General features: G+C 47.8%; 3 protein-coding genes across 5 annotated transcripts; 2 read left to right on the forward strand and 1 right to left on the reverse strand.

Moving 5' to 3' along the window:
• Positions 1–1,548: 1,548 nt before the first annotated feature.
• MYG1 (MYG1 exonuclease) lies at positions 1,549–15,987 on the forward strand. The gene is made up of 7 exons (XM_077328982.1): positions 1,549–1,766; positions 3,389–3,501; positions 4,785–4,944; positions 5,795–5,944; positions 9,421–9,543; positions 11,186–11,367; positions 15,741–15,987. Exons 1-7 carry the CDS (start codon positions 1,611–1,613, stop codon positions 15,925–15,927), a joined length of 1,071 nt encoding a protein of 356 aa, XP_077185097.1. The 5' UTR covers positions 1,549–1,610; the 3' UTR covers positions 15,928–15,987.
• Positions 15,988–17,409: 1,422 nt separating this feature from the next.
• On the forward strand, positions 17,410–23,692 carry LOC143833320 (leucine-rich repeat-containing protein 3-like). Of its 3 annotated transcripts, none has more exons than XR_013229591.1 (2): positions 17,410–23,165; positions 23,283–23,692. XR_013229591.1 is itself a non-coding variant. In XM_077328985.1 (2 exons), the coding sequence occupies exon 2, from the start codon at positions 20,732–20,734 to the stop codon at positions 21,485–21,487; it is 756 nt and encodes a 251-aa protein (XP_077185100.1). In that variant the 5' UTR covers positions 17,410–17,624; positions 19,394–20,731; the 3' UTR covers positions 21,488–23,692. The 3 variants fall into 3 exon arrangements, 2 of the variants coding, with proteins under 2 accessions (XP_077185100.1, XP_077185099.1); XM_077328985.1 differs by having other exon boundaries at positions 17,410–17,624; positions 19,394–23,692; XM_077328984.1 differs by having other exon boundaries at positions 17,410–17,624; positions 20,648–23,692.
• An 8,044-nt stretch (positions 23,693–31,736) lies between these two features.
• AAAS (aladin WD repeat nucleoporin) lies at positions 31,737–52,331 on the reverse strand. The gene is made up of 17 exons (XM_077328986.1): positions 52,128–52,331; positions 51,066–51,206; positions 50,211–50,338; positions 49,829–49,944; positions 48,503–48,594; positions 47,524–47,570; positions 46,609–46,707; positions 45,178–45,321; positions 43,134–43,254; positions 42,387–42,511; positions 41,676–41,736; positions 40,973–41,063; positions 38,537–38,630; positions 37,285–37,352; positions 35,126–35,198; positions 33,582–33,666; positions 31,737–32,310 (listed from the first exon to the last, which is right to left on the reverse strand). Exons 2-17 carry the CDS (start codon positions 51,186–51,188, stop codon positions 32,170–32,172), a joined length of 1,608 nt encoding a protein of 535 aa, XP_077185101.1. The 5' UTR covers positions 51,189–51,206; positions 52,128–52,331; the 3' UTR covers positions 31,737–32,169.
• Between the last annotated feature and the right edge of the window lie 17,830 nt (positions 52,332–70,161).

Below are 70,161 nucleotides of genomic sequence, written 5' to 3' on the forward strand. Positions count from 1 at the left end.
ACAACAGACACCCTGTGAGGGAGGTGAGGCTGAGAGAGCCCTGATATTACTGCCTTCCCTTTCCTCTCCCCACAACAGGCACCCTGTGAGGGAGGTGAGGCTGACAGAGCCCTGATATTCCTGCTCAGTCAGAACAGCTTCATCAGTGCTGTGGCGAGCCCAAGGTCACTTGTAGAACTGGCTGCATGTAGGGGAGCGCAGAATCAATCCTGGCTCGCCAGATTAGAAGTCCGCACTCCTAACCACTTCACCAAACTGAAGGTTTAAGCTTCACCTCTCTCGTCACCATGGTCCCAATCCAAATCCATTGATTTCATAGGAGGGGGAGAAGTTGTAGATGATGACACCTACAACCCAAGTGGTTAGGTGGTCAGGGCCTTTGGCCAAACACATTGGTTCTACAAGTTGCGGCCCATCGCTAACCTGCTGTTTCTCAATTTGAAAACGGCTGTGAGGCAGAGAGAAGAAGAAAGGCAGTTGAGTGAGTTGTCTGAAACCCCCTCTTGGAATTTCAGGTGGGCTCATGTGGGGGTGGACGTGCACCTCTGTGGCTCTCCATGCCACCCGTGCTCTGTGGGTATTTATTTGTAAATAAGGCATAAGCGTGAATATAAATTAAGACTCCAGTGTGTCCTCCCCCAAAATGAACGCTAACACAAGAACTTCTCTCCATTCTAGGGCTGCCAGCTCTGGGTTAGGAAATACCTGGAGACGTTGCTATGGAGTCCACCCTCCAAAGGAGTTGTTTTCTCCAGGGGAGCTGAACGCTTTAGTTTGGAGATGAGCTGCAAATTCCAGCCTTAAGGTGAGACCTGGGGACCCCCTGGAAATACAGCTCACCTCCAGACTAAATAGATCAGTTCCCCTGGAGAAAAGGGATTCTTAGGAGGGTGGACTTTATGTACTCCACCGAGGTCCCCGTCCTTCCCAGACCCCATCCCCAAACCTCCAGGAATCTCCCAACCCGTAGCTGGCACCGTCGCAAGAAGTTCTTTGGGAGCGACTTGTGAGGAAGGTTCACTGCAGGCATTTATTATTATTGTTATTGTTATTATTGTTATTATTATTATTATTATTCCGATTTATTTCCCGCCACGAGCCATTTGGGAGTGGCGGGAAATACATTGAAATAATAATAATAATAATAATAATAATAATAATAATAATAATAATAATAATAATAATAATAATAATAAGTGTCTTAAAACCCCATTAAAACTCCCATTAAAGGACTTTAAAATGTCACAACATGGCGGCACAATAATAAGATCCCCTTCCTACCCCCTTCCTAAAAAGATCCCCTTCCTATTTTTTTTCCCTAAAAAGTAGAAGTGTGGGGCGTTCATGGGTATTTGTGTGTTTAAAGCTACATCAAACGTTTTCTTCTGTTAATCGTCACATCCTTTTGGCGGAATTAAAGCACACAAGCACACAGCGTTGTTCCAGGAAAGGAAATTCTTTACTCGTGTGCCGGGGGAAACATTTTCGTCGGGAACATTGACCAACACTTGTCCGTGGGGCAATTCTTGACGCGTTTGCGCTCCCAGGAATACGGTAGAGGCGCTCTCGGCGGCCGGGGAGTTTAGGCCCCGGCGTCTCTCGCCGCGCGCATGCTCCGACTGTCGGCCGCGCTGCCACGCTTGGCGCGGGGTCTCATGCCTGGCCCGAAGCGCCCGCGCCCGGCCCGCATCGGCACCCACGGGGGCACTTTCCACTGCGACGAGGCCCTCGCCTGCTTCCTCTTGCGCCTGCTGCCTTCCTACCAGGTATGCAATCCGGATCCGACAGAAGCCGAAAGCGTGATCCGGATTGGATCCGGCGTGCTTTTCCGGGAGGCCCCCTTCTCGCCTGGAATGCACGAAGAGAGGAAGACGTCCGGTAGCCCGGCTGATATGAAGACACGCAGACCTCCCCCCCCCCCGCCACTCACGGACCTTCTTGCCCAGTTCTCCCCTCCCACTCACCCCTACACACTATTCTGATTTATGTGCACGCCCTCCAGATTGCACTGGTTTCATCGTTCCCGGTAGTAGACGTTGCGGTGCTTTAAATCAGGGGTAGTCAACCTGTGGTCCTCCAGATGTCCATGGACTACAATTCCCATGAGCCCCTGCCAGGTGGCTGGGGCTCATGGGAATTGTAGTCCATGGACATCTGGAGGACCACAGGTTGACTACCCCTGATTTAAAACACGTGCTGTTTTAGTCGGGCAAAGTCAGCCCCCCTGCCGCGTGGAAGGGCCCGCCTTCAGGGTCTGTCGGAAGCATTGCAGGACTCAAAAAGCACCCCCTCTGAACAGTTGCCGGGATGTTCCTGCTTCCGATTTCTCTATTGATCAGGATTGGGATGATTTGCATTGGAAAAATCAGAATTTCTCACACAGGTTTATTTAGACTATATATCCCAGATTTCTTCCCGACAGGGACCCAGAGTGGCCCAGGGCATCCTTTGTCCCTCCTCCATTTTATCCTCAGAACAACCATCCTGTGAGGTAGGCTAGGGTGAGAATCAGAGATTGGCCCAAGCTCACCCAGCAAGTTTCCGTGGCCAAAGGGGGATTTGAACCTGGTTCTTCAAGACCGTGGTCTAGGGCAAAGTTATAATGCTCTTTTGTTAGAAATGTTATAGTTCAAAGAAAGATGTTCCTCTATACTGTTACTATGAATCTAAATTGTAAGCCACGCTAAGCTAAGGGAGGGCGCTACATAAGTGTCACAAATGGTTGGATAGATGGAATATCCTGCATTTCAGCTAAATTTATTCCTAAATTAGCTGAGTAAATTGCAGCTCTCATGCGATCCCTGCAGACCAGCATGGGTGTTGAATTGTGCACTCTTGGCTCAAAATCTCATATGCAAGAATGCAACCAATAACTGTCCTTTAACTGTTTCGGACTGGTTTTGTGCATTGTTTAATTTATTTATTTATTTTTATTTATCATACTTCTATACCGCCCTCCCCGGAGGCTCAGGGCGGTTAAGTGTGTTAATGTGAAGTAAAGGGTTTTTTTTAATACCCTGCTTTTCTGTACCTTTCTGTACCTGTCTCAAAGTGACTCCCTGCAACAGGCATCTTGTGAGGCAGATGAGGCCGAGAGAGCTAAGAGAACTGTGACTGGCCCATGGTCACCCAGCTGGCTGCACTTAGAGGAGTGGGGGATCAAATCTGGTTCTCCAGATTAGAAGCCATCATTCTTAACCACGGCCCCAAGCTGGTGGAAACACGGGGTCCTCTGTACCTCTTTTTTCTGTTCAAATGGCAAAGGTGAATGACAGTCTAGAAAAGGGCAGTGAACCATACACCAAAAGGGAAAGGCCGGGGGTAGTGTCAAAGCAGGCTCGTTTCACAGCTTGGGCTCGTTTTTCGTGTCCCCTTGTGTGCCCAACAGGATGCGGAGATCGTCCGGACGCGAGATCCCCAGTTGCTCTCCGAATGCGATGTGGTGGTGGACGTTGGGGGGGAATACGACCCACAGAAGCATCGTTACGACCATCACCAGAGGTACTGCTGAGATCCGGGCTGTCTGTACAGTTGGACGTCTCAATGCAGCAAGTGGAAAGGCAGTTTTGGCTCACCTTGTGCTCTCCAGGGAGAGTTCCTGATGACAGGACTGGGAGGGGAGAAGAAGAGTAGGGCTTTATGCCTTGCTTTTCTCTGCCTTAAGGAGACTCAGAGCAGCTTACAATCTCCTAGCCTTCCTCTCCCTTCAACAGGAAGGCACCCTGTGCGGTTGGCGAGGCTGAGGGAGTTCTGAGAGACCTGGGTCTGGCTCAGCAGGGCTTCCTGTGCAGGTGGAGTGGGGAATCAGAACTCGGCTCTTCAGATTAGAGGCCTCCAGTTTTAACCACTGCACCACACTGGCTCTCTGTCTGGAAGCACAGACAAGTCCCGCTTGCCTTCACTTCCACCACACTGGGAAACTGTACAAGAGACAGGCCCAGTGAGGGAAGAGGAAGGGATCTGTACCCAGATAAATCTTCTTTATAAAATGTGCTTATGAATGTGTCTTGTGAATGCTGGTGTCCCTCCCCTCCCTCTACCCTGTGGTGCCTTCCAGTTTTTGCTTTGCTGATGTGGCATGATGCCTCCAGACAGGCTGCTTAAATTGGCTTTCTTTCCAGGGACCAGTTTGAGTCAGAATTGCCAGTTCCGCAGCCATTAGGAGAGCTTCACTTCCAAGCAGCAGAGGTGTGAATCCTTGTCAGCCCGGAGGAGAGGGGAAAGAGAGAGCCAATGCTCTCTTTTCTCCCCATAGACACTCTTAATGCCCTCTGAGGGCTGATCCAGTCTAGATCACCTGTCCTTAGTGAGCCTTCTGAGGCCCTCCTCTTTATGCATCCTCCGCTGAAGTGGGGTGGGCAGCCATGGAGGGATGGCACTTTTTCTGTGGCAAGGAAATGGCTGTGGAACACTCCCTCCCCCCACCCCAACACTCTGCCTAAAACCAAACTTTTAGCATTTTGGGGCCAGGCTAAAACATTTGTCTGTTCTCATCGATCACACCATTGGAGGCTGGATGAATCTCCTCCCTCCAAGTCTTTGACTTTGGAGAGTGGTCATTTAACACTCTATTTGAGTGGTTGGTTTTTGTTTTTAACTTGGCATTGCTTTTGTGCCTTTTTATTCTCTGTGACACCACTATTATTGTTTCAGGCTGATGTCACTATCCTGAGTGTATTGATTTGGAAATTGCTCTGGCTGCATTTTTATGGTGTCAAAAGTGGTATATAAATCTACTGGGTCGAATAAGAGTTACTCTCCCTGATCGCACCTTCTCGCTGCAGGTCGTTTGGAGAGTCGATGCACAGCCTGAATGCGGATAAGCCTTGGCAGACCAAGCTGAGCAGTGCGGGGCTGGTGTACTTCCATTTTGGCTCCCAGATCCTGGCCGGCCAGCTGGGCCTGACGGCAGAGGATCCTGTTGTGCGGGTGCTCTATGACAAGGTACTACCTGGGAAGGGGGTGCAGTGGCTGATCCTCCCCCTTACTCATCTTAAAAGTCTCCATAATAGCAAAAGGAGAAAAAATATACATTTGTTTATTTATTGGATTGTTATACTGCCTCTTGTGGCGCAGAGTGGTAAGGCAGCCGTCTGAAAGCTTTGCCCATGAGGCTGGGAGTTCAATCCTAGCAGCCGGCTCAAGGTTGACTCAGCCTTCCATCCTTCCGAGGTCGGTAAAATGAGTACCCAGCTTGCTTGCTGGGGGGTAAACGGTAATGACTGGGGAAGGCACTGGCAAACCACCCCGTATTGAGTCTGCCATGAAAACGCTAGAGGGTGTCATCCCAAGGGTCAGACATGACCCGGTGCTTGCACAGGGGATACCTTTACCTTTTATACTGCCTCTCTCCCATAATGAGCTCAGGGAGGGGTACAATGTGGTTAAAAAGACATAAAAGTTAATTCATTTAAATAAATTAAGATTTAAAAAGTGAAAAATTTAACCTTCAAACTCACTATCTAATGAATCCCACCCGCAGCCAACCATCTTTTGTCATTTCCTGCCTGTTGGCTGTGTCAGATGGGTCTATTTAGTGGCATGGAAAAGGAGAGGGAAGGAGCCTGAGAGGGTTGGTGGGAGGCCTATCTTACTAGGTCGCTCTGGCCTCAATCATCAGCCTGGCGGGAAAACACCATCTTATAGGCCCTGCAGAACTGGGCCCGGGTCTCCGCTGGTTCCACCAGGCCGGGGCCAGGGCTGAGAAGGGTGAGTGGGTCCCTACCCTATCAGCTCTCTCTCAAGGCCCTTAATAGTAGCAAGCCTTTCTGATCTCTGCACTTCCTCCCTCCAGTTGTACGAGAACTTTGTGGAGGAGATTGACGCGATAGACAATGGCATCTCCCAGTGGGAGGGTGAGCCCCGCTATGCCATGACCACCAACGTGAGCTCCAGGGTGAGCTATCTGAACCCCCGCTGGAATGACAAAGACCAGGACACTGAGGTACGAAGGTGAAACTAGTGCCAAAGGATTTGTGTGCGTCAGCGTATCTGTCTGTCTGTGCATGTACATTTAAGAGGGAGCAAATGTGGGGCACGTGTTGTTTTTGCAGCTTCAATTCCTGACCTAGTTTTCCACCCAGGGGGGAGGAAGGGGGGGTCTTGGTCACAACCTTGGCTCAGTGCCAGCTTGGGGGCAGCCGGGTTCAGGGGCCTGGCACCACCACTTGGTGCCCTAATCAGTTCTCTAGGAGGCCAGACGGCTTGTGACGTCCACGGGCGGGTGTCTGTTTGCAGAAGACTCTTTGGCTTGGGAGCTGCTGGGTACGTGCCTCTCCCACCTGCCTGGAATGACTCTCAGCTGATACACAGCGGAGGGATGTGAGATAACAAGCCATTTGCTTATCTTGAGCAGTGCAGGGAGAGGTCGGCAGCCAACGCTGCTGTCGTCTGGGATGCTCCAAATAGATGGGTAGCTCAGACATCAGCCCAGGTGAGGACAGACTACGTAAGCTGAAGCTGTGCGTAATTCCAGGTCTCCTTGGTAGCGACCCCAGATGGGCAAATAAAACTTGCCTTTGGAATGAACCGTGGTCTGGATGGATACGTTGCTTGTGCAGCAGCTCACGTTGCCTTGTTAAGCCTAAAAGAGTTGTTATAATCTTGTCTGGCTCATTGCTTTTCCCAGCCACAGGGGCCATTCAGGACCATGATGAACATTTGGATGTAATTTTTAGAAATAAAACACAAAGCTTTGCAAGTTCCTCTTCAATTCTGTAAAAACAGACATTAAGTCGCTGTCCTAGTCAATGTTCCTCCGGGGAGGGCGGTATATAAATATAATAAAATATAATAAATAAAATGTTCCATTTATCAGTCTTATCTTTCTACCATGCAACATACAGGTTAGTCGGTCTTCTGCATGCATTCCTTTGGTTTTTCCATCCTTTTCTCTTTCTTTGGAGTTATATTCTTTTCCAGGATCTAGCAAAGGCTAATCTTGGAGAGGACTGTAGGCTGCCTTTTCAGATGGTTAGGTGGATTGGGAACTGGCTAGAAAACTGCACCCAAAGAGTGGTTGCCAGTGGTATTTCATCAGATTGGAGGGAGGTGAGCAGGGGGGGTGCCACGGGGTTCAGTACTGGGTCCGATACTTTTCAACATTTTTGTCAATGATCTGAATGAAGGGGTGGAGGGATTCCTCATTAAATTTGCAGATGACACCAAATTGGGAGGAGTAGCAAACACCCCAGAAGATATTCAACAAAATCTGAACACGCTGGAAAAGGGAGCAAATGACAACAAGATGCAATTCAAGAAGGATAAGTGCAGAGTTCTGCATCTGGGTCACAAAAATGAGAAGCATGCATAGTGGATGGGAGTTACACATCTGGGTAGCAGTGTGGGTAAATGAGATCTTGGGGTACTCGAGGACTGTAAGCTAAATATGAACAGACAGGCAAAGAACTAAAATATATGCAGTCTTGGGCTGTATCAACAGAGGCTTCACATCAAAATCACAAGGTGTCATAGCCCTGCTGTATACCACATTGGTCAGACCCCACCTGGAGTCCTGTGTGCAGTTCTGGAGGCCGCACTTTAAAAAGGACGTGGACAAAATTGAGAGGGTTCAGAGGAAAACAATGAGGATGATCCAGGGGCTGAGGGCCAAGCCCTGTGAGGAAAGGCTGAGGAATCTGGGAATGTTCAACCAGGGTGTAAACTGCACGGAGCTTTTATTCCAACCCCAGGTCAATTCAGTCCCTGCCCTCTACACAGAATTCGATTTCCATTTTGATTTGGGGTGATTTAAATTTTCCTTCTGCAGCAAGAAGGATTGATCCGGAGTGACCCTTCCTTTATTGTGCTTTATCTTAGAGTGCTTTTAATCCTGAATATATTTTTAAATCACATTGTTTTGAATCTGGGCTCTCCTCCGTGGTAGGGAACCCATGATTGGCCACAGGTGGTCATGTGATAAGCCTGCCTTAAAAGAGAAGCCCCTAATTTCTCTCAACTTCTGTTGGCCTTGGATTTTTTTTTTCTGCCTTCTTCGATCCTCTCCCCACCCCACCCCTTCAAGAAAAGAAAGGATTTTTTTCCTTCCTCCCCTGACTTCTTGGATCCTTCCCCCCCCTTTCAAGAAAACAAAGAAAGAGTCTCCATTTGCCTCCCCCCCCCTTTTCTGAGCCTCCCTAACCACGTGCAGAAGACTTTCCTGTTTCAATAGGGAGTGGGGGGGGGGAGAGAGGAAGACCCGAGTTCAAAGCGATCTGAATTCAACAGGATTGACAATGGAATAAACAAAGTAAGTGCAGACTCTGCCCTGGAGAAGAAGAGGTTGAGAGGGGACATGATTGCTGTCTGAAAGGTTGTCAGAGGAGGGCAGCAGAGGATAAGACCCACAATAATGGGTTTAAACTATGTGTAGAACATTGCCAGCTAGATATCAGGAAAGAAAATTTCACAGAGAAATTCATCAGTGGAATCAGCTGTTTAAGGAGGTGCTGAGCTCCCCCTCACCCGCAGTCTTCAAGCAGCAGCTGGACAGATACTTACCAAGGATGCTTTAAGCTGATCTTGTATTGAGTAGGGGGTTGGACTAGATTTATTTATTTATTTAATTTCATTACATTTCTATACTGCCCTCCCTTGTATGGCCCCTTCCAACTCTGATTCTGTGATTCTAGGTTATGGCATTTAAAACAAATTCTTGCATATCTTTGGGCAGAAACTCTACACAATTCAACAAGAAACATTTAAGGGACAAAATTAACACTTTTATTCATTGAGAAAACTCTCAAGTGTAACTTGGTATTAATACTGGCCTGTTCATATTGCCCACCTTGAAATACCAAGTTAATTTTCTGTATTAAGGCGCCTCTTCTTCCCTGATGATTTTCAGTTATAAGGTCTGTGCCAGACTTTTTCTGACCTAGTGATCAGATCTGGGACACTCAAGTGCACTTTTTAGGTTGAGAATTTAAAAAATGACTGTTAAATGTTTTTTTATATTTACTTTGTGTATCTCTTTTTCTGACGTTAGCCACCTTTTGCCTGCCCTAAGGTGGGGCAGCCGATAAATCAAATAAATAATAACAAGAATAGTTTTAAACCAGTTTAAAACTTCCGCAGGGCCTGCAAGAGGGAGCTCTTCCATTCAGAACACCTGCTGGTCCCCCCCAGACGCCCGCCCATGACTCTCCCAATGTCACTGTTAATTTATATTTCTATTATAAATGTGGTTTTGTAATCTTTTGATGCTTTATTGAAAGTTGTTTTGATGTTATAGTCTGTATAATGTTCCATGTAAGTTATACAATGTTCAGTGTAAACCGCCCAGAGCTGCAAAGAAATGGGCAGTATAGAAATCTAAATAAATAAATAAATAAATATAAATAAATAAATAAAAATAACTGGCTTGCTTGAGGGCAGCCATTGCCCTGGGCTTTGGGATTTGACGACCGTTTCTCTCTCCAGGCTGGATTCCAGAAGGCCATGGAGCTGGTGGGCAGTGAATTCCTAGACCGGCTTGATTACTACCACCGTGGCTGGCTGCCGGCACGTGCCCTTGTGGAAAAGGCCATCCAGCAGCGCTTTGAGGTACGGTTGCTCCTCGTCCGTGGGCCTTAACTCCTCAGCAAGCACCTGCTTTGCACACGCTGAGGTTTCTTACTCAGGAGCAAGTCTGGTGCTTTGAAAAAATTGTGCAGGTCCCACTTGTCATTATTCAACTGTGGTTCATGCTCTTCATAGCAGCTTCTCTTAGCCATCCTTTAGCAAGGGAGGTGAGACGAGCAGCAGCCCCCAGTCCAAGTGTTTTGTTTTTTTTCTGGGGTGGCCTCTGTCTGAAGAAAAGAAGAGTTGTTTCTTATACCTTGCTTTTTACTACCCGAAGGAGTCTCAAAGCAGCTTACAGTCGCCTTCCTCTCTCCACAAGCCACCCTGTGAAGCAAGTGAGGCTGAGAGAGCTCTGAGAACTCTTGACTGGCCCAAGGTCACCCAGCTGGCTGCATGTGGAGGAGAAAGGGGGAATCCAACCCTGTTTCCCAGGCTAGAGTCTGCCGCTCTTGCCCACTACACCAGGGGTCGTCAACCTGTGGTCCTCCAGATGTTCATGGACTACAATTCCCATGAGCCCCTGCCAGCAAACGCAGGCAGGGGCTCCTGGGAATTGTAGTCCATGAACGTCTGGAGGACCACAGGTAGACTACTCCTGCACTACGCCACCTGGCTCTGAATGGGTTGCGGAATGTTATAGAGATATGCCAAGCACCTGCCCTGGCTGTCTTCAGGGTGGATTGTAAAACCTTTTCATTTTGGGGTTGTTGTTTTTTTAAGTGGGCAGTTGGTTCCTGTGGCCCTGAGGTCTTTTTGTGTCGTTTTTGATTGATATGCATATATTCTTGATGTTATTGGTTTGCTTTTACTGTGTCTCATAAGATGGGAAGGCTTGGGGAAACTTTGCCACTTGCTTTCACCCCCTGAAGATGTTTCTCTTTCAAAACTTGGGAAATGTTGGGAGAACACTGGAGGGAAAACACTCTTACGAAATAGATATTTTCCCTTGGGAATGAGTGAAATGTGCTAGATAGCCCCAGTTTGCAACTCACTTGCTTTAGTATTGGATACATTTGCCTTTTTGCTTGTAGAAAATTAAGGCGTTTAGATTTTATATTCCATACAGTTCTATATACTAACAAAATGTAAATGATATATTTCACATTCTAAAACTGCAAAGTAGGTTGAGGCTTCATAAGGCAGTTAAGTATTGCACATATTTCAGTTTTCCTTTAATGCCTAATAAAGGTTTTTGGATTAATTTTTTTAACACCCCCCCCCCCACACACACACACACATACATATTTTAGAACTTCTGGAAATTTTAGAACAATTCCTTTGGAGGGGAAAGGCAGTTTGATGGATGGGCGGGCGGGCATTTGGCTGACTTCCCTGATACTCTCTTATCATTTGTAGGATAAAGATAGAAATAAGAGCTGTGCAAAAGGGCCTTCAGAAGCTGCATTGCTCCCCCAATAAGGACTAGAAACTTAGAAGAAGAAAAAAAGACTACCTTGAAGATTCTGATAATGCTCCTGGCCTTTGCACTGGACTCAAGATTTTGATGGTTTTCAGTGGAATTACAGGAGTACATTTCTCTGTTTTTCCCGCCAGCAGCTCTTTGCAGTCTGAATCATTGGTTCAGTACAGCAGCTGATAACGACTTCGGTGCATCTTTTGGTAGGTTGACCCCAGTGGTGAGATCCTGCTGCTGGACCAGGGCGGTTGCCCGTGGAAGGAACACCTCTTCAACCTAGAAGAAGATCTGGGCGTAAAGAAGCCCCTCAAATTTGTCTTGTACACAGATCTCAGCGGCAAGTGGCGGGTGCAGTGTGTCCCTGTTGGGCTTCACACCTTCCAGAACCGGTGAGTGTGGGTATCCATATGTCCTTCTGACAGTCTCCTTTCCTGTGGAGGGGACATGGTCTTGAGATTCCTCTACACCAGGGGTGGCCATTCTGCTGCTTTCCCGATGTTTATGAACTACAATTCCCATGAGCTCCTGCCATCACGGTCAATTGGAGAGCCACAGTTCGGCCGTCCTGTTCTACATTCTGCAGAGATCTGAGATTCCAAGTGTCACCTTTCCTGTTGCACCACGATTCTCATATTTAGTTAAAAGCATCAATGGACCTTGTGGTCCATTAAAGACATAACATCTTTACAGTGCAGTCCCAGGCATAGCTCAGGGCAGTTCACAACCATTTTTAAAAGCACAGCAAAATACAATAAAACACAATACAGTTCCAGCATTGTGAGCCGGGGCTTTAATTCTTGCATCTGACGGGGGTGGGGGTGGGGGGGGGTTAACAACCCCCAATAAAAATTGTTAGCCTTTAATGCAGGATTTTTCCCAACCAGGGTTTTGTGAAACTCTGGTGTTTCTTGATGGTCCTGGAATGGTTTCCTGAAAGGGTGGGAGTTAATTTTTTTTCTATTAAAAAAATCTGTTAAATGTTTATCGGGTGATATGACCATATATGGGTCATTTGACTGCCCCCCTCCAAAACGGCCAACATTTAATGGCCAATATTAAAGCAATATTATTTAATAAAACATTTTCTATCCTGCCTTTCCTACATGATTCCATATCTGTGCTGTTCCACCTCTTCTTTATTTACTCCTTTGCACCTTGGAGTCACCAACTGTAAAAAGGCAGTCACTATGGCTCCTTCTAAAAGTGGTTCTGGGGAGGCTTGCAATAGGAATACAAATACATTTTCCCAAAATGATCTTCCTGAAACAAATGTATTCCCAGTATTCGGGTAGAAAGAAGCAGGATTGTTGCGGGGAGAGGAAAGGGAAGGCAGGAATATCAGGGCTCTCTCAGCCTCCCCTCCCTCACAGGGTGTCTGTTGTGGGGAGAGGAAAGGGAAGGCAGGAATATCAGGGCTCTCTCAGCCTCCCCTCCCTCACAGGGTGTCTGTTGTGGGGAGAGGAAAGGGAAGGCAGGAATATCAGGGCTCTCTCAGCCTCCCCTTCCTCACAGGGTGTCTGTTGTGGGGAGAGGAAAGGGAAGGCAGGAATATCAGGGCTCTTTCAGCCTCCCCTCCCTCACAGGGTGTCTGTTGTGGGGAGAGGAAAGGGAAGGCAGGAATATCAGGGCTCTCTCAGCCTACCCTCCCTCACAGGGTGTCTGTTGTGGGGAGAGGAAAGGGAAGGCAGGAATATCAGGGCTCTCTCAGCCTCCCCTTCCTCACAGGGTGTCTGTTGTGGGGAGAGGAAAGGGAAGGCAGGAATATCAGGGCTCTTTCAGCCTCCCCTCCCTCACAGGGTGTCTGTTGTGGGGAGAGGAAAGGGAAGGCAGGAATATCAGGGCTATCTCAGCCTCACCCACCTCACAGGGTGTCTGTTGTGGGGAGAGGAAAGGGAAGGCAGGAATATCAGGGCTCTCTCAGCCTCCCCTCCCTCACAGGGTGTCTGTTGTGGGGAGAGGAAAGGGAAGGCAGTAATATCAGGGCTCTCTCAGCCTCCCCTCCCTCACAGGGTGTCTGTTGTGGGGAGAGGAAAGGGAAGGCAGGAATATCAGGGCTCTCTCAGCCTCCCCTTCCTCACAGGGTGTCTGTTGTGGGGAGAGGAAAGGGAAGGCAGTAATATCAAGGCTCTTTCAGCCTCCCCTCCCTCACAGGGTGTCTGTTGTGGGGAGAGGAAAGGGAAGGCAGTAATATCAGGGCTCTCTCAGCCTCCCCTCCCTCACAGGGTGCCTGTTGTGGGGAGAGGAAAGGGAAGGCAGTAATATCAAGGCTCTCTCAGCCTCCCCTCCCTCACAGGGTGTCTGTTGTGGGGAGAGGAAAGGGAAGGCAGGAATATCAGGGCTCTCTCAGCCTCACCTCCCTCACATTGTGTCTGTTGTGGGGAGAGGAAAGGGAAGGCAGGAATATCAGGGCTCTCTCAGCCTCACCCACCTCACAGGGTGTCTGTTGTGGGGAGAGGAAAGGGAAGGCAGGAATATCAGGGCTCTCTCAGCCTCCCCTCCCTCACAGGGTGTCTGTTGTGGGGAGAGGAAAGGGAAGGCAGGAATATCAGGGCTCTCTCAGCCTCCCCTCCCTCACATTGTGTCTGTTGTGGGGAGAGGAAAGGGAAGGCAGGAATATCAGGGCTCTCTCAGCCTCCCCTCCCTCACAGGGTGTCTGTTGTGGGGAGAGGAAAGGGAAGGCAGGAATATCAGGGCTCTCTCAGCCTCCCCTCCCTCACAGGGTGTCTGTTGTGGGGAGAGGAAAGGGAAGGCAGGAATATCAGGGCTCTCTCAGCCTCCCCTCCCTCACAGGGTGTCTGTTGTGGGGAGAGGAAAGGGAAGGCAGTAATATCAAGGCTCTCTCAGCCTCCCCTCCCTCACAGGGTGTCTGTTGTGGGGAGAGGAAAGGGAAGGCAGTAATATCAGGGCTCTCTCAGCCTCCCCTCCCTCACAGCATGTCTGTTGTGGGGAGAGGAAAGGGAAGGCAGGAATATCAGGGCTCTCTCAGCCTCCCCTCCCTCACAGGGTGTCTGTTGTGGGGAGAGGAAAGGGAAGGCAGTAATATCAGGGCTCTCTCAGCCTCCCCTCCCTCACAGGGTGTCTGTTGTAGGGAGAGGGAAGGGAAGGCAGGAATATCAGGGCTCTCTCAGCCTCACCTCCCTCACAGCGTGTCTGTTGTGGGGAGAGGAAAGGGAAGGCAGGAATATCAGGGCTTTCTCAGCCTCCCCTCCCTAACAGGGTGTCTGTTGTGGGGAGAGGAAAGGGAAGGCAGTAATATCAAGGCTCTCTCAGCCTCCCCTACCTCACAGGGTGTCTGTTGTGGGGAGAGGAAAGGGAAGGCAGGAATATCAGGGCTCTCTCAGCCTCCCCTCCCTCACAGGGTGTCTGTTGTGGGGAGAGGAAAGGGAAGGCAGGAATATCAGGGCTCTCTCAGCCTCCCCTCCCTCACAGGGTGTCTGTTGTGGGGAGAGGAAAGGGAAGGCAGGAATATCAGGGCTCTCTCAGCCTCCCCTCCCTCACAGGGTGTCTGTTGTGGGGAGAGGAAAGGGAAGGCAGGAATATCAGGGCTCTCTCAGCCTCACCTCCCTCACAGCGTGTCTGTTGTGGGGAGAGGAAAGGGAAGGCAGGAATATCAGGGCTTTCTCAGCCTCCCCTCCCTAACAGGGTGTCTGTTGTGGGGAGAGGAAAGGGAAGGCAGTAATATCAAGGCTCTTTCAGCCTCCCTCACAGGGTGTCTGTTGTGGGGAGAGGAAAGGGAAGGCAGTAATATCAGGGCTCTCTCAGCCTCCCCTCCCTCACAGGGTGTCTGTTGTGGGGAGAGGAAAGGGAAGGCAGGAATATCAGGGCTCTCTCAGCCTCCCCTCCCTCACAGGGTGTCTGTTGTGGGGAGAGGAAAGGGAAGGCAGGAATATCAGGGCTCTCTCAGCCTCCCCTCCCTCACAGGGTGTCTGTTGTGGGGAGAGGAAAGGGAAGGCAGGAATATCAGGGCTCTCTCAGCCTCCCCTCCCTCACAGGGTGTCTGTTGTGGGGAGAGGAAAGGGAAGGCAGGAATATCAGGGCTCTCTCAGCCTCCCCTCCCTCACAGGGTGTCTGTTGTGGGGAGAGGAAAGGGAAGGCAGGAATATCAGGGCTCTCTCAGCCTCCCCTCCCTCACAGGGTGTCTGTTGTGGGGAGAGGAAAAGGAAGGCAGGAATATCAGGGCTCTCTCAGCCTCCCCTCCCTCACAGGGTGTCTGCTGTGGGGAGAGGAAAGGGAAGGCAGGAATATCAGGGCTCTCTCAGCCTCACCTCCCTCACAGGGTGTCTGTTGTGGGGAGAGGAAAGGGAAGGCAGGAATATCAGGGCTCTCTCAGCCTCCCCTCCCTCACAGGGTGTCTGTTGTGGGGAGAGGAAAGGGAAGGCAGGAATATCAGGGCTCTCTCAGCCTCTCCTCCCTCACAGGGTGTCTGTTGTGGGGAGAGGAAAGGGAAGGCAGGAATATCAGGGCTCTCTCAGCCTCCCCTCCCTCACAGGGTGTCTGTTGTGGGGAGAGGAAAGGGAAGGCAGGAATATCAGGGCTCTCTCAGCCTCACCTCCCTCACAGGGTGTCTGTTGTGGGGAGAGGAAAGGGAAGGCAGGAATATCAGGGCTCTCTCAGCCTCCCCTTCTTCACAGGGTGTCTGTTGTGGGGAGAGGAAAGGGAAGGTGATTGTATGCCGCTTTGATACTCCTTAGGGTATAGATACGCAGCAGATAAGAACCGACTCTTCTTCTTTTCACATCCCTTTCCTCATTGGCCTCAACAGGTTGTCACTTTTGGAAGACTGGCGTGGTCTGCGTGATGAAGAGCTCTCCCGAGTCAGCGGGATCCCTGATTGCATCTTCGTGCATTCCAGTGGCTTTATTGGCGGAAACCACACCAAAGAAGGGGTGCTGGAGATGGCCCGGAAGACGCTGGCACAGCAGGTGGAAACCAACACCGGCAGCTCCTGAAGACTGCAGAACTGGACTTATTTGTTGGGTGGCTTTCCTTATAAAGTTTGGGCTTTAAAACCGATGTCTTCCTGGTGTGTTTGTGGGATAGAGGGCAGAGCCCGTAGCTCAATAGAAGAGGCATCTGCCTTGCATGCAGAAAGTCCCCGGTTCAGTCTTTGACATCTCTGGTTAAAAAGATTTGGGAGGAGGCGATAAGAGCTGGGAGAGCTGCTGCCAGTCAGAGTGGGTAATACTGACCTTGATAGACCAATGGGCTGACTCGATATTAGGTCCTGAATGATGCTCAAATAACAAGAGGCAAAGCTGGCTCAGGACAGCAACAAACAAAATGGATAGTTTGGGAAGAAGCGAGGAATTAACAGAAGGGTCGCTGCTGTTCCCAGAATCCTCTGCAAAGGGTTTGAGAGGCATGTGAGAAGTCGCTGGCAGGGACTCATGGGAATTGTAGTCCATGGATGTCTGGAGAGCCACTGTTCGGCCACCCCAAGTATTGAAATCGAAGCCTTCAAAAGTAAACTGGAAGTGAGAGGGGTACTTTCCTCATAATTAAATAATCAGATTTAAGGCTATGCAAAATAGCTTGGGTATTTTATAGTGTGGACAACTGACCTCCCTGAGTCAGCACCAGGTTCGTCAGTATTGCTTAGAAAGGAAATATTGTGTAGTGAAGAGCTGGACAGGGCCAGAACACACTCATTTAGTTTCACGGGTGTCCCAACTTAATAAAATGTATATTTCTGAGGTAAATTATTAGGCCTGTGCTCCAGTATGATAGGTGTCCTGTCGCTAAATTTTCTCTGAACAGCGCCTTTATCCATAGCGTTGCAAACTTTTTAGGAAGATTCAAATGGGTAGCCGTGTTGGTCTGAAGTAACACAATAAAATCAGAGTCCAATAGCACCTTTAATACCAACAAAAATTTATTCACTCGAAGAGTGCTTGCACTTGAAAGCTCACACCCTGAATAAATCTTTGTTAAAGGTGCTACTAGACTGTGTCTGTGTGTTTTTAGGAAGATAATACTGAGGAAATCACATGCAGAGCCAAAAGAGGTAAAATGGATTTCACGGTTTTACCCTCAAGGTGGTAGATTCTGGTTTGGAACATTGCTTCACATTAAAAAAAACAAACCCAAAACCTGCCAATAGAAAACTAGCACAACCCAAGGGAGGTTCAAGTGCCCCTCTCTTTGCTTGCTGTGCTGGTTTTCCATTTCCAGGGACTTTAAAAGAAAAAAGAAAAAGAGGTGAGAGCTCCAAAATGCGATCCGCCAGCTGAAGCCAGTTATGGTCCCTTGAGTATTTTCTTCCACTTCAGCATCCTCCCTGACTTGATCTCTTCCTCGCCTTAGCAGAAAGCGCTCTGGCATTTTCTGGGCTCTTCAAGTTGAGCTGAATTATTATTATACCGCTGCATGCCAGCCACTCCTGGAATAGGCCAGCAGGGGCAGGCTCTGTCTCCTCCTCTTTCAATAGTCAGCATTAGCCTGAGAAAGTCTCTCAGCTCTCTCCCTGCTGGGCAGCAGACGGGAAGAGAACCAGCGGACACTCTCTGAGAACTCCCTTGCTCAGGCTCCAGTGCCAACCTGAGGAAGCCAGACAGAGACCCCGGGAGAAGCTGAGATGACCCTCAGAGCCGCCCCACTTTACCTGCTTCAGCGAAGACGGCCAGCCAGCGGGGCAGCATCCAGCCAGGTGTGTTTGGAGAAGGGAGGTGGGCGAGGACTTAGCACAGGTTGCCATCTTTTTAAATACCAGCTGTGCTACTCTGCCTTTAACTTGCCAAAATTCATCCACAATGCATCACCTAGTCAATGCCCTTTTGGGGGGCTATGAAGTCACAGTGACTTATGGTGGCCCTGTGGGGTTTTTAAGGCAGCACACTTACTGAAGTGGCTTGCCCCTACCCACTACCCACCCTTGGGCTTCTTTCTTGGTCTCCCATCCAAGTATTAACCAGGGCTGACCCAGCTTAGCTGCTGGGGTAGGACAGGTTTGAATTAGCCTGGCCCATCCAGGACACAGAGGCTTAGTGTCCATCTGCTGCTAAAGGTACAAGAGCAGGGTCACCCTCAGGAAAACAGAGCTGTAAGGTGGAACAGCCCACCCACTCCCCATTACTACTCTGTTTCAAAAGCTGCCACCAATTTGTGGCCCCCATTGTGTCTCACAAGGATACCTGAGTAGGACCAAGAACGACAGGGCAGGGGCACAGAGAGGGGGTGAGGCAGAGTTCCTACAATGTAGTCCTAAGGGACAGAAGACTTAGCTTTTAGAAAGCAAATGGTCTTCTGGTTTATGAGATCAGGCACGGGGATGGCTCCTTGGTGGAGGAACTCTGTTCTCTAGGTTTCTCTTGTTATGGATCCGGATGTCAATTCTGATAAATGCCATGGAAGATCCTGTGGGCACTGCAAAAAAAAAAAAAGAAGAAGGATTTAGAGGGACAAGCCATTGAAAGAACAAATTGGTCGCAGGATCTAAATGAGAATAATTAGCAGAAACCAGGACTCATTGGGACTAGGATTCCCATCTGAACCTGTGGGGAGGGGGGACTGGCAGGAATCAGCCGATGATGTTGTTTGAAGCATGCCGTTATGCATGATGTCTGCTAATCTCCCTGCTCTCTTGGTGCCAGCTTGGTGTAGTGGTTAGGAGTGTGGACTTCTAATCTGGTGAGCTGGGTTTGATTCTGTGCTCCCCCACATGCAGCCAGCTGGGTGACCTTGGGCTCACCACAAGCTTTTCTGACCAAGCAGTAATATCTGGGCTCTCTCAGCCTCACCTCCCTCACAGGGTGTCTGTTGTGGGGAGAGGAAAGGGAAGGCGACTGTAAGCCGCTTTGAGACTCCTTCGGGTAGAGAAAAGCAGCATATAAGAACCAACTCTTCTTCTTCTTCTTCTATTTGCACCTTTGGTAAAGATGCAGCTTAAAAGCAGTGACCCTAATATTTGAACTCAGTCCCACGAGCACAGGCACCCGGTGGGGGCTTAATTGACCACAACCTAACCTGACCCATCTGTTCTGCTTCTCTCCCTGCCCCTGTCCCCATGCCCGTTTCCTCGGAAGGTGTAACCAAGCACTCTTCCATCTCTAGAGCTTAAACTTTGTCACTATCATTTGGGTGGTTTGCAAACTGTGGCTCTCCAGATGTCCATGGACTACAATTCCCATGAGCCCCTGCCAAAGGGCCTTGAAAGCAAGAGGAACAATTATTTCAACACTGGAAGACACACACACACCCCTTGTGGAAAGGCCCGCCTGAGGAGGTCAGGAAGGGTCCCATTCTGGCAGTTTTCAGGAAACTCTGCCAAAGTGAATTATTCAGGAGGGCTGCCCTGTACTAAATTATTTACTTGGCTAAATGTTTAGGGACTGTGTTCAGCTTGCTGAAACGAGAATCCCACGATGTGATTGTTGCATTGTTTAATGCATCATTTAAATACTTCTGTTTTGCTTCCAGATTTCCAGTTGCTTCTGCGAGCACCATCCTGTCGATTACATCGACTTGCTCTGTGTCATCTGCCCTGAGTTCACTTAAGAAAGACAGGCTATAAATAATGTAAATAGATAAATTGGAACAAGGCGGGGCAAACTGTGCTAAACCTGGTCAAAAAAGAGGAAACAGCCTCCCATATATGTGCAGAGGGCTCCTGAAAGATCCCGTATGATCTGGTTGGCCTCTTTGGGAAGCCTGAATGTCATGTTTCTGTAGTAGCTGGAAAGGCATGAACACATCCATAGGGGGGTTTAAGGGTATACAGAGGGGTGCATCTATGTGTGGTAGTCAATCCAATTTCTGTTAAAAGGTTGTGTTTCATTTCTGACCCCAGGCAAGTTTGGGGAACTGTGTTGGGAGCCACACTGCCAAAAAAATACAATGAAACTGCAAGACCCAGAGTCGTTTTTTAAAAAATGGAAGTCTTCTTTGAATCCAAAATATCCAAAGGCAGTGGAGGCTGCCTTTGTGCCTCTGCATGATTTACTGTTCCTGGTCTTGCTTCTCTGCAGTCTGCCTCAGCAGACACAGATGACTATACCTTTTAGGTAAAACTGAACCATCTGATTCCTTTTGATGCAGAGGTGACCACAAAATCACAGAGTTTCACCCAGAAACATGACACTTGCAGAGAAAAAACATGGGGTCCTCAGTCAGAAGATCTGGAAATAATATAAGAACATTGTTGGCAACAGGAAAGAGAAATCCATATATCTACTTATAGTGATAGAGTTGGACAATTTTTTGCCAATTCCTCTTCCCATTGTGGACTTCATATCATATCCAGTCCTGTCTCTGTGGGCCCCTTGATCCTAGGGTGGCCAAGTCCAGACTGGGAAATTCCATGATAATTTGGTAATGGAACTTGTGGAGCGACAGGACATAAAGAGGCCATAATGCCATTTTCTCCAGGACATAAAGAGGCCATAATGCCATTTTCTCCAGGACATAAAGAGGCCATAATGCCATTTTCTCCAGGGGAACTGATCCCTGCAGGCTGGAGATCAATTGTAATTCTGGGAGATCTGGCAATTGGCAACCCTACATGGTCCCCAGAAGCAGAGTTTAGGGTGCACTACCATGAGAAGGAATGTTCCGTCCTGCGATCAGAACTCCCCTTGCTGATCAATGTGTCTAGTCCATAGTCCAAATTTGCAGAATGTGTCAGACTGGAAAGACCTTTCCTGCATTCATTTGTCTTCCTCCCTTGCTTCCCAGCCAAGGTTCTTGCCCCATGGATCAGAACCCCATCCTCTCATGTGACCATCCTGACACATTAAGAGAATACAGAGCGATGCAGAGATGCTGGCGCTGCCCTCCGTCTTGGTCTGCTTCCTCTGCCTACACAGCAGCCTCTCGTGCCCACAAGGATGTGACTGCCCCGTGGGGAGCGGGACGGTGTGGTGCAACCGGAGGCAGCTGATGGCGATCCCGCTCGACATTCCTCGCGACACCCATGTCCTTTACCTGGACTCTAACTGGATCGCCCACGTGCCGAACGGTGCCTTCCGTGGCCTGACTCAGCTCCGGGAGCTCCACCTCGCAGACAATCTCATTGAGACTATTGCGCCGGGGGCTTTCCGTGGCTTGGGTGGAGCGCTGCGGCTCCTGGACCTTTCGGGCAACCAGCTACAGGCCCTGGAGATGGCTCCCTTTGTCACCCTGTCTTGGGTCAAGCTCGAACTCTATGACAATCCCTGGCACTGTGATTGTTCCCTGCAGGAACTGATGGGGTCCCTTCCCTTGGACACGGAGACCTTGGACGACATTGTGTGTGCCACTGCTTCGTGGGAGGAGTATATCGGCAAGCCCCTGGCCCACTTACTCCACAGCGGCATCAATTTCTGCGTCAGCCAGCAAAGGAACACTGACATGGCTATGCTGCTCACCATGTTCTGTTGGTTCACTGTCGTCATCACTTACGTCATCTATTATGTCCGGCGCAACCAAGCTGAATCCAGACGGCACCTGGAGTATCTGAAATCCCTGCCTTTGCCCCGCAAACAGTCTAGCACTGAGGACGAGGTGGAAACAGACACGCTCAGCACCATACTCTGAGGGCTGACTTTGGTGGCCATTTTGAGAGAGGACTTAGATGGCCATTTTGTGATGGAATTCCGGACTGTGGCTCTCCAGATGGACATGGACAACAATCCCCATGCGCCCCTTCCAGCACTGGCTCATGGGAATCCATGGACATCTGGAGAGCCACATTTTGGCTGCCCCTGCTCTGTGGGATAACTGGGCAGCCATTTTGAGGTGGGTTTATATTTCCAATTTAAAGTACTTTGAAACTGACTTTTAAAAACTTTAAAAAATAGTCATAGCTTCTTCCTTTAGAGAAATCAGGGGGTTAGTTATATGAGGGCGTCGACTCCCCACAGAAAACTACTAGGCTAGGGTTGTCAGCAGATGATTTGGGATGTGGGACCTGAAGAAGGCTTTTTTTTGGGGGGGGGGGAAGGGTTGGGAGGCAGACCTCAGCAAGGTACAATATCAGAAAGCCCACCTCCCAAAGCAGACATTTGGTCTCAGAGAACTGAGCTTGGTCATTTGGAGATCAATTATAATAGTGGGAGATCACCAGCCTCCACCTCAAGTCTTGCAAGTCTTGGCTGAAGACTCAAATGTTAGGCCTCAGCTGGGAAAGTGAGGCAATGACCTGCTTTAAGCAAAACACAGCCATGGCTGTTTTAAATGCTGGTTAATTTCTTAAATCAGGATTAAGGCCTCTCAGCACCTGCTTTTCCTTAACCAATGCCGGTTTGAGTGTTTATGTTTTAGAGAAAAACCTCTCTGGAGCCAAGGATTATATGTTTCCATGCCCCCCCCCCCCAAACTAGAGGTCACAACTAGAGGACGATTTGGGGGTAGGGGTACCAGACCCAAGCTGGAAAACACTTAGGGATTTAGAGATTTATGGAGGACTGAAACTTCTGTGGAGTATCTCTGTTCACCCTCAAAAGCATCAATTTTCTCCTGGGTAATTTATCTCTGTAGTCTGCAGATAAACTGTAATTCCAGGCGATCTCCAGGTTTACCTGGCAGCTGGCACCCTTGACTTCAGACCATGTTTTCATATCCTGCTTTGATGGGCCCTAACTCATTATGTTGAACAAAAGGATCACACGAACCACGGTTAATCAAATTAAAGCACAGTTTCCATCTTGTCTGAACCGAGCCTTAAAGCTGTCAATCCAAACAACACTGGTTGAATATTTGGGAACGGAAGTGGGTGTCTCAACCCAAGGATTGCCCATGCGGAGATTTTCAGATTGCACGGCCAGTGAGCAGAGCCAGGAACAAGTTTTGGGCTGGTGGAACACGTGTGGATTTGTGAAGGGGCAACAGGCAAGGCCGGGCAGAGCAGGGAGAAAACAACAGAAGATGTAACCTGGCTCAAAACACCCCCCAAAACTGATCCCAAAACAAAATTACCAAGAGGAAAGGGAAAATATCATTCATCTGGTAACTCTAAACCAGACCCTGCCTCGGAAGTCTAACACGTTACTTGCAACAGCAGCAGGAGTTGACAAAATAAGTTGGCCACATTATGTCAACTCGTGCTGCTATCACAAGCATCCAAGCAGTAAGTTCCCAACAAGGGTTCTGCGAGAACTCCCCAGGAGTTACATGGCCTTTCTTGGAAGTTCAGATGGTCGCTGACATCACTAGAAGTCATTGGAGACCTCTTCCCCTGTTGTTCTTTCTTGCCGGTGGAAACAGTAAATCAGGGGTAGTGAACCTGTGGTCCTCCAGATGTTCATGGACTACAATTCCCATGAGCTCCTGCCAGCGTTTGCTGGCAGGGGCTCATGGGAATTGTAGTCCATGAACATCTGGAGGACCACAGGTTCACTACCTCTGCAGTAAACGATCGATTGGCTGACTCCTGCACCTTATTTCCGTACCCTCTTCTCTGAAGGGACATGTCACCACTCACCACCTCCACAGGGCCCTCCGTTGGAAAAGGCTGAGTTAGACTCTTAGGCAGAGCCTGGTTCAGAGTTGGGATAATCAGGAAGTTGGTGTGAGTCGCTGTCTCTTAGTTGTGTGAAATAAGGTGATTAGATCAAAGGATGGGATTTAGTTGTGGGATCTCAGGGATAAGGCCATGCTGAGCTGGCCTCCCTCGCAAAGAATGCTGAGAACGGTCGCAAATATGTTTATATATATATATTTTAACAGAAGATTGCTTATATATATTCTTATAATAACACAGTTAATGTATGTTTTATTTTGGTGGTCCGTAATAAATTATAAATTGATCATGAACAGCGGAGTGCTTGGCCATATTTTGTTGTTAGCTCCTGAGTCATTTGGTAAGGGATGTGTACATATTAAGTGCAACAAATAACACAGAGATGGCCAAACTGTGGCTCCCCAGATGTCCATGGACTACAATTCCCATGAGCCCCAGGGGCTCATGGGAATTGTAGTCCATGGACATCTGGAGAGCCACAGTTTGGCCACCCATTATGACAACCCTATGAATCAATGAGTCTCTTGTGGCGCAGGGTGGTAAGGCAGCCGATATGCTGTCTGAAGCTCTGCCCATGAGGCTGGGAGTTCGATCCCAGCAGCCGGCTCAAGGTTGACTCAGCCTTCTATCCTTCCGGGGTTGGTAAAATTAGTGCCCAGCTTGCTGGGGGGTAAAACGGTAATGACTGGGGAAGGCACTGGCAAACCACCCCGTATTGAGTCTGCCAAGAAAACGCCAGAGGGCGTCACCCCAAGGGTCAGACATGACCCGGTGCTTGCACAGGGGATACCTTTACCTACCTTTATGAATCAATGTCCTCCCAAAGATCCTGTTGTTACCAGCCTTGCTCATGTCTTGCAAACTGCGGGCTGAGTCTTCCTTTATTGTGGAGTAGATCCATCTCATCTTGGGTCTTCCTCTTTTCCTTCTGCCTCCAATTTTTCCAAGCATTATTGTTTTCTTCCAGTGATGCTCGTGTTCTCACCATGTGATCGAATTGGAATACATTACTTTGAGGACAATTTGGCCCCATCCTTGCGCTGATTCCTCCAGCCTCTGGTGTGACCTGCCAGCAATCCCCTCAACCACGGAATGCAGCTAGATCAAGAGACTCAGTTTAACAATTCCCATATTCTACATATAGACATATTTCCCCCAGTTATGAAATGCATAACCTTGATCAAACCAGATTTCTCCCTGCAGAGAGCTACTTCTAGTTTCTCATTTTGCCCGGGAGTTAGCCAGAGATATTATCATTTGATGCTCGGGGATTAATGGTGAAAACAACCATAAATCCCCACCACTTAATCCGTTTTTCATATGGGGAGGGGCTTCTTCCCCATCTGCTCAGCTACTTGCTCTCTAGCGGGTCTAGAGAAGGGGGAGAGACAGGCCCTGCAGGGAGCACGTATTGAAGTACAGGCAGATTCTCCAAACCTATATTGCCCCAACTGGTTAAAATTGGATGGTGTCTCTCAAAAAGACTGAATCCTACTGAACTATGGGCACAGGGGCTCCAGCCAGTACATCACTGGTACATGGATGCAGCCCTTTGATTAGCTGATACTTCAGAGCTGGTCTGGAATCGGTGGCAGATCTGCACGGTGGGATTTTGACAGCTGAGTTCTGGTGGGTGGCAGCAGTGACTTACTCCAAAGCAATACTCATTGCAGCTATTTCAAAAGTAAAATGCCATATAGTTTGTACCCCGTGGAGAAGAGCCTTGTCGATTCCCTCTTTTAATAGCAAAGGCCAGAGAGGCCTCTTACGGTTGTTTCTAAACCGCAGCTCGTAGTGGTTAGGAGTGCGGACTTCTAATTTGGCAAACTGGGTTTGATTCCCCGCTCCCCCACATGCAACCAGCTGGGTGACCCTGGGCTCCCCAATACTGATATCGGTCATCCCTATAGCAAGAAAGGCAGAAGAAGCATCTTAGAGAGAAGACGCAGGAATTGACTGAGAAATCTATATTTCCAAGTATTTCGCAATCCTGCTTTTGCAGTGCTGTTCTGACTGAGCTGTAATATCAGGGCTCTCTCAGCCTCACCTACCTCACAGGGTGTCTGTTGTGGGGAGAGGAAAGGGAAGGCCAATGTAAGCCGCTTTGAGACTCCTTCGGGTAGAGAAAAAGCGGCATATAAGAACCAACTCTTCTTCATTGCCCAACATTCTGTGTTTTATTTACTTACATTTATATACCCTGCCTTTCTCCCCAGTGGACACACAATGCAGCTTGCATCATTCCACTGGCCTCCATTTTATCCCCACAACAACCTTGCGAGGTGGGTTAGCCTGAGAATGTGGCCAAAGGTCACCCAGCAAGGGACCATGGCAGAGGAAGGATTTGAGCCTGGATCTCCCAGGTCCTGGTCTGACACTCTGATCACTACACCATCCTCAGATGTAGGGTAGTCCCATAGCAGTTCAAACACCACAAACAGAATTTCCACCTCACACAATGGGAAACAGCACTCCTCTCCATCATCCCCAGCCATCAAATGTCCAGCACTGCAAAAGCAGGGTTGCCAGATACTTAGAAGTATAGATTTCTCAGTCAATTCCTACGTCTTCGCTCTAAGATGCTTCTTCTGCAGGAATTAGCAGATGAAACCTTTTTTGATACAGGGATGACCGATGTCAGTATCTTTGCTCCAAAATGCCAGCGTGGTGTAGTGGTACTGTAATCTGGAGAACCAGGTAGGATTCGCTGCTGCTCTTCTACATGCAACCAGCTGGGTGACCTGGGTGAGGAATGGATCCCCATGTGGCTGGGCCCGACCCCCTAACCCGAGAGGTGTGTTGCTTGCCAGGAGCAAAAATTAAAGACGTTTCAGAACGGCTGCCCAAACTCCTCAAATCTACGGATTGCTACCCATTTGTGATGGTCCATGTGGGTACAAATGACATGTCCGTGAATACCATCGCTCCTATTAAAACAGACTATCCAGATCTAGGGAGGAAGCTCAAGCAAAGGGGGGCACAAGTGGTATTCTCGTCAATCTTGCCTGTCAAGGGAAGAGGAATGCGTCAGGAGAGGAAGATAATGGAGGTGAATCAGTGGCTGCATATTTGGTGCCAGCAGGAGAGATTTGGTTTCTGGGACCATGGGATAGGCTTTCTTGAGGAAGTTAATTCATTCTTAGCTTAGACCTCTTTTAGTCTAGCTTAAAATTCAAATACCCTGCTTTTTACTACCCGAAGGGTAGTGTCTTAAAATGTCTAACAGGGTTCCTTGTAAGCCAGTAAGGATAGACATTTTAAAATAAAGATTATAACTATATGTTTAGCTGGTATAAAACCCTGAACCACAAATCAGCTTGAAACTCTCATTGGCAGAAATTATTACACACACACGCAAAGCCTTTATTAGCATTATAAAAGGGACAATAGAATTAAGGTAAAGGTATCCCCTGTGCAAGCACCGAGCCATGTCTGACCCTTGGGGTGACGCCCTCTAGCGTTTTCATGGCAGACTCAATACGGGGTGGTTTGCCAGTGCCTTCCCCAGTCATTACCGTTTACTCCCCAGCAAGCTGGGTACTCATTTTACCGACCTCGGAAGGATGGAAGGCTGAGTCAACCTTGAGCCGGCTGCTGGGACTGAACTCCCAGCCTCATGGGCAGAGCTTCAGACAGTATGTCTGCTGCCTTACTACTCTGTGCCACAAGAGGCTCTTAGAATTAGTCCAAACGTCCCCTCTCCCGTGGAAGCTAGCTGACGGACCTTGGGCAGTCATGCACTCTTAGCATAACAATAGAATTAGTAAATTAGTTAAATTAGTAAAACCATTACAGGTCTAAAAACGGGATATAAAAAACAGCCTAATGCTGAAGAAGAAGTCTTCTTCTTCAGCATTAGGCTGAAAAGGCTGATTTTCAGCATCATCAGATGGAGGCTAAGGTGAGCTTACACAGGTGCCCGTTTCAAATCGCCCTGTGAAAGCCAGCATGGGATGTTGGACTAGCATTGAGAAGACCCAAGTCCAAACGTCCCCTCTCCCGTGGAAGCTTGCTGACAGACCTTGGGCAGTCATGCACTCTTAGCATCACTAACCTATTGCATGGAGTGGTCACTGCGGGGATAAAACGGAAGCGTGGAGAACAGTGGTGTAGGCTTTTTTCGTCCCCGCTGGTGTGAAAAGCAAGGAATGAATACCTACCCCAAATCAACAAACAAGTGGCCAGCTCCTGCCACTTTTCCGTAATAACCAAGCCTAAAATATCACACAAAATCCTTGCATTGCTTCCAGTTCTGTTTTGAAGCAGCCGGTGAACTATTAAAGGCACCCAATGTAATTTTTGATTAAAAAAAAATAGGTTCTAAAATATACTTTGCCCTTCATGAGTTTTTGGGAAGGCTAAATTAAGCAGACGTATGAAACTCAATAGCCATGTAAACATCCCATCTCCCAGAGAAGCATCTTAATGCTTTTTAAGCAAAGTCCGAGTTCAATTTAGGTCCTCGGATTCCATCGGTTCTGGCTATTTCCAACTGCGTTGAGTCCAAATCGTATGAAGAACTGACCTAGCCTTTCAAATCATTCCAACAACTCTATCATAATATTAAAAAGCACGAGGCCTCTGTTCCCCACAGCTGCAAAGCCAAGATTGCCCACTGCCTGTCTTATCTTAAACCGCTTCCCTGGGTTGGCCAGTCTCCCTTTACAAAGAACATCTCAATAATTAGAGCTCCATCTGCCACGTGGGCCCAGAGCGAAGACTATTGTTAGGCTGGATGCACGCTGGGTCAGGCAGACAGAAAGGTTAGTAACAGGTGCTGCTCTATCTGGGCACTGGAGCCCTCATGGAATTCTTTCTCCTGCACCAGCTGTTAGGCCCAATATTGCCACCCCCTAAAATAAAATAATAAACTTGGCACCGAGAAAACCATGCTCTAGGGCAGGGGTAATCAACCTGTGGTCCTCCAGGGGTAATCAACCTGTGTTTGCTGGCAGGGGCTCATGGGAATTGTAGTCCATGGACATCTGGAGGACCACAGGTTGACTACCCCTGCTCTAGGGCAGGGCTGGCCAAACTGGGGCTCTCCAGATGTCCATGGTGCTGGTGAGGCTCATGGGAATTGTAGTCCATGGATAGCTGGAGAGCTCCAAGTTTGGCCTTTCCTGGCCCTCATTTAGAAAGTGGGTGGGGCTTTTGCCCAGCAAGGCTTCGGATTGGCCCCTGGGAGATAGAACGGCTGTGTAGATTTTTAAAAGGATTGCTTCAGCAACAGTGCAATCACACCACAAGGACTTTCATGGCAGTAAGCTGCAGCATCCGTTTTGTGTCTGGCTTTGCCTCCCATGTCAGCCATCTTGGTAGCTCTGCCCCCCCCCCCCAGGCTGTATAAGAATTCCAAAGGTGACCAAAGGTTCAAAAAGATTGGTGAGTCCGTACGCCATACAGCCAAGTTTTCACCATAAACCCCGGTCAGGGGCTCATCTGGCTGAACGCTCCTCCATTAAAACCAACTAACCAGCCAACATATGGGAAGTTAGCACCAAAGGTCCATGATTGGAAAAACAGTGCAATTTTCCTTCATAAAGAACAGCTGCAGTGGGTCCCAGTTCAGAGCAGAAGCATGGAAGGTGGCTAAATATGCCCAACCTCACCCCTCAAGTTATTTGCTCTATTAGGAAGAGTGTATAGAGGGGCTGTATTTCCCCCCCAAGTGGGCAAATACCAGTTGTGGAGGGCTGTTCAGGACCAGCCAAACAGAACAGGGGAAACCACCCCTTCCTCCTGGGCCCGGATTCCTCTTGCTGCTTCCTCCAGTGTCTGTTTGCAAAGGAAAACAGGCTGGGGATCTGATCCTGGATCTCCCTGCATCTCCCCTGATTCGGTCCTTCCAGGTGATGAAGTGTTGTTGCTTAGCCTTTATTCTGCTGAGCTTGTTGCCTATTTGCAGAGAATACCCTTTTCTTGCATGGCACAGTATTCTGTGAGGTTTGAAGGGACACAGGCTACACATACGTTTACTCCCTTGGTTAGGGCTAGGCTTACAAGTACATTCCTTCGCATGGATCAGCCTTTTTCCCAACCTTTGGACCATGGAGGTATATCTGAAATATTTTTCAGGCTTCCAGGTATCACAAAAGCGGTCAGCTGGCCATGCCCCCGTAGGCAAATAAAAATACAAAATAAAAATCTTTAAACAGCCCCGCGGCGACTGAATAAAAGAGTAAGGGCTGTCTGGGAGGAGTTAGGGCGGGCCCTGTCCTGGATAAAAATTCAGAGGGGCCAATCAGGAGCTGCGAAGAGGCTCCTGATTGGCCCCTCCGAGTGTCCATCCCGGCCCAAGCAGCCAATGGGGAGCCACGCAAAGCGCGGCTCCCCATTGGCTGCTTCGCCCGGCCAGGGAATCACCACATAGACTGGACTGCCAGCCGATGCGGTGAGTCCTCTGTGGGGCCGTGCCGCCTTCTCCCAGCTGCTCCAGCGGTCGGGAGAAGGCTCCAGAGAGCCGCCGGTGGGGAGGGGACCGTGCCGCCTTCTTTCGTCTTCAGGGTGGGTGGGGGGGCGGGAGCCGGCCTTCTCTCGGCCCCGGGAGCACCTCGCCGTGGCAAGGCTGCTCCCGGGGCCAAGAGAACACCGTTTTTGTCTTCGGGGAGGGTTGGGGGGCGGGAACCGGCCTTCTCTTGGCCCCGGGATCGGCCTCGCTGTGGTGAGGCTGCTCACGGGCTGAGAGAAGACCGGCTCCTAGCGCCCATTTTATTCAATAATAAAATGGGCTTTATTTCTAGTATGCAAATAAATATAAAACCAGCTCCCCATCTCCTCATCCTACCACACGGTGCCTGCAAGGCCCCATATGCAAATAACAACAAAAAAATTAAAATATACCTCCCACCACTCAAGACAGCCCTGACACCCAACAGAAGACCCACTGGGCAAACGTACCCCAGCCACAGGGGAAGAAGCAGCACTGCTGGGGCAGTGGCAGCCAGCTCCGTGTGGCCACCGCATGCCACAGTCCCTCCGAGGGGCTCTCGAGGTGCCCTGGTTGGGAAACCCTGGCACAGACTACTTTTGAACGAGTCCGTTTCTGCCAGTCTCAGCAAGGTATAAAGAACTACATCATGTACTAAAAGCTAAAAGCTCCACTCCTGCCCATTAGCAACCTTGTTTGTTCCAACCTCGAAATTGGTGCCACAGAATCAATTCACATCTCATTTGTTGGCTGGGACTTCAAGCCAGGCTTCCTGGCAACAGAAGACCGTATGCTTTGTCACCGTCTCTCGGCTTCCATCATACCCACCTTAAAACAAAACAGCCCCACGTGTTTGAGAGCCCCATGAATGGAGGAGGATCCAATCCACATGCAAGCACTACGTCAGACCCCTGATCCGTCAATGTCAGTGTGGGCTACTCCAACCAGGGGCCGCTTCCCTGCCTCACCTGCTGACCGTTCTTATCTGCAGGTGCCGAAGCCTGAACATCTGCCAAGCATCTGCCATTGAGCCACCTTCCCTCCTCCCTAGGAGAATGCAGGTAACAGGGGCAGTCAAACCGCGGCCCTCCAGATGTCCATGGACTACAATTCCCATGAGCCCCTGCCAGCGAATGCTGGCAGGGGCTCATGGGAATTGTAGTCCATGGACATCTGGAGGGCCGCAGTTTGACTACCCCCCCCCCCCCCGTTCTGTTTTCCTTCCATCCCTTTTTCAAGATCCGATTGCAGGACCTGGTTGAAATGAGAGTGAGACTCTCTGTCCCGGCCACATCATGTCTCACGCTGCATGGAGTGGCAGGAGTCGATGCAAGCATTGCAATGCAATCACTCAAGCCTCGGCTCTGGAGCGGAGGCAGCCAAACAGTGACTCTCCCGCTGTTCATTCTGTCATGGGCTCATGGGAATTGTAGTCCGTGGATAGCTGGACAGCCACAGTCTGGCCTCTACTGTGATATATCAACATAACAGTCAACTTTGGAACTGTTCCAGTGAAAGACCTGGCAGATTTCCTAGCCTCATCCTATACTTTTGCTCTTCTAAGTTTTCTCTTCTCTAAGTTTGCTTTTCTAAGTTTTCAGGAATGAGGCAAGAGATGGGGGGTCTTCAATTACCCTCAGGTTTCACTAATTAAAATCTTGTTCATCTCTAAGGTGATACTGGATTAGAATCTAGTTCTTCTAAGGCCAACAGGGGCAGCATGGCTATCTTTGAGGAATGAAACTCATTGAGCCAGAGAAAGAATGGATTTCTGAAACGCCAGTGCCCAGTACAACCGTGGAAACGATCCTTGCGGAGACAGGGGCTGTGCACTCAGAATAAACATCTCGGAAACTGATGGAACGGGATCTGGGGCACAGAGGCTGACACGAGAACGAAAACTCACTAGATTTTGGATGTGTCCAAAGACTCCCATTTATTTCCCTCTGAAATGAAAGCTTCTGAATCCCGATTATACAAAGTCCCCAGGCAGGTTTGGCCTGGATGTGTTGAGATGTCTCTGCATTTGTGCAGAATCGGGATCTGTGCTAGGAGACAGACTGTGGCCCTCCTTTTGTGTTTGTAGTTCCTGCCTCAGGTACAGCTACGAAACGATCCATCCCGAAGGGGCAGCTGTCGTCCAGGGGACAGAGACTTGAGATATCCCAACAATGCCAGATGATTCAAGCCGAGCGGAAAGAATCCGCGCTCCTCAAGCCAGACGGAGAGTTCAGTCATGTTTCTGATGGGAAACTGTCCGGCTGCTCAGACTGCCGGCGAGGGAGACAGGCCTGGGCGGTGTCAAGGGCTAGGCCAGCCTGCCGAGAGTCACAGTTCCGAAAACAACGGCTGCTCCCGAGTGCTTCGGCTGCCCAGAGGCACGAGGGGACTTTGCGGGGAACTAAAAGAGGGGAACGGACCGTTCTCGAAGAAGAAGGGGATGTGGCTGACCTTTCCAGTTGACCAGCACTAAAAGAAAGACAAAGGGAAAATGCCACACTGGTCAAAGGTTCTGCTGCTTGCCTCCACCCTGGTTCACTTCTATGAGCCCGCTTGCTTGGCCTGACATTTCACGTTTCACTGGCACTGGGCACTGATTCTATTGAACTTGTCTGCAGCTTCAAGGCAATAACTCCCCAGCAGGAAAGGAAGGGGGCCAAAAGAAAATTACTATCATTAAAAAAACATAAATGCAAGTGAATGTATTAAAGAGCTCCAAAACCATAACAGAGGAAGTTGCCACCGTGTCTCTGTATGAATTGCTGTTCTGGGAGAACTGGGTTCTAAGTTCTCTCTGCTGGTGGAAAGGGCCATCTAATTGCAGCTGAATTAAGGTGACCCTGTAGGATTTTCAAGGCAAGAGACTTCAGAGGCGGTTTGCCTTTGGTATTCCTTAGAGGTGTCCCATCTAAAGACTAACCAGGGCTGACAGACGTGAGTGGCAGATTACGTCAGGAGGTTGCCCGGTGCATCTCTGTATGAGTCGCTGCTTTGTGAGTACAGGAAGCTAATGCTGGATCATTAACATAAAGAAATACAGGGCCTTGTTCTCTGATGGATAATAATGTGCATTCTTATGCGCTCCAGATGAACACTCTTTCTAGCCTCAATGAATGCAGTGTGCTTTCAGACAAATTCAGATTAAAAACATGGATAATTGATCAGAAGTTTGAGGGAGGACATAAGGACTAGAAGCTTAATTTAAAAAAAAAAGAAACATTGAGGTTTTCACATTGCTGATCAGTTCAGAGGAGAATCACAGAAGATACAAACCAGTTCAGAGCAGAATCACAGAAGTTACATACTACACATATGGCTAGCAGGCAACCCACCTGAGCTAATGATCAATTTGACCTGAGCAGCCCCCCCCTCCTCCCCGACCTAAGATATGGCAAGCAGGGAGATCCATCAACTGTTTCTAGCCTCAGCACCTCTGGACTACCAACAGGGAACTGTGCTGACTTCACAGCCAATGCTGATCTTGTGGTCATTCCGATGGGCTAACATGGGCTGAAGCTCTTCTCTCAGTTAAAGCACAACCTGCCTGTGGAATGATCGGCTGTCCTGAGCCCTCCTCAATGACCCACTTTCTATGAGGTTTGTGCCCTGTGATTTCTGTCCAGCTGCTATTTAGACCAGTGGGCAACTGATGCCTTGGCCTCTATCAAGGGCAGCTGTAAGCTCCTGCTGGCACTGGCCCAGACCCCTCGAAATCCTCTGCAGCTGGAGGCGATACTCACCACTGTCAGAATGGCTCCTTTCTTAAAGCGGGGGTGGAAAGCCACCAGCTGAGGCTGAGAACCAACCTCACCCTGGATGAAACCGCTGGAAGGAGGAAGACAGAAAGACATTCTCAGTGCAAGGGACACACACCTAGAGGCTTTGGGAATTTTGGGGCCGAGTTGTGCAAGCAACATCACCAATGTCATTTTTCAGGTTTGGGTACACTGCCCCCCCCTCCAAAAAAAATCATATTTCCTGATGTTCCCAAATCCCAATACTAGCATGGTGTTTGGGTTTGATAAATATTCCAGAATGACGTATTTCGGTGGTCCCCAACTACCGGGCCGTGGCCCGGTGTCAGGCCGTGAAGGCCCTGGCACTGGGCCGCGACTCCGTGCCGGGCATGCGCGTTTGCACCATGCGCAGCCGCAAACACACATTCGCAGTACTCCCGCGCATGTGTGCATGCGCGGCCGGGTTGCGCATGCGCATTTGCGCCATGCGCGGCTGCAAACACACATGCACACATGTGCCGCGCATAGCACAAACGCCCTGTTCCATTTCAGAATCCACATGGCCCCAGTGCCCTCTGAAGCAAAACAAAGATGCAGCAGAAGAAACCTCATGGGGGAAACAAACCCACTTCATGGGTGCTACTGCTGCCACCATGAGAGAGCCCTGATATTACTGCTCTGTGAGAACAGCACTATCAGGACTGTGATGAATGATCCCAAGATTAGAAGCCTCTGCTCTTAACTACTACACCACACTGGCTCTCTGAATAACGACATTTATGCATCTTTCACTTTTTATCATAGCTGAAAGAGCAAGACAGAAAGATTTTTTACTTCAAGAACTTGGTTGGCTCCCAGTTGAATTCCGGATTAAGCTTAAGGTTTTGGTAATCACCTTTAATGCCATACACCCAGTGTATCTGAGAGATCGCCTCCCTGCCTATACCCCCCAAAGAGTCTTACGCTCTGCCACCTCCAACTGGCTACGGATCTCTGGCCCTAAAGAGGCATGTCAGGCCTCAACAAGGGCCAGGGCCTTTTCAGTCCTGGCCCCCACTTGGTGGAATGAGCTCCCCGAAGAGATCAGGGCCTTGCCAGAACTTCCACAATTCCGCAGGGCCTGCAAAAAGGAGCGCTTCCACCAGGCATTTGGTGGGGCCGACTGACCCGTAACATCTACAGGTGCCCCCCACTGAGGGATTGTCGAGTTATTGTTGAAGTGCCGTTCTAATTGTTCCCAATTGATATGTTGTTGTTATTGTTATATTGATTTTTGATATTGATTTTGAGAGTGTGAATGTTCAAAAATGTTTTATGTAAACCGCCCAGAGCTGTAGGGAAGGGCGGTATAAAAATATAAATATAAATAAATAAATAAAAAATAAATATTCTGTGACTGGTTGGACTTTGTCAAAATCACCCCCTCCCCAACACCATCTGCGGGGAGGCAACAATGCAGGGCAAGAAAAGAGACGGGGCCTCTGGAAGTCTGGGACCCATTTCCAGCTTCTGAGCAGCCAAACGGCCAAAGCTGCGTCAATACAAACCATGGCAAGAGTTCAAATACGGGGCTGTTCCGGGTTCGAAACACTGCAATGATGGTCCTCTGGTTGGAAGAGCCTGCCGGACAAGAGGGGGGAAACAGGGGTAGGGGAATCAAAAGATGTCCATTCAGATAGGCCATGGGCAAGAGAGAGAAGAAGAGAACTGGGGTTTGTACCCCGCTTTTAACTATCTAGAGTCTCAAAGTGGCTTCCAATCGCCCTCCTACAACAGACACCTATGAGGCAGGTGAGGCTGCGAGAGCTCTGAGAGGAAGTGAGACTGGCCCAAGGTCACCCAGCTGCCTGCATGTGGAGGAGGAGCAGGGAATCATACCCAGTTCTCCAGATTAGAGACCGCAGCACCTGGTTGCTCTCAAGGAGAGAAAGAAGCAACCGCTCAGTTCAGTAGAAATCTAGGGGAATGAATGGCTAATGCCTGCAAGAAAGGCAGGCTTGTAAGGATTTTAAACAAGTAGCCTTTTCCTTCCTTCTGAATGAATGGAGAGTAGTTACAAAGGGGTCCCAAAAGCAAAATAAAAGTAATTACAATGGAAAGTCAACTATGGGCCAAACTAGATGTTATGGCAGCTACAAGTCCAACTGGGGCTCCCTGACCCATTTTGCAGACAGATATATCAGGGAATTAACACCCCAAGTACTCTGGGGCCCAGTGCAGCTCAGGAGCCCTCTGGGGAGGGGTGGGGGGAGAAAGACTCAGTCTACCCACTTTGCGCACTTCCAGGAGGAGGTGCTATCAGGGCAAATAGGCTTTCCCTTTGACCATTTCAGCTGGGGAAAACAGTGCAGTGTGTGTGTGTGTGTGGGGCAGGGGGGTCTGAATCTCCTCCTCCTTCTCCTGCAACATGTTCTTGAACTAAATCAAGCTTCTGAGAACATCAGTCATGTTGTCTGGCCCTCAGAAAGGATTTTGGGAGTGAAGAGTGAACACAGCCCTATGCGCGAATGCCAGGGTTCTCTGGCTTCCTGCATCCCGCAGGGTTCTTTTCCTGCCACATGGCCTCATCATCCCATTTGAGGCTAACAAAGGCTCCCATAATGTATTAGAGCTTCGAGAAGGACCGTCAGATTAGGAATCCAATTAAAAAAACCTTTGAACAACAAAGATGTGCCCTGGACCTTTGTCTCTGAAGCCCCGGCTTTCAAGAGGATCACAGAATGCTTTAAAATGCAGATTAGGGAAGAGTTATTTTAAGCCCCCCAAGCAGAGGCTGTTTCCTGCTTTTCTGCTCCCAACCCGCAGTGCTGTGACAGCTCTTCGGCAGCGTTGGGTAAAACGAAACGGCCGAATTTCAAGGGACTTTCCGGACTTGGCTATACACAAGACAAAAGCACAAAATATACCTTGTCAAGTAAGGTGTGCAACCCCCCTTCAGCAGAGGGGCTGATCCTGACCTGGCTGCAGCTTGTATGTATTTTAAAGAGAGCCAAGCACCAAGGAAAACCAATCACATGCAGTCTTTGCATGGCAAGACACGCATTTACTGTGCTCAAGTGGGCAGGCCACAAAATAAAGTGAGGATCTGTCCCAATGTTCGGGGGGGGGCAAGGAAGCGGAAGAAAAACCCACACCGTGATGTTTTGCTCGATCCACAGCTCCAAACGATCAGGTCTGTATCAAAATGTATTTGAAGGCTGGAGAGCCGGGTTCAATTCTGAACTCCCCCACATGCAGCCAGCTGGATGATCTTGGGCTTGCCACGGCACTGATAAAACTGTTCTGACCGAGCAGGAAAATCAGGGCTCTCTCAGCCTCACCCACCCCACAGGGTGTCTGTTGTGGGGAGAGGAAAGGGAAGGCGACTGTAAGCTGCTTTGAGACTTCCTTCGGGTAGAGAAAAACAGCATTTAAGAACCAACTCTTCTTCTTAAGGAAAGTGAATTCTGCCCAATGGATTCCACTGGCCATGAAGCACTGCCCTCTCCTTGATCAGGGGGCATCCCAGCATCCTCAAGCTCCATCCTTAGAAGCCCCTTACATATGTTCAAGCCTCTTCCTGGGAGTTCTAAGGATCAGAATCTTGCAAAAGATGATATGCCAAGGCTGGGATTCATAGGGCCAGGCATTCGGAACGGGACTCTGAACTTTTGTTCACTACCCCGCCTACCCGCTCTATCTTTACTGACATTTCTAAGATTTTTACCTCTGATCACAGCTGCAAGCCTCTCACCAGTGGGATCCCAGACCATGGAATGCACTTCCCCTCCAATCCTGGAAATGCAAGGAGACAGTGTGAGAGCCATGGCCGGCCAGGGATATTCCTGGTGGGCTTGAGAGACCGGCATTCAAGCCTCAGCCGTTACAGGAACAGCAGACTTGGCAAGAATGTCACTCACAAACACCTACACACAGAATGACTCCTAATAGTGAAGGGTCAATCACAAATAGCAGTTCGACCAGGCCACTTACGGACAAAACGGGTTCTCCATCTACTCAAGGGGTTTCCTTGAGTATGCAGAAAAATACAACTATGCAAATTAACCGAAGGAAAAAGAGCTCCACCTCAGCTGGGCTGAGCATACTCAGGAAGTCCAGAACACTAAGGGTAGCTGAGAGTTCAAAGGACAACTGGGGGGGGGGGAGAGACAGCTCAAGCTTTGAAATCTTACGACTCTCCTAAAGGGGGCAGTCTTCTAAATTGTTTCCCCTCCTGTAACTCCTTGAGGGCTTGTTGCTTGTAAAGGCTACCTACACATGTTAAAAGATACAGCCACAAACTTAAAAACAAACCAGGCAGAGTTTGACATCTTGTAAACTTCAGCTTGTGCTCTTCCCTCCATCCTCTTTTTAAAACAAGCCTTTAGCTCAGGGATAATCAAACTGCGTCCCTCCGGATGTCCATGGACTACAATTCCCATGAGCCCCTGCCAGCGACTGCTGGCAGGGGCTCATGGGAATTGTAGTCCATGGACATCTGGAGGGACGCAGTTTGACTACGCCTGCTTTAGCCCTTGAGACTGCACAGGTAAGCTGGAAAGAGTATCGATCATGCTTGGAGGAAACTCCAAACGATGTTATTTTTGGTTTTAACTTAAAATGCTTTTAACTGTTCTTGTAAGCCACCTTGAACCACGAGGAAAGACGGGATATAAATGCTGAATAAATAAATGCACAAACCAAAGGGGAGACCTTCTGATCACTTGGGGGGGGGGGAAATCCCAATTTAGGAAGCCCCCCTCGCTCCCTCCTGAGACTGTACCAAGCACTGGTCATATCTGCTAGCTGACCTTTGCAGCCTTAAGGACTAGAATCTTGCCTTTCAAAATTGATGTCAAGATTGCTGGGGGGGGGGGCTGTAGCCAGCAGCTGCCATTAACAGGGCGCTTGTGCTATGGCCCCACGGAATACTGTTGCACACACACAAACAGACTTGCCCGTGACCCCGTTTGTCTCACCTCTCCTCCCCATAAGGAGTATCGAATTTGGTTTCTGACAGATCCGCCACAATAGAAGCCGTTTTCGATCCGCCAACCCGCCCCTGCTGCTCACCTGAAAAGCAGGAAGACAGGAGACCGGCTTTGAAAGGAAACAGAGAAGAAAGTGCCGGCTGGGGGAAATGAACGGTATGAGCAGGATGGTTAGCTATTCTTTGTGGGTACCCAAACCAAGGAAGTCTCGGGCCTGAAATTGAAGAGGGGGGCATACTTGTGGTAAGCGCTAAGTAGGGTAGAGTCTTACAGCTGCAAAAAGGGCTCGGAGGAAATAACAACTGTATAATGTCTTCGCTAGCTGGGTGGCCTCAGGAGAGGCATGCCCTCCCTCCTCTTATCACATCTCAGGGGGCTGCTCTGAGGGTACAAGCAACGCCAGGCGGGCCAGCTAGCCTGAGCTCCAGGGAGGAAGGGTGAGTGACAAAATGGCATGCCAACAGAGAACTCTAAGGCTGCAAGAGGATCAGACAGTCAAAACCACGGGATTCTGTTCTGCTGTGTCTCTGTCTTAGGCATTACTGGAACGGTGGTCTCCCTGGTGGTCTCAAGAGCCCACAAAATAACCAGCATCCCCACCCCCTGGACTTCTCAGACCTCAGTCTGTCTCCGATCTGGGCCTGTTCACCCCTCCCTGGGCAACCTGGTGGGTTGCGGCTCCCCGTGGCTCGTCATATTGATGCCAAACTTAATGCAGACATCCCATCGGCATGGCCCACTGCATCTCCTGAGAACTCCTGAGCTCACCCAATCCGCTAGCCTCAGCTTTCTTGGCAGCTGGGATTACCAGCGCACGCCACCACACCCAGTTCAGATCACAATCGACATGCCACAAGCAGGGAGCCACAGAAGGTTCAAACAGGCAGCATGACACACCATCGCACAAATGCCAAAAGGTGTGCATACTCAGGCACATGCATGCATGCTCTGAAGTCAGACACTACTTTTTAGTTCTGCAACTTGTTGCACTTACTTCTGGGTCTGTTTAAATGGCTTTAAACGGAACTGTTTTAAATTGATTTTTAACCTGTATGTCACCTTGAACACCTTTGGATGGAAGGGGGGGAGGGTTGACAGCCTAAACAAACAATTCAAATTTCACTCTCTCTCACACACACACACACACAGGGAGATAAGAAGCTGCAAAAGTTCTTTTCCAATCCCTACAGGGATTCTGACCAATTCCAGCAGGATTAAGAATCTGGAAGTGGGCTTTGAATTTAGCCTACTGGAAGCTTTTTGCCTTATCCCATTTTCCTGTTTCCCTAAGAGGCTGGGCTTGCCTAACTGTACTTAAAGCTCCGAATTCCATGCCAAATAAAACTCAGTTCTACAATCCGTGTAACTTTCCACTAATCTGCTTGCCTCACATTTTTTCCGCTTTGGGTGGCAGAATAAGCAATGCAAAATCCGCAGCTCTGAACAAGTAAAATAACAGAGTCAGGAGCCACCCTATGGGCTGGCGCTCTCCTACAAAGCTTGCTCCTCCTTCCCCACCCCTGTTTCCTGAAACATTTCCCCTTGCGTTGCCCATACACACACACAAGCACACCATCACAGCTTTAAGGACTACCAGCGTTTCTCATGTTTTTCACCATTGAGAAACACCTGAAATGTTTTTCAGGCTCCAAGAAACCCCAGAAGTGGTGCGATCATGCAGAATATGGTTGGGAAGCAGAGCTGTGGACACGCCCACCCAGGGCCCCTCCCCTTTCCACTCCCATCAGGTCCAATGGGGGGGTTGACATGACCATATACGGCCATACCACCTGATTAAATGTTTGTTGTTGTTAGGTGCAAAGTTGTGCTCGACCCATCGCGACCCCATGGACAATGATCCTCCAGGCCTTCCTGTCCTCTACCATTCCCTGGAGTCCATTTAAGCTTGCACCTACTGCTTCAGTGACTCCATCCAGCCACCTCATTCTCTGTTGTCCCCTTCTTCTTTTGCCCTCGATCGCTCCCAGCATTAGGCTCTTCTCCAGGGATTCCTTCCTTCTCATGAGGTGACCAAAGTACTTGAGTTTCATCTTCAGGATCTGGCCTTCTAAGGAGCAGTCAGGGCTGATCTCCTCTAGGACAGACCGGTTTGTTCACCTTGCAGTCCAAGGGACTCGCAAGTGTCTTCTTCAGCACCAGAGTTCAAAAGCCTCAATTCTTTGACGCTCGGCATTCCTTATGTTTAACACATTTTAAAAATATATTGCAAATTAATTAACTCCCACCCATTTGGGAAACCCTTCAAGAGCAGTCACAAAACCCCGATTGAGAAAACCTGGACTAGACAATCGCTTTTCTAAAAACCGTGTCTGTTCGCTCCATGTTCAAAACCAACTTTGTTTCATTGGTGCCTGCCAACTCCACGCCGCCCCACAAATCTCGCCATGCCTCGCCCACACTCACCGCTGTACTCCAAGAAAGACAAGGAATAAATCACCGATTCCCCCTGGACTGTGAAGAGCAAGCGGCTGCCATCTGGACTCCAGCACCCTGTCTGGGAAGGGAGACCACAGGTGCTCTTTTCTGACAAGCAAGCCCAAAGAACTGGAACTGTGGACTTCATAGACCTTTGCGGCAAGCTTTTTAAAGGGCTGCAAATGGCACCTGGCTGGGCCTAGGAATTGGGGGTGGGGGGAGATGTCAGGGACAGACTCATAAGTCCTGACGCTGGGACAGAGGAGGTAGGGACAGTGAGACAGATGAATCATGTTCCAAAGTAACAGGTCTTGAACAGAGCCCATGTAGTCGAGGGGCAGAGGAGGAGCTGGACAAACATCTGCCAGACAAGTGTTCAAATCCCAGGAAAGGCACCATCTTTCTCTGGGCCGATCTGGGCAAACCAGACAACGGCTGGGCCTGAATTATCCTCTGATCAGTGCAAAACAATGGCCTACTCTGTAGATCCTTCAAAGGAAGGACCAGATAAATGAACGTGACACACTTTTTATCTAATGGAGACAGGGGGACTATAAATCTCACCTTAAGTTTTTTAAAAATCTAGCAAAAAACAAAGAGTGTACATCTACTTTTACTTTTGCTCAGGCATCCTCCCAGAATGCATCTCTCCCTTTCAATAAGCTTTCTCCCACAGTGCTCTGCAACCTACCCGGCAGGGACCCTTGATAGTCGGCCACTTCTCGCAAGTCCACATTTGAACCTCCCAGACCCTGCAAGAAGAGGACACAAGAATGTCGGGGGAAAGGAAGACTGCTCTGGGCGGAATTAGACAGAATTAGATGTTTTAAAAGGAACTGCGGAAGCGAATGGCACTCCTCAGTGAACGGCTCTCAGTGGGAACAGTGGGTTGGGATCTGGGAGGGCCAGGTTCAAGTCATGCACTCTCAGCCTAACCCACCTCACATGGATGTTGTGAGGATAAAATGAAGGACGGGTAAATCATGAGCTCCCTAAAGGAGAGATGGGATAAAGGTAAAGGTATCCCCTGTGCAAGCACCGGGTCATGTCTGACCCTTGGGGTGACGCCCTCCAGCATTTTCATGGCAGACTCATTACGGGGTGGTTTGCCAGTGCCTTCCCCAGTCATTACCGTTTACCCCCCAGCAGCAAGCTGGGTACTCATTTCACCGACCTCGGAAGGATGGAAGGCTGAGTCAACCTTGAGCCGGCTGCTGGGATTGAACTCCCAGCCTCATGGGCAGAGCTTTCAGACTGCATGTCTGCTGCCTTACCAGTCTGCGCCACAAGAGGCTCATTTTATCCCAGTGATGGGATAAAAACACTCAAATAAAGAAACACGATATTGTGGATCACTCACAACAGAAGGTCTATGAGGCTCCTAAACCTGTCCTCTACTCACCTGAAGACGGCTGAAGGTGTGGCTGCTAGCACTTTGCTGCCATCAGGTGACCAAGACAGGTACGTGACCCCGCCTCCTCCAAACCACTGCAGCTGGACACAGTTTTCGGTGGATACGTCCCACACCTAAAGTGATTTATGACAAAGGAGGGAAGTAGAGGAGTGGCTGGAAAGATGCAGATTTCCATCGCAAACCTGAGACTGAGAGAACCCCCCCCTCCAGTGCTTTCAGGCTTCGTGCTACCTGCTTGAAGGCCCTGTGGCCAAGATGGCAAGAGACCAAAGAGTACCAAGGCAGCTGTTCATATTTCTCCAAGGTTCTGTTTTTGCCTGTGTCTAAGTCTTGGCATTCTGGTGAAGACTGATTAAGATTAAAGCATCTAAAAGCAGATGCCCAAGGATGGTGCTTTGTCCAGCTGGCCTCTGGGAATCATGGCCTTTGTTCTGACCCAACATTGGGGATCTGCCCAAGATACCAATGGAATCAGAAGGAATTCAGTGGGTAGGCGTGCCCTCTTTCAGCCTAACCTCCCCCACAGGCAAAAGGAGGAGGAGATCAGAATGATGTAAACTGCTTTGGGCGTCCCAGCTGGAGAAAAGGTGGGATATCTTTCCATGTAATAAAACATGTACCGTGCCCCCCCCCCCCGATGACTCACTCCTTAAAACAGGAGGCGATTGGGCTTGAGTTGGGGAGCGACAACTCCCTCCCTCCCCCACCCCAAGACAAAAATAACCCACATCTCACCAGCATGGCAGTATCGACGGGCGATGCTGACAGAAGCAACCCTCCGCTGGGTGCCCACGCCAGACTGGTAACTGGGCAGTGCCCGGGGTGGCTGAGCACCTGGGCGCAACCAGATGAAGGCCTGCAGGGGCAAGAGACAAAATCTTTCCACCGGGAACAGGAAGACCACAACTTCTGAGGCACTCCAACATAGGACTCTGTGTATGTTCTGAACACTGAATGTCAATGTCCAGTGCAGAATGCAATTGCCTGAGCATACCCACTCTCCTGGCACACACCTGTAGGCAGACATGCGCTCATAGGTAGAAAGATAAACAACATGCTCAGTGCTGGGAGAAAGAGTAGAACTTTCAGAGCCTGCAAGGGCTACGTCCTTCCATCCACAGCTGGCAGAAACTGTATAAGAACTAGATGTGCATTTGTTTCTTAGTATAAGTCATATTGAGGATTCTTTTGTATACAGAATAAAAGAAGAGTGCAGTGGTACCTTAAAATATTGGCATAAGTTTTGTAAGTCAGAGGCATGTGTATCTGAGGAAGTCAGCTTTGGATCATTTAAAAAAATATTTTATTATTAGACTTACAGAACCGCCCCTCTCAGCCCAGCCGCCTCGGGGAGGTATACATCATGTTAAAATGATATACAATAAACAGTTAAAACACCATAAAATATACAGTAGAATTGCCACTGCTTTCTTACTAATTGCCTCTCCTGCATTTAATTTTTTTAATGCATTGTTGTTGTTAGGTGCGAAGTCGTGTCTGACCCATCGCGACCCCGTGGACAATGATCCTCCAGGCCTTCCTGTCCTCCACCATTCCCCGGAGGCCATTTAAGTTCGCACCGATTGCTTCAGTGACTCCATCCAGCCACCTCATTCTCTTTCTTTTAATGTAGTGGTCCCCAACCTTTTTATCACCGGGGACCACTCAACGCTTGACAATTTTACTGAGGCCCGGTGGGGGGGGGGGGGTAGTTTACTCCTCTATTCTCAACCACTGCCCTAACTCTCTCTGATCGCTATGGTAATGTTTAAACATCCCTTCAGAATAAGATACAGACATGCCACAACAATGAATATAAGGAACATTTTATTTTCATGGAAATTTTAACTCATGACAATGACAAATCAATGGGAACCCTGAGCTTGTTTCTCTGCAACAAGATAGTCCCATCTGGGAGTGATGGGAGACAATGACACCCGAAGTGTGTTGTAAAGCGGGTCGGGTTGCGCATGCACGTTTGCGCCATGCGCGGCCGCAAACGCTTGTGCGCGGGAGTGCCGTGCATGCATGGCATGTGCGGCCGGGCGATCGCCCTTCCCGCCGCCACTGGTCTGCAGCCTAGAAAAGGTTGTGGACCACTGTTGTAAAGGGCCGGGGGGGGGGGATGAAGTAAAGGGCTGGGGGGGGGGAGGCATCCTTCGCGGCCCACTTCCAATTAGTCGACGGACCACATATGGTCGGTAGCCCACAGGTTGGGGATCGCTATTTTAATGCATACTTCTTTTAATGCATACCAGAATGCAGATATTACAAGGGAAAGAGTGTGGGGGTGAGGGCAGTTTTTAGATATCGTCAGCAGCCTGGCCTCAACCAAATGCCTGGTGGGAAAGCTCAGTCTTGTAGGCCATGTGGAACTGGGTAAGCTCATTCCAACAGGGAGGGGCCAGGTCTGAAAAGGCCCTGGCCCTGGTGAAAGCCAGGCATATCTCTCATGAAAACTGTATGCTGGGGATAAATTTTGCTAGTCCTCAAGGTGCCACCAGACTTTGATTTATTTTACTGCAGCAGACTAATGCCCATCTGGAATTTTTCACGACCATAACTGTAAGAATGAGGCTAGGAAAAGGGGAGAAAAAGAAAAGGGAAGCAGCCTCTCCCAAAACTAAGACAGTCCCTCATAATCTCAAGAACCCCAAGACTAGCAGGCTTCCCTAAAGTTCAAATTGTAACATGAAAGAACAAATGTGCCAGTGAGATTCAATGTGGACTACAGCCGCTGAGTAAATAGCAGCAAGGTTTGCAATGAGGGGCTACTTACCGGGTGGAAAGGGAAGTGGGGTCCAGATGCCAGAGCAGGACACAGCTGTGGCAGGCCACTGCGAGGATGGATGCGCATAGAGGCTTCCAAGCCAGCGAAGCCACATTCCTCTGTAATCGATGCTTCAAGATTGGGATTGTTGCACTGGAGAAGACAAACATGATCGATATAACCACAGAAGCAGAATCCAAAGCCTCATCCCAGTTAGGACACAAGCAAAGGTGCATGACATCAAGTCACCATCAGCAACCGGGGCGTGAGTGCTCTTGCTTCACAAGGTTTCTGTGTGAGTTTCACAAGCACAAGTTTTTGAACAAGGAATTCTCATGTCTACACCTAATACTCTAGAAACAGACCACAGGCTAGGAAGAACACCAGATATGAAGCCAGAGAAACAGCTGAGTGGCAGGGAGCAACTTGCTCTGAAGTTTAAAGGGACTGCACAAGACAGCCTGAAATGGATGAGTGGCGGGAAACACCTCCCCACTACTCAGCTGTTTTTGCAGCTTTTGCAGGGAACAGAACGCAGGGCTTTAAAGGGACTCAAGAGTCCCATTAAACCCCTGCTTTCTACTCCATCCATGAACCACCACGAATGCCACCCACTTCTTTAAAAGTTTGTGGAAGTTCATGATAGTAGACCCATCATGAATTCTATTTGCAAACCATGAACAGGGCAAAATTAGTGATGACTTTTATTTTATGGTTTGGTTCATGGCCATCCCTAAACACAATTGCTGCTGCTTCTCAAAGTGGCCTACCTAATTTCATTCCAGGACCAAAGGGTCTAGGCGGTACCCTGATAATTGAACTAAAGCAACATCCTTTTGTCACGTATAAAGTCATTAAGTTCAACTTTCATTAAGGGAAAGGAAAAGAAATCATGCAATCCATTTCTTTGTGTGTACTAGAAAAGCATTCAAGGGGGGAAAAAATCAATGCCCATGCTTCTCTTGGTCGAATGCTCTAGAAATCTGTCTTGTGTATATATATAAAAAAAGTGCGGTGAGTATAGTTGATTCACTCTTAGCTTAGTCCTTTTTTAGCCTCTCTCATTGTGCAAGCAACCATCCTACTGTAGGGGGCCCTGGAACCTGAGGAGGCCCTAAAAGGGCCTTGGCCAACAAAGGTTGAGAATGGCTGCTCTAGAGCAGGGGTAGTCAAACTGCGGCCCTCCAGATGTCCATGGACTACAATTCCCAGAAGCCCCTGCCAGCATTCGCTGGCAGGGGCTTCTGGGAATTGTGGTCCATGGACATCTGGAGGGCCGCAGTTTGACTACCCCTGCTCTAGAGGATGAAGCTCATGGGGAATCAGAGTTTCTTGAATCCCTGTCCCCTGCCACGAAACAAGCAGATAGGCCACTGACTTCACGTAACCTCAACAGAAGCTCTTTAGGCCAAGTCCATATGTTGGAAGAACATTTCTTACCTGTTGGCATTGTAAACACGAATGGCGTCATCCAGCAGGGCCACGGCAAACTTGCTGGTGTGGGGGTGCCAGGCAAAGGCTCGGATTGAGCAACCCGCCCTGGATGATTACAATTGGGAAAACGTTCAGAGAAAAAGCATGTTTTGTTTACGCCAGAGTTAGGAACCTAAAAGGTTGAGCAGCAGCAGAATAGGTATAAGTCTAAAAACTGTAGAAGCCTCTCTGTGCCTAAGTATATTCTCATGAGTCTTATGGAATGAACATTCTACAAGGGGGACACTTTGAAGAATAAATATTCTAACTGGGGAGCTCCAAGAGATATATTTGGATACTTTTCATTAGTATGGGAGCCTCTCCATTCATACTGTTTACCACCTTATAATCCCCATTACATCACAGGAGTGCATTTAAATACTAGACCACTGAAGAAGGCCCCAAGGGGGGTTGAAACATGTTTAGTTACTTGGTGAATTAGCCATGTGTTTGGGATTTGTGCAAAAGAACATGATATACATTGATGCTTTTAAGTTTTATATATGCACATGTATTGTAATAAATATTTGGATTTTAATGTTTTATACTTATACCTCTTCGGCTGCTGCTCAACCTTTTAGGGTCTTAACCTGTGCACACAGGTTGGGTTACTCTGTTCCCTCTTTTGTTGTTTCACTGTTTATGACAGAATCAAGGATTCTAATCACAAATGCAGAACTAACGGGTGGTAAAACATTCCAGGGTTGCTAATTCCAAGAAGATTTCTGCCTCCCTGCATATCTGCTTTTTAAGGATTACTCCAGGGACGACTTGAGAGTAATGCCCATATGGCACGTTCCTGGCACTCAGGTGGTATAATTGCAGGTGATGCAACAGAACATGTGTGCCAAGACTTGCCTGCCCTGAGCAGACAGAACTTACCAATCCACAGCCTGGGAGAATTCGGCTATCATATCTTCACTTGGCAACTTTGGAGAGAACAGAAAAACAAGGGGGGGAGATTAGTACTTTGGCTACAGTCTCCTGTAATTTCCGCAGGTTTTCAAAACTGGGCTTCAAGCGAGCCACGTGCTGACGTCAGGGCAGAGTGAGAATCAGAAGAGCCTAGTGATCCATCTAGTCCAGGGGTAGTCAAACTGCGGCCCTCCAGATGTCCATGGACTACAATTCCCACGAGCCCCTGCCAGCGAATGCTGGCAGGGGCTCTTGGGAATTGTAGTCCATGGACATCTGGAGGGCCGCAGTTTGACTACCCCTGATCTAGTCTAACAGTACAGTTTGCACAGCAGCCAACCAGTCACCTTGGAAAGCTCAACTAACAGGTGTAGAATGTGGAAGGCCCCTTTAGCCATCACGGTTAGCAGCCATGGCTAGACCTAATCCCCCTGCATCTGTCTAACCCCCTTTTAAATCCTCCTGTGCCCATGGGCCATCACTACATTCACTGGCAGTGTAGCCCATAATTTAATTACTCACTGAGTCTTTTTGTCTGCCCTGAATCTACTGCCCATCAACTTCACTGGGTGCCCTTGAGTTCTAGCATTAAGAGAGAAACAGTTACTTCTGCTCATTTTCTTCACCAAAGATGTGACATTATAAACATCTATCCTGTCCCCCTTTAGCAGTCTCCTGACTAAACTGAAGACTCTTTAGTCTTTTCTTGCCTCTTAAGAAAGGTGCTTCACCCTCATAATCCTCTTGGTTGCCTTCTTCTGCACTTTTTCCAGCTCTTAGTGCTAGGGAGGTGACAACTGAGTGGGGGAGATTCTCTCCATGAAAACCCACCAACAGAATTCAGAGAGGACTCAGTGGGTATAGCTGCCACTCCAGCCACACTCCCAGCCTGGACTGTCACACCCGCCTTCTATCAGCCATCAGGCCAATGATGCTCGAACCTCACCGACAAATGGGGAAAGAAGGAGCTGTGGAGGGAGGAGACCCAGCGACAGACAGCGAGCGTACAGCGCGATCCTGCCTTCAGCCATCGGACGGCTGCAAGGAAACAGAGGACACAATCAGGCAAGTGTTTTTCTCTGTTTGCCTATAGTCTCTTGAGTCACTTGCCTATAGTCACTTGAGAATTAAAGGAGGATTCCAGGAAACAAAACAGTGCAATAAGACAGCCAATGAACAATGCCATAATGTGGTTCCCCTCACTACAGTCATCCATCTATCTATGTACACTGACTCTCTCTCTCTCTCTCTTGCCTCTTTCTTTTCAAAGAGAACGATCTTCTGGCATAATGCTAGTTCATTCATTAGTCCAGTGGCTGCCAACCTGTTCTTTAAAGAGAGCTACTTTGCCGCCAGCCTTGTAACACGTTACCAAGTTTTCTTCTGCCCTAGAAACAGGCCACAGGCTAGGAAGGTGTGAAGCTATCAACTCAGCAGCACAAAGAAAAATTGTGTGAAATAAACACTTAAAAAATAAAAAACAACCTACAGCCAATCTTCTCTCAGCTTTTTCCTGAGTTTTGTAGGGCAGGGGTAGTCAACCTGTGGTCCTCCAGATGTTCATGGACTACAATTGCCATGAGCCCCTGCCAGCATTTGGGAATTGTAGTCCATGAACATCTGGAGGACCACAGGTTGACTACCCCTGTTGTAGGGGATGCACAAGCTACCCTCGAGCAACTGGAGCAGCCAGTTGCAGCCTCCTGAACAAGGGTATTTTCTCTGTCTGAAGCAACATAATGGAATTCAGATGTTTCAAGGCGGAAGTAAACAATATAAACAACACGGGGCTGCCTCCCAAAATGCTATCTTGTTGAGGTTTTCCCAACACGGAACTTGTATTACAGGCTGGTATCGGAACGTACAACGGTGATGTCAAGGCACAACCTACGTTTTACTCCGTGTTAAGAAGGAGACCCAAAGCTGCCGCTTGGGTGGTAAAACGGTGATGCAGCTCACCAGGTGATCTTGGGCCGATTGCATGCCATCAGCCCAACCCACCTCACATAGTTGTTGTGAAGATAAAACGAGGAAGAGAGAACAGTGAACACCACTCTGAGTTCCTTAGAAGAGTGGGATACCAATTTAATAGACAAGAGATGGAAAAGTGTGGGGAGGGAAGCATTCAAAGAGGACTGTGAAGTTGTGCCTTTGAGGATTAATACCTTTAAACCAGTGCTCTGGGGGGAAAGTGCAACTAGTACTAAAGGATGCGAGAGCTGCTGAGACATCCCATAAACAAAGTGAGGGTCCCCAGAACTCTCAACATTACCTAGTTGCTTTGCAGAGTCCGTCCAAGATGGCTCACCCAGTCCCTGATTCAACTGCTGCTCCTCCTCCTCTGCGTTCGCAAGCTCTTCCAGCACTCCTGCTACCCCGACATCACGCCTAGGAGAGGAGGAAATTCTGTGATTCTCTGGCTCATCAAAGTCACCCTTCTGCACACCCTATATGCCTATTTCCACTGCATTAGGCCCTCTGGGTATTCTCCAGTTTTCTTTCCAACAGCTCTCCAGCTGCCAGAAAGAAAAGCTCAAGAGGCAATGCAAGCTTGATTTGAAAGGCTCAGAGGCCACCCCTTCTTTCCTGTGTGATGCAGATCCCGGTTTCGACATACAAATCTTCCCTCCCATCTCACCTGGCCCTAAACTCACCAGGCACCGATGCACCTCTTCCACAGCATCTCCTGATGATGAATGAAGGCCGGCTTAGTGCTATGTTCCAGTCGACTGTGGGCTTTCAGGTTTTCCTTGGGGATGGTCAGGGTGGGCAAGTCCTCCACCTATACAGCCAGGAAAAAAGCCAACAGTAGATGGGGAAAATGGAATACCTATTTTGTACAAGAGAACCGGGAGGCATCCAGAGAAGAAAAGGGTTTATCTACTTTTTTATTTGAGGAGCGCACATGCATGGTGGGCCCTGTGCGCTGTGCAAGTGAAGAAATTAGAACTTAGTGTGGAATTTCACATCAGAAAATAAACATGTTTAAATTTTAATACAAATCATGTTTCTAGCAGCTCATCAGAGGTCAAAGGCAGTATGCAAGGAAAGCATAGAGCATTCTCGACTAGACTGCCCCCTGGGGTTTGCATTGCTCCCCTCATTACATCTCCTACACATAAGGATCTCTGTAATAAGGATTATCTAAAATAGAATAATAGACCGGCAATTTATCTGTAATATTGAGACACCTCTTGTCTTTACTGATGAACATCTGAGCAATTTTACACCAGTACTGGATGATAGGACTTGATATTTCTAGCAATGGGCTACACACGGGTTTTGCTATTGTGATTATTATGAGACATACGCACAAAGGGCAGATTTCTTGGGCCTTCTGTTTTATAGTGTTCAATCAGGTGGGGGGAAACACCATTCATTTTTCCTTGCTTTCCACAGAACAGCCTCTCCAAGGAACATAAACACTCTCTCCTCTCTCACAACTGGCTAGTGGAACCACAAGCAAGACTTAGATGGGATTCTTCCTGGAAACAACAGTAGTTGCTTACCTGTGCCTGAATAGGATGTGGAAGCTTCTCATTGCTGTGCCCAGAAACCAGCGCATTATTATATTCATAGAGGGTGATGTCTCTTGGAGGTGGCAGGGGTGGGAAGAGTGCTAGGGAACACATTCTAGTGGCAGGAGAGATCTGAGAAGAAATGGTAGAGTTTGTCAACCTGGGCCATGCTACAGAAGCAAACAGGTAAAATGAGCTTGCATTCTGAAATCTAAGCCTGAAGGAGTAACAGAACTCCCATTCCAAAATTTTACCATGGCACTCTAACTTGGAATGTGTGTATATATACGCATCTATTATATGTAACTTTAAGTTTAAAAAATGAAACTAGGGCAAGGAGAAAAGAATCTGACACCTTTCTCTTTGTCTGGTGTGCATGCCTTCAATTTGCGGGAGACAATGTATCAAAACTAGATCCACCCTGCAGCCTGGAAGTGTGGTGTATTTATTATGTACATTACGACCTTTTTGCCTCTCTGATATTTGTATTTTGTGGTTCGGACTCATGAGATGGACTCCCTGTTTGTTCTACATCTGTGTTAGAACTGCAGATGGCAGGACCCGTTATGCTTAGGGTTACCAGCTCGGGGTTGGGAAATTCCTGGAGATTTTGGGCATGCAGCCTGGGGAAGGGGGGTGGGTAAAGTAGGGACTTCAGCTGTGTATAAATGCCATCGAGTCCTCCCTCCAAGTGGCAATTTTCTCGAGGGGTAATGATTTCTGTCGCCTGTAGATCTCTTGTAATTCTGGGAGCTCTCCAGGCTCCAGCTGGAAGTTGGCAAATTGGCAATGCTGCTTGTGCGCACCCTTCTGGCTGACCAGAACACCCTGAGCGAGTCCCTGCAAGCCAAAAGGATCATCCGAGAAACAGCCCGCCTCGTTCAACCATCTGATCCTCGTGCATGCGCGCATCTGGCTCCCATTGACTTCAATGGACCAGAACCCCAGCCAGCGTGAGCACCGCCAGACGTTTCCCGGAGGACCTCCGCTAAAAGGCCCAGGGCGGAGCAGCAGCCGCTTCGCCAGCCCTCGGCTCCAGCCACCCGCACTCACCCTGGCTGCGAAGCTCGGCCGGCTCCGCTTTTCAGTTTCCAAGAAAGGGACCCGTCCAGCGGCGCCACTTTGGCTTTTCCCGGGCGCCGGGTACCGAGTGAGGCCAAACCCGTGCAAGAAGCGAAACGCCTCGACCTGCCGCCCGATTCGCGCAGCCTCAGAGGCCGCCTCCCTGGAGGCGCGAGCTCGTGCAAACTATCGGTCGCGCTGCTCCTAGAGCGGCTCGCTTGCAGGGAAACAGGAACTTGGCTCTGCGGCAGCTTCTTAAAGGGCTGGTGCCTGATTTCAGCGACCCGCTGTGGGGAAGCGGGTCCTGCTAAATTCTATGGGACTTATTCCTAGATCGCTGTATAGCAAGAGCCATACAGCGTGGCTCTGTGCTTGCTCAGCCAGAAAACAAGGCTCCCCGAATTCGGGGTAGGGAATAGGGGTGCCAGCCTCCAGGTGGCACCTGGGGATCCTCTGGAATTAGGCCAGATTTTGTTTGTTTGTTTATATTTCTATACCGCCCATTTCTTTGCAGCTCTGGGCGGTTTACACAGAACATTATAAGTTACATGAAACATTTGTTGTTATGTGCGAAGTCGTGTCCGACCCATCGCGACCCCATGGACAATGATCCTCCAGGCCTTCCTGTCCTCTACCATTCCCCGGAGTCCATTTAAGTTTGCACCTACTGCTTCAGTGACTCCATCCAGCCATCTCATTCTCTGTCGCCCCCTTCTTCTTTTGCCCTCGATCGCTCCCAGCATTAGGCTCTTCTCCAGGGAGTCCTTCCTTCTCATGAGGTGGCCAAAGTATTTGAGTTTCATCTTCAGGATCTGGCCTTCTAAGGAGCAGTCAGGGCTGATCTCATCTAGGACTGACCGGTTTGTTCGCCTTGCAGTCCAAGGGACTCGCAAGAGTCTTCTCCAGCACCAGAGTTCAAAAGCCTCAATTCTTTGACGCTCGGCCTTCCTTATGGTCCAACTTTCACAGGCATACATTGCAACTGGGAATACCATAGTCTTGACTAAACGCACTTTTGTTGGCAGGGTGATGTCTCTGCTTTTTAGGATGCTGTCTAGATTTGCCATAGCTTTCCTCCCCAGGAGCAAGCGTCTTTTAATTTCTTTGCTGCAGTCCCCATCTGCAGTGATCTTGGAGCCCAGGAAAATAAAATCTGTCACTATCTCCATTTCTTCCCCATCTATTTGCCAGGACATGAAACATTATGCAGACTATAACATCAAAACAACTTTCAATAAAACATCAAAGGATTACAAAACCTGAAATGATCTCCAGACTACAGAGATTAGCTCCCCTGGCTGCTTTGGAACTTGGGCTCCACAGCATTATGCACCACTGAGGTCCCTCCCTGCTCCAAATCCCGCCCAATCCTGGGGCCACCCCCAAAGTCTCCAGGTATTTCCCGACCCAGAGCTGGCAACCCTAATAGGGAAGTTTACTTCAAAGTGCACCTCGGGCAGTATACACAGGATTGCAGCCTTTCCTTGAAGTTTCTTGGTCCATGATTGGATGAAGCTCGAGCTGGTTCCCAATCCGTAAATAATTGGCATTCACATTTAGGTGGCTGGCTGGGTTGGCCTGAAGCAACAGAACAAAGTCCGGGTCCAACATTTTATTATGGGTATAAATGAAAGGTTGTTGGTCTTAAGCTACTAAAGGACCCACAATTTGATCTGCTCATTCACACTTCTTACGGAGCAATTTTAACCAGATTTATCTGGCAAATATGGGTGCCAACATTCCTGGAGAAAAATGCCTTGTCTCTACCAAAGGCATGATCTGCAGAAATGGGCAGTTCAATGTTTTCATGGTATGGAGTTAAATTACACCAGCTGGTAAAGAACATCCCATTAAACCTCATTTCAGGAATAAGACTTTTTGTCTCAAGGCAGCTGGCAACCCTAAAAGCAAGCTAGAGTTGCCAACTCCAGGTTGAGATGCACCTGGAGATTTGAGTTGTGGAGCCTGGGTATAACCTCAGCTGGGTATAATGCCATAGAATCCATCCTCCCGAGTAGCCATTTTCTCCAGGGGAACTAGTGCCTGAAGTCTGGAGATCACTTGAATTCCAGGGATCCCAAGGCCCCACCTGGAGGTTGGCAATCCTGGAGAAAAGTCTAAAGTCCATAACAGCTTGCCACATCACCCAGCAGTCTTGGGGAGACCACTGCCCACTACAAACATAGCCATTAATGGTTGCCAAATCACAAGTTGGTTGGTTTGGCCCTCTCAGGTTTTAACGTATAATTTCCTTAACCAAGAATGGAAGCGACATGTAAAGGAAGCATCTAACATTAGCCTTCCTACCTCAATTGCGGGCAAATTACAGGCTTGAGTGAAAGAGAGTCCCAGAGGTTTCTTTAAAAGACTGGCATAAGCAGAGGAGTATCCCCTGGAAATAGGCCTGGTGCTTCAGAAAATGGGCATCTCTTGTTCATGCTCAATGTGTGCCCACTGATGCAAGGAGGAGGAGATTTCAATAGACAGAGGTTGATGCATTCATTCAAAACAGAGAGACAGGCCCGTATCCAGAAAGTTTTTGGTAGAGCGGCAATTTTTTTTCTTAAGGAGGCCGTGGAGAGCAGCCCATTATGTGTCTGCACAGAACTGTTACGCTTCTAAATAAGTCAAGTGGTATATCACTCAGAAGTGTTTCTGGTTTATTACAAAGATATTTACGTGTGAGCCTCTTGTGGTGCAGAGTGGTAAGGGAGCAGACATGCAGTCTGAAGCTCTGCCCATGAGGCTGGTAGTTCAATCCCAGCAGCCGGCTCAAGGTCGACTCAGCCTTCCATCCTTTCGAGGTTGGTAAAATGAGTACCTAGTTTGCTGGGGGGTAAACAGTAATGACTGGGGAAGGCAATGGCAAAACCACCCTGTATTGAGTCTGCCATGAAAACGCTAGAGGGCGTCACCCCAAGGGTCAGACATGACTTGGTGCTTGCACAGGGGATACCTTTACCTTATTTACATGTAGAACTTCTTGATTACACCAACAAGTAACCGACAGCACCCATTTTTACCTTATTCAACACTGAAGTTTGGAACCTGAAGGCTGAGCAGCAAATATATATGTATAAAAATTAAATTACAAATATTTATTAATAAGTGAACTTTAGGAGGATTAAAAACAACATTAAAACATAAAATATTGCACAATCTGTGCAACATTACATGTGCAGTCTCAATGGTTGCACATGGTATGACCATAGACCTAATGCGTTTCAAAGGGTCTTCATCAGAGGCCAAATAGACTATAAGCACACACATAAGAGTACAATATTACAATGACACCTGGTTGGTGGCATAAGAATTTTACAATGTGAAATTCCCAACAATTATAATAATTTAAGATGTGAAGCACACAATAAAAAATCAAAGTAGCCAAGATTCTGTCCGATACCAAGACTGAATCCTGAGTGTGTATCCTCATGTGTAAACCAAAAACATGGAGATCAATTGTAACCCTGGAAAATCTCCAGGATTCACCTAGAGAATGGTGACTCTACCAGTTATACTATCTTGTGGAGTCCTGTTCTGATACTTGGACAACGTTAGAGGCATGAAACCTTGGGGTCAAATCATCCTTTGGCTCTTGGATGAGGCCTTCAGAGGAGCCAACATACAAGTCCCGTAGTGTGTTTGTATATAGTCCATTTGGGTGTTGAACCTCTTTGGGTACCTTCAGGGGAAAAAGCAAGGTACAAATATTTTTTAAAAATACAAGAGAAAGAGAGAGAGTGTGTACTGGTTAAGACTGGGGTACTCTAACCTAGAGAGCTGGGTTTGATTCCCCACTCTTCCACATCAAGCTTGCTAGTTGTGGGGAGAGGTAGGAAAGTAGAGGTAGGAAAGATACTTTGAGACTTCTTAGGGTGGAGAAAGAGACCACATTGCACTCTGCTAATTCAAACAGGCTGGTGATCGCTGGCCCATGACAGGTGTATATGGCCTCAACCAGGGCCTTTTTGGTCCTGGCCCCCACCTGGAGTTCCCAGAAGAGCTAAGGTCCCTGTCAGAGCTGACCGAGTTTTACAGGGATTGCAAAATGGAGTTCTTCCACCAGGGATTTGGTTGTGGCCAATGTATTCTAGCAATAATAACATCGCTGAGCTCCCCTCCACAAGGATACCTCCCCAGAAACCAACATCTGGAAATTAGATCTGGAATTAAAACCAGAATTACCTCAACCACACTGAAGAATAGCATGCACCATCAGTTGATTTTTATTGTTTTCAGGTTCTAATGTTGTATTAATGCGGAATGTTGTTTTATTGCTTTTTATTAATTGATTAAAATGAACTATTGTTTTATTGAAATGTTGTAAACTACCTTGAGACAGCTATGCCCAGATAGCATTTCCACTCTACTAGCTGTAGCCGCAGTGGTGGGGTAGACTTGGGAAGGGGGCATTTGGAAGCAACCTTACTGAGAATTGGCATGCCTTCTGGAAAGGGAAGTCATGGCTCACCAACCTTTTAGAGATGGGGGGGGGCTGTATTTCTTTTGAAAATAGGAATAAATAAACATGAACAAAGGTGTTTCAGTAGGATGGTATCTATTTGGCCTTCCAAAACACTTTCGACAAAAGTTCCTCATTGAAAACTCCCAAATAAATTTAGCAATCATGGGGAAAGAATATGATCCTCTCATGGACTGGAATCTGATTAAACAACATCCATAGCCAAAATCCATGTCGTAAGTTGTATTACGACCAACCAAAATAATACAACACATTATTGCAAGCTTTCAAGCTGTTCAGAACTTTCCATCTGGCTGGATGTTAGTGGTGGGTTGGAGAAAAACACATCTCTTAAGGCCTCTTTATATCCTGTGTAAGGGTGCTTAGCAGAATTCAGTGGGCAAAGACGATGACTAGCAGGCATCAGATTGCACCTTGGCAAAGAAGGAGCAAAAACACAAACCATCCAGCTTTACATATAATAGCCAGTATCTGATCAATTGTTTCCCAAGGACCACACAAAACATACAAGTCCCCTCATTCTAATATTTGAAAGTAAACCACACAAATCTTCCCCTGTGGCACCTGGGAACCATAGAGGTGACAAGTGTCAACCAGGTGCAGTATGGAAGGATCAGGCAGGGGGGGGGGGCTATTCAGATGGTAACTGTAATCCCTGACCTCAACCAAATGCCTCAAAGAAGAGTGCTATTTTATAGGCCTTTTGGAACTGGAGAAGGTCTGTAAGGGTCCGAATCTCTGCCAGCAGCTCTTTCCACCAGGCCAGAGCCAGGGCTGAAAAGCCCCTGGCTTTGATTGAAGCTAAGCACAGATCCCTAGTATTCAGAGCCGGATTTTCCTATAGGCTAACTAGGCTTCAGCCTAGGGCCTCAAGATCAAGAGGGGCCTATATTCAAATTGTTAGCAAAATTAAAAATATTACACCAATCACAAAATGTTTTATTTAACATATTGATATATATCACAGTAATTATGTATTTTATTATCTCTCATGTAATTTGCAAACTTAAAAATGGGAGGTGAAAGGGCCCCATAAGTGGAATAGCCTAGGGCCTCTTTTCATGTAAATACGGCCCTGCTAGTATTGCAGGCACTGCAGTTAGGGTTTTATGGTGGTCCCTGAGATTGACCTGCTTAGCTTTAAGATGTAAAAAACCTATTCCAAGGCTACTAACGATATTTTCAAAATTTATACAGAATAAAGAGAATCAAAGTAAAAAGTCTCTTCTTTCTGCAGTTGGATCACTAGCATCCCTACAGAGCAGAGCCAAAGGCCGGGGTATACTTTAAACAATTTAATAAATTTAATAGAGGTATTGAAGTACCAATTTACTTACAAGCGAGAGGACAACCACTGAGGAAGATTACCCTTTGAAAATGGGAGATATCTAGAAACCGTTGTGGTTGGATCCTACAATAAAACGACATAGAAGAGACTTTTTACTTTAGTTTTCTTTATTCTGTATAAATTTTGAAAATATTGTTAGTAGCCTTGAGATAGGTTTTTTCTCTCTCTTTTTGATTGTAGACACTACAAACCGCCCCTTTTGTCTGTATTAGCTTTAAGAAGTGACAAGATCAGGTTAGTTAGATACCTAGTGAATTGGGTGAGAAAGAAACGAGACAAAGACCATTTCTGCACTGGGAACTCCACTGCCCCAGCTCCCATGCAGGAGTACAAATCGGGGGCAGATGAGGTGCGCCAGGCCAAATGCTCCCCCATATCTACATATGGTGGGGCAGGAAGAGGTGGGGCAACCTGCCATGTCTAAAACTCCAGCCTGTAGCCTGGCATGAAACCTCCAGTGCGTAAACGGTCATAAGGAAGTATTTCCCTGCAACAGTAAGTTAAGTGATTTAACTCTCTGCTGCAGAATAGATATTGAAAGCCACTAGCTTGGTTTGCTTTGAAAGGAGATTCGCATGGAGAAAGACAGGGCCACCAACAGCCATTTGCCATGAGAACTAAACAGAACTCCCATTTTTGGAAGCATTAATACTCCAAATACCAGCACTGAGAGATGACAAGGAGAGAGGCTTTGGCCTAGCCTTACCTGGAGGGCCTCTCTGGCTAAGCATATGTGAACTAGAATGCCAGATTCAATGGATTATTGGTCTGATCCTGCCTGGCTGCTCTTAGGTTCTTATAGCTGACACACACTGTATCCTCACATAAATGTGCTGTTAAGTCAAGGTATCAGCCACCTGTTCTAGATGTGATGTCTACGGGGGGCAATATTTGTAGAATGGTCATTCTAGTGGAGGCTAAGCACAGTGAGCTGCGTCTCCAGAGCCAAATGTGGTTCAGAAACAGAACACAACATGTCTCTTTTAGAAGAATATGAAATCTTTAAGCTGAAAGTGTGTTGTAAGGCTAGGAATAACCAGTATGCGGAAAGAATGGCAGATTTTGATGGGTCGAAAGGGCTTCTTAAAGATGCTGACACAGGTGAACTGTTCCCAGTAATCCAAGTGCAAATCATGCAAATGTATGTCACTACACTAAAAACAATTGAACACAGCACTCCCATATGTATTTATGACTTACAAAGAACGGGCCTTGAAAAGGCCCCCTCCCCTGGCCCCCAGCTCGTTAGCAGGCCTGGGACAGAGCTCCTTGGCAGTTAGCAGGCCGGGAGGCTCTCATTAGCAGGCCAAGAGGCCCTCGTTAGCAGGCCCAGCCTAGCAGGCCAAGAAGCCCTCGTTAGCAGGGCCTGCCTAATAGGCCCTCCACTACGATCATTTGCCCAGGGCCCTCTCCCCTTACCTGCTGCTGGCTCCAGGCTTTGAGGCGCTTCTGAGAGCAAAGAAGCTAGAGTCCAGGGATGGAGGGCAGGAGCTGCAGGGGCAGGGCTCTATTCCAACTTGGACATCCGGACATGTTCCACCGCCCAGGCTATAGAGGAACCATGGATTGTGAGATCTCAGTGTGCCATTTCCTAATAAAGGACCTCCAACAACCATATTTGAGCTGTGGAAGCTTAATGGGTAATGCAGCCATGTATCAACTATTTGTGATTGCAATGCTAAATGTTCAGTAAAACGTATATTGTCAAAGACTAAGAAATGGGCTTTCTGAAACTGTGTCTGTTGATTTCTTGCTCTGAATGTCGACCTCATTTGGCTCTTTAAGGATATGTGCCCCTGGCTTTGGCTATCGACACAAATAAACCTTTCCAAGTGAGGCCATGGTGACAAAATGGGCACAGTGACTGACCGGTAATGGCAAGGCACGTTATAATATTCCTGGCATCACACCAACGGGCCTTGCTGCAGCCCAGAGCAAGGGCAGGCAGGAGGATTCTATGAAACGTGTTCGATTTCCTTCCTGTGGGTGCAGCAGCACATATGGGAAAACATGGATCATGAAAATGGCAGCGTCAGAGGGTAAATGATCTGGCATCACAATCCTCTGAGCTCCTTCCTTTTTTAAACATCACCTTCCCGGGCTATAACTTCAAACCTCCAGGAATAGAGATGGGCCTGAACTAAAGTTTGGGATGAATTTTGGGCAATTTGTGCTTGGTGAATTGAGGTTCACGACAAGTCGACCATCACAGATTCTGTAGGAAATTTCAGGCTGTTGTTGTCAGTTCGTGAAAAGGTACATTTCCAGAGAGCCTCCACTCAATCAGAATGCTTATCAAACTTCAAGGGCAGGGTGAGATTCCCTGAGCTTTCGGTGTGTGTAGCTTGCATGAGGTCCATGGCATGCACAGTTGCAGCTGACACTTCCCTGGGGGAATCTTCTTGGTGATGGTGGTGGGGGGCTAACTCTGTTCCCCTAAACCTAATCTGCAGATAATCAGTTGAAGATTTCCTGTGAGTTTTCTCTCTGGCTTGCACAATATCCATTCTATGCACTCCTGAACCTTTTAAATTTGCACCTGTCATTCCCTCAAAAACACTTTCACAGGGGCACTTTTTTGAGGGGTGTGTGTGTGTAACAGACCCTGTAAATCCAAATCCTCACCAAACTTGGAAGGCGGTTAGGGGAGAATCAGCTGGAGGCTCCCTGTGTGTTTTGGTGACTTTAACATGCTGGGAGGGCCATTCTACCTCATCATGAACCTCATGAACCAAACTGGTTTGTTTGATGCCTAAAAGTTAAGGTCAGTTTGTGCCTCACAAACAGGGAACACCACAAGCCACAAATGGAACTGCCTTTTCCTGGTTCATGCCCATCCCAAACTAGGACTCTCCAAGCCCAGAATTGGCATCCTAAACTCTTCTCTCCCTCCCCAGGCCCCAGACACCCTTGAAGCTGGAGATGGCCATTGTATACCCTGCCCAGGGCTGCCAAGAGGGGGAAATTAAAAGGACCAAGATTCCAGAAGCCCTCGTCTCTTGGGTGGGGCCTGGAGCCAGATAAGTCATGTCTTTGTTCTCCTGTTTGGATTGGCTCTGGTAGAGTAAGCCTTGCCTGAGGCCCTGGTAGTTCACAGCAGAGCTGCAGTGTAATAATGCAGTCTTCAAAATGGACGCCTTCGTTCAGCTATCACTGATGGGCATCATCGGTAGGCCTAGTTATTACCTCTGCCACATGCTTCCTCTAATTCTGATTTGGGAACGGCTTGTAACTCCATTTCCCCTAGGTTACCCCAGATGCGTCTGCAGTTTTGGGTTATCCCTATTTGTGTGTTCTTGTGTCCACGACGTGTCTATATTTGTGTGTGTAAATTCATTTGTGTGTCTGGGTTTGGGCGTCCCTGGTAATGAGAGTCTATAAAAGGGCATTCATGCTGGGATATTTGTGTCCGCATGTTTGTGTCTGGCTACTCCAAGTCCACATCTAGGCACCCACCCATGTGCGCGTGTGTGCATTTGTGTGTGTTCCCTTTTGAATCCATGCCCCTCCTGGATTCCAGCCATTGGTTAGGAAAGCTTCCATCCCTTTCTGGGGTTTATATTTTCGTCTCGCTTTTATTATATTTATCTTTGTTTTTCCTAGCAGCCGCAGAAGTTATTTTAAATTTTTTCAGGATATTAAATAAACGCTGTGGCCAAGGGGAGGGGGCCTGCAAAGCCTGCATTCCTGACCCATCACAGGGAAAGAGAGAAGGGGCTGATAGGAGCTGGTGATTTTGGTGGCGCCTTTGCCTCGAAGACATCAGAAGCACCGCAGGCCTGGCGTGAGCTCTCTGGTGTCTGGACGCAAACTCAGGCAAATGGGCAGAGGAAGGGAGCCCCAGTCGAAAAAGAACACACGGCGTATGTCGGCTGAGAGTTCCTCATGGGTAGGAGGAGAAACAACAAAACCCAGTTCTCCCATCAGATGATACAACTAGGCCTGCGCAATATTTTGCACTGGTTGCTATACTGAACATAGAAATAATGATCCCATTCCAGAGGGCTTAGAAGGACTGTTGAGGGGAGGTTTGGTTTTTCAATAGTGGTAGCATAGGGCTGCCAAATTCCAGATGGTGGCTGAAGGTCTTCTGCTATTACAAGTCATCTTCAGGTTCACCTGAAGAAAATGCCCACTTTGGAAGGTAGACACTGTAGCATTGTATCCTATTGGAGTCCATCCCCAAACCCCACCCCAATTTGGGGGGTGGAATTTGAGGAGGATGGGATTTGGGGGTGGACTTCAATGGGGTATAACAACCTAGAGTCAACTTTCTATAGAAGCCATTTTCTCCAGGTGAACTGATCTCTGTCACCTGGAGATCAATCATGGGCCCATCAACATGTTTGAGTTGTGAATTTATTGTTCTACTGTTTTCCATTTATTGAGCCTGAGCTTTTGGGGAGGGTGGTATATAAATATAATAAACAAACAAATACATTTCAGTCCCAGGAGGTCTCCAGACACCACTTGGGGGTTGGTAACCATAGAAATAGGGATCTTTGTTATAGGGGTCCTCGCAATGGAGGGTAGAAACAGCTGCAGACTTCGATCCTATTCCAAGCAAGATTAAGGTTGCAGTAGACTGGAGGATCACAAGTGTTGGAAATTTGGAACAAAGGAGCCAGCAGGAAGCAGATACTACTCCTAGACAGATACTACTCCATGCCCCACCTGGAGCCTAGCAATCCTAAATTTCACACAGTAGCCAACCAGATACCACCATAATGTCTATGAGAAGAGCATGAAGGCCAAAAGCTTCCCTGTTTGTACCCCACCCTAGCCATGGTATTGAGAAACTTGCTGCCTCTGACCATGGAGGTTTGATTTAGTCATGGTGACTAATATCTATTGATGGGCCTATCATCCCTTAATTTGTCTGATCCATTTTTAAAGCCTAGTTATGTGTAGACCATTTCTCTCCCATTGAAATTCAGATGAGAACAGAGCTGCCCAGCTTTTTGTGGTATTCAAACACCACTGTCCATAAAATAGGTCTTAAAATACACACTACCGGGTTTGGGGTTCTTTCCCCCCCCCTTTTTTTTTCAGTAATGAAAGTCTCCACATTGCCTGCATGCAAATCAGAATCAAAACTGCAAACACCAGTGGTACAGAAGACGTATCTTGTGAAAATTGCCCAAGTCTCATGTTGGTTTCCAGAAAAAGCCACATTCGGCGCTCTGTCTGTAGTATGTACTTAGCCCTTTAAAGAAGCTGAAATTGCTGCTATGCATAGAAGTAGGAGCCTCATTACTGTACAAGGACCAGATGCACTTTGCAGAGCATCTGGCCCTGAGTTCCACAGTCTATGCTGCTGTGTCTATTATTAGGCTGTCCTGGCATTATGCTAAGGTTGCCCACCAATCCCACAAAAAAGCTAGATATTTTTTGCCCTCTTTGGGGCCATTTGCAAAAGAGCGAGCGACTAAGCCACTCTCTCCCTCCAAAAAGCTATGTGTCAGATTAAGTTTTCTCTAGCTTCCATTCTGAAACCAACAAGGGTCACAATTCTAAAAAAGCTTTCCTGGGAATGAATAAGACAGAACTGACGTCTGAGCAAAGATGCTCAGGATTGCTCCACAATTGGTCAAATTCCATCTCCGGGTCCCACATGAAATAAATAAATTTCAGGGGTTGATGTTTTTAAGTTTTGTTTTTCAAAAAGACCCTGAAATAATAGGGGCCTTGTAGGCAGTAAAGACAGTAAAGCACATTGCAAATGAGTATTCAGCTGTTCAAACTTTATTACAGTCGTTCAGACCAAGTTGAATGAAGTTAATACATAAAAGGCCAAAAGAATATGGTCATTTGATATAATGCAATTTAAAACAGATCATAAAATAGAACTTAAAATTGTGCTACTTTAAAGCATCGGATTTTTATGGCAGCCGCACAGAACTTACACAGCTGAGTTGTCACCTGGGGGGGACTCATCATTTAGCAGCCTCTTTGCTTGATCTACATCATGATGTTCTGGCAACTTTTTAAGGAGTGGTTCAATCAAGTTGCTACGAATGTCTACATAAGCAGGGCAGTGGAACAATATATGCTCTCTTGTATCAATTTTGCCACTCCTACAAAAACATTGTCTCAGGGAATGTATTTAAATGAATAGCATCACCCATAGATTTTTGGGATTTGCATAACTAATTGCCTCATTGCTGACTTTATTCTTTATTTGGTTTGGTTGTGTTGCTTTAAGAGCACATCATTTAGTCTATAAATCTATGAAATCGGTCTTTTATCCAGTCAATTAAAGTTATATCATTGAGCAGGTTAATGAAATTTCAACACAGATCCCATAACGTATTGAACAAAGTGTGACAATTTAATCACCACACAGGCAAGGGCAAGTTTTGCGAGCATCTTGGTAACAGACCAGAATGAAAATAATCTGCAGAAATAAACAAGTGTGTCCTTAATTCTCAAACCCAGTGATTAAAACTGGCTTCTCCCGATTAAGCTTTTACCATATTGAGTGGCTGGACAAAGCTGACAGGCTTAATAAACAGAAATGAGTAAACTGGGGAGGGGGGCAACAGGAGGGGAGAAATGTTAAAAGTTCCCACCCTCCAGCATTCCATAAGACTTGAGCACCATGCTTCTCAAACTCCCCCACTCCTACCCTGTAACTCAGTGGTCCCCAACCCCTGGTCCGGAGACCGGTACTGGTCTGTTGATCAGTCAGTACCGGGCTGCTGCTTCGCCTCGTCCTCCTCTCCGGGTGCTGCCTCGGGGGCTGCCCTGCCACTCTGCTGCTGCCTCACCTTTGGTGCTCTCCAGCGGCCACCAAGGCTGGGGCACCCCTTCAGCAGGGCACTGCAAAGCTGCTGCTGGCAGCGCCCCCCAGTGGGTGGCGGGAAGTCAGGGGCGCTGGTGGGAAAGCAAGTGGAGCAGGGGCTCAGGCGGCAACGTCCCATGGCAAAAGACTACCCCCCGCCCGGGCCTCAGTAAAATTGTCAAGCGTTGACCGGTCCCCGGTGATAAAAAGGTTGGGGACCACTGCCGTAATTGACCCTCAGATATACTTCGGATTGCCAGTTTCAAGGTGGGGCCTTATAACTGAAGTCCAGATGACACAGATCAATTCTCCTAATTTATTCATCAACAAGCTGGGACTGGGGGTGAGTAGTGTAGTGATCAAGTTTGCTGATGACACAAAATTATTGACGATGGTTAAAAACAAAGGCTGGCAGTGAAGACCTCCAAGAGGATTCCAGCCATTGGTTAGGAAACTGGGTGAGTGGGTGACAATGTGGCAAATCAGGACCCTCAATCCCAATTAGAGATCTTTTGACTATGAATTGGACAGGGGGTGGGAGTTAGAATATTGTACTGCCATCTTTTACTGTGTTTTACTGTGTTTTAGTGTGCTAAGGGTTTTATTTAGGGGTTGGATTGCATTTTTATTGCCGCAAGACAATTGAGAGTGAAAGAAAGAAAGAAAGAAAGAAAGAAAGAAAGAAAGAAAGAAAGAAAGAAAGAAAGAAAGAAAGAAAGAAAGAAAGAAAGAAAGAAAGAAGTTCAGTGTTGGTAAATGATGCACATTAGGACAAAAAAAACAACTTCAAGTATAGGCTAATGGAGTCTGAACTTGCTGTGAATGAGAGGGGGAAAGATCTTTGGGTTGTAGTGGACACTTCAATTAAAGTGTCAACCCAGTATATTTCAGCAGTGAAAAAGGCAAACTGTATTATGTATCATTAGGAAAGGGATTTAGAATAAAACAGCCGATATTGTAATGCCCTGTATAGAACTATGGCCCAGGCTCACTTGGAATACTGTGTACACTTCTGGTTTCCATATCTCAAAAAGGACATTGCAGAGTTGGAGCAACGTCTCTATGAGGAAAGGCGGAAGTTTCTGGGACTCTTCAATGTAGAAAATAGATGATTATGAGGGGACATGATAAAGGGTTACACATGTTGTGTCTGAGGATATTCAGAGACTGGGAGTTTGGGAGTAATGATTTGCTAGTTCCTGTTCACAGCCAATCAGTGAACAGACTTAAAGACCAATCACAAGCTTCTGTTAATGGCCAATCATGAGTTTTGGTGGGAGCCATGAATATGTATATAAATTCCGCAGTTCTGTTGGTTGTTGTTCAGTATTTCTGGTTCCAGTAAAGTTTTTTGTTTGTTGGAGCTTACTGAACACACAGATTTAATAATAAGATTATGCTTGGGATAGAGCAAGTCAGCATAGAAAAATTTTTCTCCCTCTTCCAAAATACTAGGACTCAAGGGCATCCAGTGAAACTGATGGGCAATATATGGACAAAAGGAAATACTACTTAAACAGTGATTAAAATGTGGAATTCACTGCCGGAAGATGTTGAAATAGGGGATAAGATCATTTTAAGGAGGAGGACAAATCTAGCAATGGATTCTAGGGGAACTTTCACAATCAGAGGCACAAACCTATGAATTCCAAAGCCAGGGGGCAACATTAGGGGAAGGGCTCGGTCTCTATGCCCTGTGGTTGGCCATCTAGAAAAACTTATTAGCCACTGTGTGAGACAGGATGCTGGACTAGATTGACCATTGGTCTGATCCATCAGGGCTCGTCTTATGTTACTGGAGATAACAGCTGTTTTAGAGAGTGGAATCCAAGGAACAAATCAGTCAGTCCTCGAACAGCTAGAACAGAGAGCTGTGATTTCTAAGATTCAGCATGGGTTTTGGAAGAACATGTCAGACCAACCTTATCTCTTTTTTCGAGAAAATTACTACCTTGTTGGATCAGGAGAATGCTGTGGACATAATTTATCTGGATTTCAGTAAAGCTTTTGATAAGGTTCCACATGATATTCTTGTTGACAAGCTGGTAAAATGTGCTTGTTAATGGTTCAGCATCCTCTTGGAGAAGAGTGACAAGTGGAGTGTCCCATGTCCTGGTGCCTGTGTTGTTCAACATATTTATAAATGATTTGGATGAGGGATTAGAGGGGACACTTATTAAATTTGTAGAAGACATTAAACTGGGAGGGGTAGCAAGACAGAATCACGATACAGGATGATCTTGATAGGCTCAAGAACTGGGCTAAACTGAATAAAATTAAATTCAATAGGGACAAATGTAAAGTTCTGCATTTAGGTAGGAAAAACCAAATACACCAATATAGGATGGGGGAAACTTGTCTTGGCAGTAGCATGTGCGAAAAGGATCTAGTAGTAGACCACACATTGAACATGAGTCAGCAGTGTGACTTGGTGGCTAAAAAGGCAAATAGTATTTGGGGCTTTATCATGTCCAGATCACAGGAGGTGATGGTACTCTGCTCTGGTTTGGCCTCACTTGGAGTACTGTGTTCAGTTTTGGGCACCCCAGTTGAAGAGGGATGTAGACAAACTGGAGCGTGTCCACAGGAAGGCAACAAAGATGGTGAGGAGTTTGGAGACTAAGATGTATGAGGAAAGATTGGGGGAGCTTGGTCTGTATAGCCTGGAGAGGAGATGACTAAGAGGGGATCTGATAACCATCTTCAAGTATTTAAAGGGCTGCTATGTAGAGGTTGGAGCAGAATTGTTCTCTCTTGCCCCAGAGGGATGGACCAAAACCAATGGGATGAAATTAATTCAAAAGAAATTCCATCTAAACATCTGGAAGAAGTTCTTGACAGAGCAGTTTCTCAGAGGAACAGGCTTCCTCAGGAGATGTTGGGGTTCTCCATCTTTGGAAATTTTTAAACAGAGGCTGGATAGCCATCTGACAGAGAGGCTGATTCTGTGAAGGTTCAAGTGTGTGGCAGGTTACAGTGGATGAGAAATAGGGTTGTGGGTGTCCTGCATCCAACTCTGTTATTCTATGGTTCTATGTCATTATATCCTACTGATCTTGCTCCCTACCCCAAACCCTGCTGTCACTGATCTCCACTCCCAACATTTTCAGGAATTTCCTAAGCTGGAGCTGGCAAGTCTGGCTGTTTTCAATATTTGGGACTTCTGGATCATTTTCAATCCTCATCAGACCAATGTTTCAACTTTTTTTTCCTTTTGATTAGTCTACAGAGTCATACTTTTCTGCATGCCTTTGGAAATGCTCTGAGGAGCTAAAGGCCCTTGCCTGTGGGTGGTCTTGTTTTGTGGCTTTTGTCATCTCCGAGGGACCACCCACTTTATTATTCGATAGGGTTGTGAACAGGTCTGGACAAAAATGCCCAGTCTCTTTAATAGAAGCTTGAGAGGATGTCATTTCGTCTATGTTTATTTTCTTTCTTGCCATGAAAAGCTTTCATGGCCCAGTTCTACACATTAAACAGGACGTTATCTGGTTGTCACCTCCATTTTAGGAAATTCCTGGAAATTTTAGGGTGGATTCTGGGGACCGTGGGGTTTGGAGAGAAGAGTGACCTCAGCAATATAAAATGCCATAGATCAGGGGTGGCCAAACTGTGGCCCTCCAGATCTCCAAGGACTACACTTCCTATGAGCCCCTGCCAGCAAATGCTGGCAGGGGCTCATGGGAATTGTAGTCCATGAACATCTGGAGGACCACAGGTTGACTACCCCTGATCTATAGAATATCAAACACACCAAATGGGACAATCTCCCAGAAAGTATTCATGAACTGTCCACATAAATTGCGCAAGTTGCCCTCTTCCACACATACTACTGCCCCCACCATGCAGACTGCTCTTCAGAAGTGGCAAGGTTTCTCATGCTGAGAGAAAACTGAAGTATTTTATTTTTTTATTTTATTTTATTTCTATACCTCCCTTCCATATGGCTCAGGGCGGTTTACATACAACATCATAGGGGAATACATGGAACGAGTCAACATGCAACATAGTCAATATACAACAATAACAACCCAACAGTGGTTCTAAATAACAACTTCAGTGATCCCAACAATAACAACATAACAAGCTAAACCCCCTAGAGAGGTCACGCTGCTTCAGACCATGGAGGGGATGTCAGAGGTGGGGGGGACCCGTGGTCGGTCTCAGGCAAACGCCTGGTGGAGGAGCTCCTTTTGCAGGCCCTGCGGAGTTCGGACAGGGCCCTGATTTCTTCAGGGAGCTCGTTCCACCAGGTGGGAGCCAGGATGGAAAAAGCTCTGGCCCTCGTTGAAGACCGATGTGCTTGTTTGGGGGCAGGGATCACCAGCCAGTTGGCAGTGGCGGAGCTTAATGCTCTTTTGGGAGTATAGGCGGAGAGACGGCCTCTCAGGTACCAAAACCTTAAGCCTGATCCGGAATTCAATTGGGAGCCAGTTGAGTTGCTGAAGTATAGGCCGGATATGAGATCTCCATGGTGTATTAGTGTGAATCCTGGCTCCCCATATAATGTGGAGAGTGGAGGAGGAGCAGGAGGAGGAGGAGAAGTAGTAGTTTTGCAGACTCAGCCTTGGTTCTGGTTCACCTCAGGTCCCAGGGCAGCTACAATTTATGCACAGTTTTATTTGCAGAGGAAGGATGAAAAGGATTATTCGAGGGGATGATCTCTGACCCCACATAATGTGCGAAGATTCTAAAGAATTAACTCTAGTCTAAGACATTAAATGAGAAGTCTAGATTAGACATTGCAGATGACTAGCTCATATTGATGAAACAACTGGAATAAGGTCACTAAATTAAATTGTCTAGAGTAACTAAATTAAATTGTCTACATGCCATCTTGCTAACTGTCGAGATAGGACAGTGGTTGTTGGGGGGAGGAAGAACGAGAGAAAGACTGACAAGCGTGGAGGGAGAGAATGGGAGAAATATGGATGAATTGAGAGGCAAAGAGGAAGGGGGAGGGAGAAAGAGAAGGGGTGGGGAGAGGAAGGAATCAAAGGCATGGATAATAAATAGAATGGCTACTTCCATAGGTTTCTTACAAGTCGTCATCCCCCCAAATGCACACATATTGATAGGAACTCAAAGACTTGTACTCTCAAAGAACTTCCCTGTCTTCCAGTATTTATTTTTGGGTTTGTTTTATTCATTCCGTTTATATACCGCCTCTCAGTGCGACATACCTGAGCAATGTACATGTGTGCAAGCACCGAGTCATGTCTGACCCTTGGGGTGACGCCCTCTAGCGTTTTCATGGCAGACTCAATACGGGGTGGTTTGCCAGTGCCTTCCCCAGTCATTACCGTTTACCCCCCAGCAAGCTGGGTACTCATTTTACCAACCTCGGAAGGATGGAAGGCTGAGTCAACCTTGAGCCGGCTGCTGGGATTGAACTCCCAGCCTTATGGGC

Source organism: Paroedura picta, chromosome 3 (assembly GCF_049243985.1).
Source record: "Paroedura picta isolate Pp20150507F chromosome 3, Ppicta_v3.0, whole genome shotgun sequence".
Taxonomy (NCBI): Eukaryota; Metazoa; Chordata; class Lepidosauria; order Squamata; family Gekkonidae; genus Paroedura; species Paroedura picta.

Excerpts from the sequence above, each read along its gene's own strand:
- MYG1 (XM_077328982.1), top strand. The coding sequence starts at position 1,611 with ATGCTCCGACTGTCGGCCGCGCTGCCACGCTTGGCGCGGGGTCTCATG. Across the intron at positions 3,502-4,784 it reads CGTTACGACCATCACCAGAG|GTCGTTTGGAGAGTCGATGC; the intron begins GTACTGCTGAGA and ends TTCTCGCTGCAG. Across the intron at positions 9,544-11,185 it reads CCATCCAGCAGCGCTTTGAG|GTTGACCCCAGTGGTGAGAT; the intron begins GTACGGTTGCTC and ends ATCTTTTGGTAG.
- LOC143833320 (XM_077328985.1), top strand. The coding sequence starts at position 20,732 with ATGCTGGCGCTGCCCTCCGTCTTGGTCTGCTTCCTCTGCCTACACAGC.
- AAAS (XM_077328986.1), bottom strand. The coding sequence starts at position 51,188 with ATGTGTTCCCTAGCACTCTTCCCACCCCTGCCACCTCCAAGAGACATC. Across the intron at positions 45,322-46,608 it reads CGTGTTTACAATGCCAACAG|TGCAACAATCCCAATCTTGA; the intron begins GTAAGAAATGTT and ends TGTCTTCTCCAG. Across the intron at positions 42,512-43,133 it reads CCGTCGATACTGCCATGCTG|GTGTGGGACGTATCCACCGA; the intron begins GTGAGATGTGGG and ends AAATCACTTTAG.